Source organism: Stegodyphus dumicola, chromosome 7 (genome assembly GCF_044657685.1).
Source record: "Stegodyphus dumicola isolate Sdum_Otavi_A_Nest chromosome 7, ASM4465768v1".
Taxonomy (NCBI): domain Eukaryota; kingdom Metazoa; phylum Arthropoda; class Arachnida; order Araneae; family Eresidae; genus Stegodyphus; species Stegodyphus dumicola.
In genome coordinates, this window is record NC_140774.1 from 43,912,786 (window position 1) to 43,984,874 (window position 72,089).

Genomic DNA, 72,089 nt, shown 5'->3' on the forward strand with positions numbered 1-72,089 from the left:
GATATTTTGCACTTAAAGAGAATTTATTAAAATTGATCTTTTAAATGTATTATTGCTTTAAATTATTGCGAAAGCACTGCCATAATCAGTAACTAATGTGTTGCCTAAAAGTAGTGGTAATGCGTCAATAGTTCTGAAAACACTTCATTGTAACATTAAAGTTAACAATCTTTCAATTAATCGTCTGTCATATCTATCACTTCTACCGGCTACTGGAAAGCTTCGTAAAACATCAGCACTTCCAATTCTATAAATGCTCCACAGCGACCGCTTTAGAGCCCGAATAACCTCTAATAATCTAATAAGTGAATCAACGAAAAACATCAAAGCGAAATTAATAGCTCTTCTGGGCAAATTGCCCCTTTGGGATAAAATAAATAAATAAAAATAAAAATAATCTGAAAGGTTTCAGATCTTGCATTACTCCCAAATTGGCGTTTATTTAACGTTTTGTGTGTTATCTTCATTTATTAAATATCATTTACTTCGCACTTAAACCACAGCATTCACTTCAACAACACTATCGCAAAATAATTTTTATTTATTATTTTTTTATATATATATATATACAGTGTTGACAATGCCCGTTTTGAAATCGTTGAGTTTGTTAACCAAAAATTCGTTAAAGCGTTACAAAATATGAAATAATAAAACAAATTCCAAATTTGAGCTTCCTGATGCTCATATTGGGGTGGAAACTTAAGTTATTCAAAATTTGATGGCTCTAGGCTCTTTGATTTGATATCTTTAAATATAATACAGGGCTCTAATAATTTGGTGGCAACAATTTGAAAAGTGAACCGACATTTATAGTGAATCAACGCAAAATGCCAAAAAAATTAATAGCCCTTTTGGGTTAACGCCCTTTGTGCTAAAAAAAGAAAAAAGTCTGAAATGTTTCAGATTTTATATTACGCGATTTTTTTAACATTTTTAGTGTTACCTTTATTTATTAAATATCATGTTCTTTGAACTTAAACCATGAAATTCAATTCAACAGCAATTTCACAAAATAATTTAAAAAGAGCATATTTTTAGAATTTCCGATACACTGTCTCGCACGCTGGAGATATATATATATATATATATATTCATACAGTGTTGCCGTTGCTAATTTTAAAGTCTATTAGTTTGTTTATTAAAAATTCATAAAACGATTAGAACCTGTCACAGAACCCATTTATCTAAATTAGTAATTCTCAACATTTTTTTGTTGCGGCACACTTTTAAAACCTATTCCAAAATTTGGCGGCACACAAAGAAAAGAAAAAAGATAAATTTAAAAGTTGTTTGCTTGTCTATAATACACTGTGTAAAATAGTTTATGATAATAATTTTAATGTAAAATAAAATATGCACTTCAAAACAGCAGTCGTTTATTAAGGGATTAGTTACAAGTTAAAAATAAGAATACTTTTAATGTGAAATTTGAGCCTTGATGTTTTTGATAACTTCATTTATATTTGGTCGCAAAAACGACAATGCCACTCTCATGTCGTCTTCCAAATTTAACAGTCTCGATCGTTTTTTCGTTTTTATGTTGGTTAATACTGAAAATCCGAATTCACACAAATAACATGTAGAAAACTGTAATAATATTTTTAAAGCTTTTTTGGCTATCATGGGATAATCGCATCTAATGTTAATCCAAATAAATTAATTGATTCTTCTGAATATTTTCAAATTAAATCTCGATTATTAGAAAGCGAAATTAATTCTTCTTCTTCCTTCAAAGTTAATTCAAATACCAAAACCGGCATCAAAATTCTTCGGCACCAAAATCGGCTTGGATACCACAATTGGTGCGCTTATTAATGTCTTAAAAACCTAATTTCGCCAATTCCCATGTGTACCGTATACTAGGATTAAACCCATTATAATTTTTACTATATACATTTCTGAAATTTGTTGGCACACTTTAAGAATTTGGCGGCACACAAAAGTACCGCGGCACAGTGGTTGAGAATCACTGATCTAAATCAATGCTAATCTGCCCAAACTTCTCATCGCGAATGATGCATATAGAGAAGGGAGATAATTTTTGATTAGTCGGAAACGCTTTGAAGTATTATTATTTTACTTTATAACCACATATATTTATCTTTAATTCCAAATTAATCACAATTATTTATTAATCGCTAATAATTGCATTATTTTCTTCTAGAATTTTTTTTCTGCCTTTTTCTTTTTCCTTCCCCTTCCAAAGAAACTGCGTACTGTGGATCGCGATGAATCGCAACTACATATATATCATTAGGATAACTAATTAGTCTGGAAAACAATGCTCTAAATCTTTTAAGCAGAGACAAATAGATATTTATTGTAACTTTCATTGAAATGTGACCTCATCTAAATAACTGTAATAGAAAAAATCAATGCAGAAGTGAAGAAAATTTAGTCTAAAGATTTCAAAGAAAGTTTTAAAATGATTTATAGCTGTTGTTGGTTTCCTGTGCAACGGAGAATTACAAATTAAAGAAAATAAGGGAAAAAAGTGCTTCTATATCTTCTATTAACAAAAGAATGTTTTAATACTTACAAAAAAAATGAAATCTGTTCATCACGGCAGTGTTAACAATCATAATTAAAATCTAATCCTAAACCCTACAAAAATTATGATAAAAATAGATAATTATTAACTCAATACTTATTGTTCACAATTCTGCAAAGACTTGAAATTCGTTCGGCAAAATTTTGTTATGCTTCTGTAGTGACATTAAAAGTTTTTTGTATGGAAAGCATAGGAAAAACATGGAGAAAATATGGCCCTAATTAAAGAGGCTTAAAGACGCTTGTAAATCAAGATGTGTGACATTAGGTAGAAAGCTTAAGAAGTAAATATTTTTAAAAAGCATTAATTATAATGCAAAACAGGAAAGAATTAGCGACTTTGGGCTTTTATTTTGTATATTATCAGGTAGGTAATGTATAACCTTAGAGAGTTTGTTTATTAATTACAGTAATGCTGAAAATTTTGCTAATAATCAATTTCATATATTATAATTTAAACTTATTTTAAACCATATCAGTTAGATTCATTATCTATATACTATATAAAAAACGAATGCTTGTTTATCTTTTATACAAATCTACAGTTTAATTCCGATCTTTATGAAACTTGCCACATTCGACCTCCAAAGTAATAGAAAGGTTACTGTCTACTTAAGATTTCTCAAAAACCAGCCCATGGAATCAGCACGCTTTTTATACGTGTAGTATTTTACCCTAATGTTTTCGTGTACCGTTGATCAACACTCTGCTTTTAGTTTCAATTGCAAAAGAGTTTTTAAATAATGCGTTAAAATTTAAATAATGCGTTAAGGCCACTCACGGTAAGTAAAAAATGTAAGATGCACTTGCACGATTCAACTGTAGACGAGAAAAAGGACCATGACAGTGTCAGTCGCTTAAATGGGGTGGAAAAGTTGTAAAGAGTCTACGCAGAGGCAAAAATCAAAAAGTTAAAACGAGAAATCGAACCCACAATCTCTGTCTTCGCTGGGGTTCTGCTGGGCGCAGTACTACCAATGCTACGAATTCTGCCTTTACGCAGTGGCGTACCTAGGGTGGGGCAAGGGGGACATCCGTCCCCGGGCGCAACATCCAGGGGGCGCCACATTGATGATAAACATATCAGAATGGAATGTTTTCCATCCTTGGAACACAGAAAGGGGCGCAAAATCTTTAGGTGTCCCCGGGCGCTGAAAACCTTAGCTACGCCACTGCCTTTACGGCTGGGGAAAAAAAAAAAAAATATGAAGTCCTTTGTAATTGGAGAGATTAATCTTCACTTTTAGGGAATCGCATTAATATCAGCTCTGCCTGAAAATCTGCTTCAAATTTATCCGCTGGAATTTTAGTTTCTTTAATTTTCCCAATGCGTGTAAATAATGCTTCCCAGGAATTTTACGATTTTTTTCATTTTACAGCCCCAACATAACTTCATTTAAATCTTCGGGGAAGGCTTGAGTTTATTCTTAACGTTTTTACTCTATAGTGGTTTCTGCTGAGTTTTCTTAGAAGTTTCTTCCTTTTTATTCATCACAGGAAAATCTGCGTTAAACATAGAAGCTGCAGATTCAGTCTGGAGTTTCTTCTCAAAATTAAGTTATAGGCTTTGCAGCCGAGATAACTGCTGGCGCGTTCTTCTTGGCAAAAAGTGCAAGAAGAATTTTCTTTTGGTTTCATGGGCCATAGCGCACTTTAATGTGGTTTTCCACACTTGCCTACTCTTTCAGGATTGCTGTAGAAGTACTGAGAGTCCCCCATACTCCTTCCAGCATCTTCGGAGAAGTTTTTTCTATTTTTACATTTACGCTCATTATGTTGTTTAATTACAACAATTTAAACAATTAATACATTAAGATCAAAAGACAGAGGAACTTCAACATCAAGCTATTTAATGAAAACGAGCTTAAAGTACGCTCAGTGAACTATCGCGCAGTGAAACACAACTGCACTGACCATACAAAGTTTATACGCACCAGGATGAATGCAATCATTCATATCCTCTGTTATCCTCTGCTTCGAAGTATTCAAACTTAAGCCTTAAGTGCAAAAGGCATCATTATATCTTCCATGATAAAACCAATTACCACACATGCATGCCCTGCATAGTCCGCAATCACGCCCGCAAACGTAAATATCCTGCAAACCCTACAGAATAGAGTTCTAAGAATAATTACTAATACCCATTATGTAGTGAGCTCGGACATTCTTCATCGCGATCTTAAAATCCCGAGATTCGTAAAACGGTGAACTGGCGTACTGTGAACTACTCTGAGATTTTTCAATACGAAACTTTAGAGCATGACAAACTTTTAAGACCCTTCGCAGTGCATTTGCCACACATCAGATGTTTCAGATTTAATCAGAAAACTCGGCGCTTGTTGATATAAAAATTTGTGTTGCCACTCGGGTAAACACAATTGCATTAATTTGTCTCGAATTTAATAAACGAACTCTGCTATTTAAGACAAATGTGTTGTAATCTCCCAAATTAAAATACTTTATCGTTCAGCAAAGCGGAGAGCATTTGTTTTCACTCAGATGAGCAGGAAGCAAGACTGGAAACCGTACTCAGTCCTCAAGCCCGTTCGTCTGACACAGACTAGCAACGGGAGGCAAGATTTGAAGATGTTCGCGTAAGAGCACAGCTCGATCCAGAGGAACACTGCACACTGATTTAAACCTTGGTGCATTCCATTACTATGTTAATTGTGATTACAGTCTTCATCCAAGTGCGGTCGTTGGAAAGATGGTTGAATTGTGCATGCATTGCAGAACTCTCAAATATAAGAATGAAGCACCAGGCATTTGCTGCGCGGGTGGAAAAATGAAATTGCCAGAATTAAATTCACCACTCGAACCATTATCAGGATTGGTAGCGGGTGACACAAACCAATTGAAACCTGCAAAAACTACACAAAGAAAAAATTTCGTAACAGAATTAAAACACAAACACGTTCTTTCCTTTAACTAGCATTGCAACGCATGCCATGTAACAGCTAGTTAAAAATAAATACAGGTTTAAATTATTAAAAATTGCATATATTTATTTTAATTTAGTTTGTTAAGGAATGTAATTATGATTTGAAAAGTAAATTATAAAGCTTATGCATATCGAAAAGCAGTACTGGGGAAGTTAGCTATTTGCCAAGTCACATAAACGATAAATTAAATGTTATATATCTCGTAAAATTATAATACTTATCCAGTCACGTGGATGATAAAGGACACAGTAGTATAACATTAAACAATCAGAATACGTAGCACAATAGTACAACAGCCCCAAAACTTAAAAACAACTGCTTTTTTACTACGAAAAATTCGTCTTAAAATTTAGTAAGGAGTCTCTCTGTATTAGATGGAACTTGCAGTTAAAATATTTTACTTGCATTAGATGATTCAGTTGCGATTAAAGAAATGTAGATGAAGAATGATCTATTTATCATTTGAGGCCAAAAACAATCTGCAGCTCTAACTAAAGAGTAATTATATTCTTGACTTAGTCTGAGAACCGAATGCAAAATGTATTAAGAATTCCGTAACAAATGACCAAAAGTCCTCTCAGATGTTAGAGGATAATTAATCCTGAATATTTTCAAATTTAAGGCATAACTTGCTAGCTGTAATTTTGAAATTTAAAGTAAGAGATTGTTACTGCTTGTTACTCAAAGAATACACTTTCATAGCTGACGTTCCCATTTTCATTACCTCGATTTTAATAATATGAAATCCCGCTTGCGTAAAATAAAGATTATTAAGAAGTTAAATGAGAAGTTTTTAATTCTCGAAAGTTTTAATGTATATTTTTTAATGAAAAAACAAGAGTTAGAAAAATAATAATTGCAATATTCATGTATTTTCTTGATGTCATATGGTGCAGTTATTACTCTCTTGAAAATGTCATTTTAAATATAATGCTGAGTCAGCCTTTGGTGGGGGCCTTCACGCTTTTGTTCAACCCGTTTTTTTTAATAAACAAACTTAATAAAGAAATCAAAAAAGAAAAGAAAAATTTGCAAGCATTCGGATTTTACATTACGCCAAAAGGGGTGCTTTAAACGCATTGTTCAACCTTTATCTATTAAATATCATTGTCTTCGCCGTTAAACCATAAAATTCAATTCAACAGCAATATCACAAAATAATTTTAAAGGAATTTCCGATACACAGTCTCACGCACTGAAGATAAAAACGTTTTTTTCACGTACAGCGTTGCGGTTGCTCGCTTTAAATTATATTGCGTTTGTAAATAAAAAATTCGGTAAAATTTTTCAAAATATGAAATAGATAATAAAGAAAATTCCAAATTTGGACTTCCAGATGCCCATATTTCAGTGGAGGACTATGTTATTCAAAATTTGAGGTCTCTAGGTACTGTTGTTTTCTCACACTGTGAGAAACATGCATACATTCATGCAGATTCTTCATCATTTAATTTCTTTAAATATAATGCAGGCCTCTAATATTTGGTGAGTGTCAACAACTGGAAAAGTGAAAAGCCATTTATAGTGAACCAACCAAAGCCGAAACAAAATTAATAGCCCTCCTGGGCAAATTATCCCTTTGTGTTAAAAATATTGTTTATAACATACACTTTTAGCAACGAATGAACAAACAAAAAAGTGAAAAATTATCGTCCTTACCTTTCTAAGCGATAAAACTTTGCATGTGAATTTACTATTAGAAGTAGGTAGTTGAAGATGTGTAACATGAGACCTAACATTTCGTTTTACAATCATCGCCATCGATCTTAACGCCTCCCCTTTCTATGTGTAACTTTCTTTCTGCCTCACTTTTTTTTTTTTTTTTTTTTTTTTTTTTGAGAATAATATAATTTTTTGTCATATAAGAACTTGAAAATGAAAGTAAAGATGCTTTCTTGTAAGCGAATCCTTAATCTAGAAATTTAAATTGCTCCAGTAATTTGGAAAGCAACTGATTTCCAATTCATTACTAATACATAATCACTCTAGATTCAATATTTCATATTAAACAGCTCTAACTGCTCAGTGTGCTCATATGTGCTAAACTGACATATGATATTGTGCTAAACAACAAACAGATTACGTCAATTCAGTTGTGTAGTACTTATTAAAATCTGCATTAATAATTTCACTTGATCCTCAATGTGACTGTCTTCAGTCCATCAAAGACAACTCATCGACATCTGAGGCTGTTATCGGCCATCAGATTTAGTCAAAAGTCTTATTTAGAATAGTCTTTTTCTCAGTGATTTTGTATAATAAGTAAGACAGGGTAATAGTCCAAAACGCTCGAAAATGTCTCAAATAGAAAGAAAAGAAAAAAAAAAATTATAAATCTGAAAACTTCCAGATTTTATATTACGCCCAAAGAGGCGTTTTTTAACGTTTTGTGTGTTATCCATATTTATTAAATATCATGTTCTTCGCATTTAAACCATAAAGTTCAATTCAACAGCAATATCGCAAAGAAATTTTTAAATGAGCATATTTTTAAAATTTCCGATACACAGTCTTGCGCGCTGGAATTTTTTTTTTTTTTTTTTTTTTTTTTTTTTTTTTTTTTTGTTTGTTTGTTTGTTTTCGTACAGTGTTGCTATTGCTCGCTTTGAAATCGATGAGTTTGTTAATCAAAAATTCGTAAAGTTAATATCGTGTTCCAACCAGCAATATACAAAATATTAAATCGATAATAAAATAAATTCCAAATAAAGGCTTCTGGATGCCCATATTCAGTGGAGAATTCCGTTATTCAAAATTTGATTTCTCTAGATACCGTTGTTTTATCACAATGCGAGAAACCTATATACATTTATGAGGATTCTTCATTATTTAATTTCTTTAAATATAATACAAGGCTATAATATTTGGTGGCAACACTTTCAAAAGTGATTCGTAGTTATAGTGGATCGATGCAAAATGCCAAAACGAAATTAATAGTCCTTCTAAGCTAATGCTCCTTTGGGTTATTAAAAAAAAAAAAAGAAAAGTAACTGATGTAGGTATAAATTTATTATTCCTTTAGTAAACCCTGTAATGCCATTAACTTAATTTGGCGGAACAGGTTAAGTAAAATGACCATTTTTTTAGTAAGACCTCCATTACATTAAGAAATAGAACACACATTTCAGAACACAAAGCCTATTCAAATTTTTATTCTTCAAAAAATTCCAGAATTTCAGTATCATTGACTCGAAATGAATACTTTAAGTTCTCCGTATTTATTCTGAAAAGCATCCTGAAGTGATGGGCATAGTCACACAAAATAAGTTTGCAATTAATCGTAACAACTCTTAAATAATTATTATAAAACCGCTCATTAACTTTCATATTTCTTTGGTTAATCATAACAGTATATTATAAGGACAATGCGGCCAACAACACTCTGGGCAGGGTAAAAGAGGATTACTTGAATTAAATACTTTTTCTGTTTATATTGTTACGAATTTGGTATTTAAAAAGCTAATGTTAGTTCAATTATAAATTAAATGGGTTTATTTCTCGCGCAGTGCAGCGCGTGACGAATATTAAAAGAAAGCTAAGCCGGAAAATTGAAAATACAAGAGCGCGTGCATTAAATAAATAAATATCTCTTTTTGATTTCGAGAAAGTACTGGAAAATTCTAGCGCGTGATTTTAAAATCTTATAAAAGGAGGAAAACATCTCAGTTCGTAGTAGTTGCTTAGTTTGTTGTTGTTTAGAAAACTGCTCTTGTTGATTGCAGTGAATTCGCGGATTAGTTTTCTTTAGCTGTTTTGAATTACGTTCTATTGGACATTTGAGTAGTTAAAAGATAACTACTGTGAGATATTGTAATACTGCATGATAATTTGAGAAGATTTAAGCATTTTTGTTGTGATAATAATAAATTTTTGTTCATTTTTCATCGGACTTATGCATTCATTTCGTAACGAACCCGTACGCACGCAACAATATTTTTCAGCTACAATCAGAATCAACTGTACTGTATTTGTGAACGTATACACGGTAGAGGGAAAAGGTTCATATGCTACCATTTATGAATCGCTGTTGTATTACATTCCTCGCAATAGTTCTTCTCCCTTCCCAAAAAGCAAAGCTACATGGAGTACTGACATCGTGGGTTGAAACGCACTCATCGAGCAGAATGACTTGTATTAGCTGTTGAAACAGGAAAATTGTCTTGTTATCAAAATGGTTGCCATACTGTGCTACAGATGACGTTGACGATATCATCATAGAAGAATAAAACTCATTTTAATTGTTATGAGTTGAATTTCGCCCGTCTTGATGAAAGCTGGTTGGAAACAAATAATTTGACCTAATCGCGTCTGGATCGCGTCATCTGTTATGTGTTATAAGAATTATAACACATAATTTCAGAATGGAAAGTAATCCTTACAGACACATAAATAAGTACTGAATTCAAGTATCTATCTAATAAAATATGTAAGGGTTTTGATTAATCATAAGAGAATGCGAGATAAATGACGAGAAACACAACACTTCAGAAGAAACAGCAATGCATCCTTACGGATTCCTTACGGGACAAATATTGCAAACAGCAATGGATTCCTTACGGGAACTGAATATCTTTTCTGGATACTTTTCCGTTATAAAAAACGTAAGATATGTTTTATTACAACAGTGTTAATAAATTTTTAAATATATTATAAATGAAATGCAATTTAAATTTGAACAGGGGTCATGAATTTTTGGATGTTTTGCTACACTTCGGAAAAAATTTCATTTTTTTTAAAGTAATCTTCGCCACATAAACTCTAATAAGTATGATTCAAGATGGTGCTGTGAGGGGCGATGTTGGTGTTTATTATGTCATTTTGCACTGTCCCACATTCTTTCAACTGTTTGCGTATGACATCCAGTGTTTGGGGTCTATGAAATTGCATCTGTGGTTACCTGTGAGATGCGGCTTCTTTCAAATCATCTGTTTTGTATGCTTTCCAACAATGAGAAAAAAATTGTATTACCGTCTGCGATATTTTTTTCAGTTTCGCTAAGTAAAGTTTTAGCTCAGCGATCCGAAACGGTTGCAAGAAAAAACTTTTTTGTTTCCCTACATAGGCATCAAAAATCCCTCTGCCGAGGAACAAACACATCCTATGTTACTCTTTCTTCTCGTAAAAGTTTTGTCAACCTCTACTATTCTTCCACCAATTTTGTTTCCACCAATTTTGGGTTCATTTTTAATTGCAGACTCAGCTGAAGTCAATTTATATCATCAATAATAGATAAATTTTACAGCTGTAAGGAAAAATTATGCGCGATCCTTCAAACCAAGTGTCTCACTACCATCTGTCACCTATTTTTTCCTTGACACGATCTAATTTTGCAGCGTTCTTTTGGTGTTCCGTAATTGATAAAACACAATTTCATTTCCTGATCATTTTTTAAAAATTTTCGCTTATGAAAAAAATTTTTACACTGTAGTAATTTCACTGCCTCCTCTTCATTTATTGGTAAATTCCGGATTGTAAATGCATTATTCTTTCCGTTTTCTATAAAAAATGCTTTTAATCAAATAGTGTATATGAAGAAAGTCATCTATCTATTAAGTTAGGTTTCGTGCAGTTCTAAAGGAAGGGTGCAAAATGTGAATATTTGGCTCAATTTACTCATAAACCTGAGATAACTTAGATGATCATATAGTTGCTATCTTTGGCACATCTCTACACATCTTAGCAGTGCTTTTTCGTGACGGAAAAGTAAGTATTTTTATACCAGATCCGGAGGTATTCATATGCAACCACATATATTTTCTATATTCATATACAACAGTAGAAAAGGTTTCGTGCGCTGTGTTTTTTTGACTGCCGAGGAAAAAACACATCCTATGTTACTCTTTCTTCTCGTAAAAGGAGTTTTGTCAACCTCTACTATTCTTTCACCAATTTTGGGTTCAATTTATAGCATCAATAATAGATAAATTTTACAGCTGTAAGGAAATTTATGCGCGATCCTTCAATGATAAAGACGACAAATTCTACATATCCTCCCCATAAATATTAGTAAATTCAAAACTGGGGATAAAAGAGTTTGAAATGAGATCTGTGACTTATTTTTCATCATTAGAAAACTAATCTGTCGTAAAGCAATTTTTTTTTTAAATTCACAAAATGACAGAAAAATGTATTTAGCACGTCTGATTGAAAAAAAAAAAAAAATCTAAATAGATGAATAAAAGAAACGAAATTAGAATTAACTATCAACATTTGCAAATTTAGTTGATATGCAAAGCTGTAAAATTCATATTTTTGTACTTATCGTTCTTTGAAAGTATTACTTTTTAAAATAATAATTCCTTTAATAATAAAATGTTAGAAGTATTGTTTTGTGGGACATGATGAATTTGAAAAGGCCAAGAAGAGAAATATTGCCTTCGAATGCCGAGGTTAATGTGCTGTGACGGCTTCATAGCAGATAGCAGCCACAGCCGTACCATTACTAAGCTGTTGGTGATTATGTAAGCAAATGGATAATTTAGAATTGATTACGAAATGTAAACAAATGCCGAGAGCGACTTCATGTTCTTGCCTCAGCGCGAGTGAAAGTTGAAGTTTTTTAACTCAGTCAATTGGCAACTCCTTTTAATCGCTACCAGCGGAGGGGCTGGGAGTTCGAAATGGTTCTGCTGTTTTATACTCTGTATGGATTTGCCATATTTTTCTTTGGTGGATGGTGTTTCGTGTGGCTTTTACACATAATTGCTATTTTAAACGGGTAAGTTTTTAAACTGTATCAATTTTATTTAATTCGGAATGTGCTCAAAGTGTCTTAAAACTTGTGTTTATTCTATACTTGAGCACGCCGGTCTGGTGCTGTTCGCACCGGTGTATGTAGAATGAGGTTACAAGGTCTGGGATGCTTAAAGGTAAGGCATTTAGGCTTAGTGAGGTGGGCGAGGCTCTTGACAACTTCGATTTCGGTGCAGATGTACCGAATTGATGTTTATGTGGTCATCGAGTCAGTATTTTAAAAATGTATATTTTTAAACTCATTAAAACGCCTTTAAAGGGAACAATGTTTCGCTTTCTGCGTAAGATTTGAGACAAATAATTATCACGTATTAAATAGTAATTATATAAGTGTAAGTAATCAGAAAATAACATGAATAAATTAAAAATCGTTAAATTTTAGCCTGAAATTTTGAATTAAAAAATTTAACAATTTTCTACTGAAGAATTTCGTAAATTTTATAGGATTTTTTTCCGAGCTCACAAATCTTGTAATTTTCTGTTCTATATTTTATTCTTGGATATGAGCAGTTTTTTTTTCCTGTTTTAGAATTAGTAAAAAATGATCATTCATAACATTAAACAAACAAATTTTTAAAAATTGCCGACTTTGTAAAACAAGTTTTTATCTTATAATTACGTTGTAAACAAATCTTAAAGACGTATAATCGTTTTGTATTTTTTATTAATGTTACTTTTACTACACTAAACTTAATGGTTTGTAGAGAGGTGCAAAGATAAGCAAATCAAGAATTTTTAAGGTTAATTAAAAAAAATCGTTATATATAAACATTAAGAGGAATAATTTTTAATGCTGTCTCTAAGTCCTGTACTGTTGTTCATTTGTGATTTATATTCAAAATTTATTCGGGAAGCATATGTTAAAACTAATTCCAAGTAGATCAGATCTGTTTCCTTGTATTGATTGTTTCCTTGTTCCCTTGTCAGATTTGTTTCCTTGTTCTGTTCTGCAGAAATTTGGGAAATGTTTAAAATAGGTAAATTGTCTTTGTAACAAAGGGATTGTTAAAAAAGTGATTTCATTTGGTAATTTTTGATAAAATAGGTATTACTGGACTTTTCAAAGTATAGTTTATAGATACAAAAATGAAAAACTTTGAAATTATCATTAGAATTTTATTTAAAATATATTGTGACTGCAAAAACTGATTTATTGCTTTGTCTTGATTCATTCTTAATTTAACAAACTAGGCTTAAATAAATTTTTATTATTATTCATGATTGTCGAGATATTAGATTATTAGTTTATGGAAATATTTTAAATTATTTATATTACTTAGGCACTTTTAAATATTTAAACTGATTTCAATGTTTAATATTGAGGCTGTGTCTTTATTTAAAACTCAAGTCATAAGGTAGATACTTAATGAGATATAAAAATTTATTGTATTTTATTATATTTGTAAAAATATTGCTTTTGTTTACTTAAAATAGAAATAAATGTCAGGTTGAGGTAAAAAAAATATTAATGCAGTGAATTTCGTTTTATGATTACAAAAGAAAGGGATTTCTTCACTTGATTGCAATTATTATTGAAATCTTGTCATTCTAATAATTTAGGAAGCTTCGAAGTGTGTTAAGCATGAACTAACTGAAAGAAGCAAGGCAGATATTAGTTGTGTAATGAAGTGAGCTGGAGTAAGTTGTATAGTAAAAAATTATTGTAGAAAGTAAAATTAGATCTGTAAGTATGAACTGATTCTTGTTGGGGGGAAACTGCTGTAATATGTAGATATATTTAATCATAAACTATTCATAGTATCTGCAGAAAACTGGTAGAGAACTGTCATTATGTATGTTTAGAACACACGTAATGAGTGTCATAACACTGTATGCACCTTTCTCCCATTGTAAAAAAACAATGGTACCTAGAGCCATCAAATTTTGAATAACGTAATCCTCCACCGAATATGGCCATCTGGAAGCACTAATTTGGAATTTGTTTTATTATTGATGTCATATTTTGTAACACTTTAAGGAATTTTTTTGTTAACAAACTCGGCGATTTCAAAGCAAGCAGTGGCAAACAGGGATTAAAAAACATTTTTATCTCCAGCGCAGGAGTCCCTGTATCGGAAGTTCTAAAGATATGCTGATTTAAAAATTATTTTGTGATACTGCTGTTAAATTGAATTTTATGGTTTAAGTGCGAAGAACATGATATTTAATAATAAAGGTAATGCACAAAAATGTTAAAATATAAAGATAGAAATTTGTAAAGTAAAATCTGAAAGCATTTTTTTGCGCGTGTGTGTGCGTGCCACATTAAACATATATACATTGTTTTGGACAAATAAGAATCTAGGCACTGTCTCAGTGGTGTTTATTATGCTATTTAGCATGGCCCATAGCTGCTCTTTGTGTATGATATCCACTTTCAGGGTCCGCAAATTATACTTATTATTAAAAGTAAAATGTTCAAAGCCAGCATTTCACAATTCAAAGCCAGCATTTCACAATTTTTTCTACTAGTCGGTATAATTAATACTTCCTTCTGTAATATTTTTCTGTATGACGTTCAGTAACGTTTTCACCCATGGATATGGAACAGCAACCAAAAATGTATTCATTTGATTTTCTGCACAATCCACCAAAAACCCATTGTGTCCAAAAAACACACCAGAATCTATTCTTTCTTCCAGTGAAAAGGCTTTTATCTACTTCAATAGTTTTATCAGCTCTGCCAATTTTCAATGTAGGTTATGCAATTAAAAATCTGTGACATATACCTCATGTATGTAACTGTTCCAGTTTGCAAAGATATTCTGCTAGATGTCTCCGTCCGTTTCATCACCAAAATTAGATGAACCTCGCATCTGTAAGGAAGAGTATTTTCAATTTCATCCAGAGAGCATTTCAGTTTTGTATTCTTAATCCTTTCTTCTTATTCCAGTGTTCCTTCCTGCAATACCATTTTGCTGTTGAGTTAACAAAATACAATTTCATCTCGTGATTCTTTGAGCATAATTTTCTGTCATAAATGATGCCTTTTCTCTGAAAAAATATTATTGCAGATTTTTCGTCTTCAGGCAATTAAGAAATTATTAGATCCATAACATTATTAAAAAATTAAACCGGTATTTCAAAGGCGACCTTGCAAATTTAGAACTATCTAAATTTACATCCATTCCAAGTTCACATGTGTTCAGAGAAATCTAAATTTATACACAGTTTGCGATTAAATGGGTGCCTTTATTGGATTTGGTGTTTTTGTGCATATATTTTCCCTGCAGTTTTTCTTTGTTCTGATAACAGAATCGTGCCAAATATTCATATTTTACAGAATACCTTAATTTATATAGGTCTGAAAAAGACCAGAAACTGCATTTGAACTTAATTTGGAAAAGCTTTTTGCATTTGCAGTACTGATGACTTCAGATTAAGAAAACTGATTAAATATAATAAAATTGTGAATAAATTTATTTGCAAACAGATTTTACTCATAAAGTGCTTTGCAGAATTACATTATGCAAATCTATGCATTCTTCAGTATGTTAGAAATAATGCAAAAAAAAATCATTTTGCAGCATTATACAATTTTAATTCTATAATCTTGTATCTCACGTCCCAAGTAAGCCAGATTATATCAGACTTTAGCTATACTTAGTGAAATATGATTATCTGTTTCCAGAGCTGCAGTTACCTGGATAAGTTAGACATAAATATATTTTAATTTTAATTTTAATTTAGTTAAAATTTAATATTTTTTATGCCTAGATTTAATTTCTCTTTAAGTTCATGAAAATCTTTTTCAACATTTATGGATACTATTTGCAGTCATAGTGAGAAGTCTTTTCAGTAGTCATCAAATTGAAGTTTAATAAATTTTCTCGTATTAACAAATCTCCCGTATTAAGAGTACGTTAACCCGTTTATAACCCGTTATTTTTCCCATATTAAAAGTGTTTTTAACTTTGTAAAATTTTAAAATTTCTAGATTTTTCTCAAAGGGATGATAGATATGAAAATCAGCCATTTTTAATTTTATTTATATATAAATTGCTTATATAACAAAGCACTCATTCACATATAAAATAAGTAAAATGTTTGTTTTTATGTCCTGAACAGGAAACTGAAGCTTCATAAAAAATTCCAGCTACCATCTCCCGAAGTTCCATTACCTGGAGTATCAATATTGAAGCCTTTGACAGGAGTGGACCAAAACCTGTTTAGTAATTTGGAATCATTTTTTACTATGAATTATCCCAAGGTAAGGATTTTCTCAATAATCATGACATTCCCCCCCCCCCCCAATTTTTGTGAATTTCAAACGTTAATGAAAAAATTTTTTGTTACTTTTCTGTTTCGCCGCCGCAAATCTCGGCAAGCAGACTTTATTGGCGACAATATACAGTATACACATAAAAAATGGTAACAAATGTTAGTTCTAAGAAATTTTTATTTTGAAGGCATAAACATTTCAATATTGTTTTAAATTTTGTAAAAAGACAATAAATTTGTAAAAATACATTAATTTAAGAATTTACTATGCTTTCATGGTACTACATCCTGATTAGCCATTTCATATCACTTGGCCCCAAGTGATTTCATCTCCCTTAAACTATGCTGCAAAAATTTAATTCTCTCGGTAATTATCTACGTTAATTTCAAGTTAAATCTTAATTTATATTACAAGTATAAATGCAAGAATTATTTCAATTCGTACGAATAGCTTACTCAGAAATTATGTGAAACCGCAGTGCTTTACTTCGCTGGTGCATTCTCATTAAAATTGATGAATTTAACCCTTTGCCCTTTCTCTATTTTTGCCTTCAGGTGAGCAGTGTGATTGCATCCTAATCGACTTAACTACTGCGAATGGCCTTAGGGCATAAAATTGAGCTATCTGGATGGCTGCGACTTGTTTTGAAAATGAGGCGTAAAAGGTTACCAGCGAGGAAATTCAGTTTGGCATCAGTTCTACCATTTTTGGCGACTTTATTGCTTGTGGCGGCAAAATGGAAAAGTACCAATTTTTTTGTACATACAAAATTCTGATTTCAGAAGCTATGTACTGGTAACATTTATATGATGGCGGCGGTAGTTTTTTCAGTTTTGAGAATATGTACCTTTATTATTTTCGGAACTACTCTGATATGCTTCCTCAAGTCAGCAAACATTTTTGGCAAAAAATTTCACGCTGCCATATTACTGTCTAAATTTTTTGTCTACATTTCGAACTTTAAGCCTAAAATGTCTCCAAAAAAGTGGTTTTCACACATGCAAAAACTACGTTTTGAACACACAATTTAAGCTACAAATCCGAAACAAAAAATTTAGATAGCAAAAACGTAAAGTTTCTAACCAAAAATATTTGACAAGAATCCATGTACATGGCGACACGTTTTAACTTTACACAATGTAGGCAACGAACGAATCTAAGAACTACACACACCTCGCTTTAATAAATTAACATAACAACAATAAATTTCAAAGAATACCATGTACACAGCATTCTGTTTAAACTTAAAAAAAGTCTATGAATTGCGCAATTTAGGCAACGAACGAATCTACTACACGTATACGTGATACACATGCAGGCATAAATATTTCACGTAACAAATTTTGGTACTTGCCTTTGCAAAAAACAGATGGTTACTGATCTGTATATGTGCGAGGTAAAAAAAAAAAGGTGTATGATTATCAATCTGCGTGTGTGCGATTTTTGTCTGTTGCTTTAAAAAAATTTTATTTCTGTTTCTTCGGCTGCCAATACTTATTATGCTTACTGCTTCAAATCTATTATCAATAGAAAAGAAAGATGCTGTAGTTTTCTCCAACAAAAAGATATTTTACCAAACTAGAGAATTGGTATAAAAAGTCGTAATGTACAATTATATATAGGAAAAGAAATCATTTAGCAATGGAGTTCTGCACAAACGTTCGGACAGCAAGTCGGCTGTGATAGAGTGTTTGAGTTATTAGCAGCAGTTGCTGAATTGTGGCTACCAGAATTTGTAAAATATGAATTTTTGGTACTTTTCCGTTTTGCCGGTGCAGGCGATAAAATCGTCAGTAGTAGTACAACTGATGCCAAATGGAATATCTTCACTGGTAACCTTTTACGCTTCATTTTCAAATTAAATTGCAGCCATTTCTTATCAGATTGTTTCTTTCGATACTGGTATAAAATTACATAGAATTATTACCAGATAGCTCAATTTTATGCCCTAAGGCCATTTCACGGTAATTAAGTCAATTAAGATAGAATCGCACCTCTCACCCAAAGGTGACAATATAGAAAAGCCAAAGTCAAGGGTTAAAGTCATGAATTCTAATGAGAATGCACTAGCGAAGTAAAGCACTGCGGTTTTACATAATTTCTGAGTAAGTTATTCATACGAATTGAAATAATTCTTGCATTTTAAACTTGTATTTCAAATAAAGATCTAACTTGAAATTGATGTAGATAATTAGATTTTTGTAGCGTAATTTATACGAGATGAGATCACTTGGGGTTATGTGATATGAACCGGCAAATCAGGATGTTGAACCATGAAAGCATAGTAAATTCTTAAATTTATGTCTTTTTACAAAGTTATTGTATTTATTGGCTCTTTATAAAATTTGAAAAAATATTAAAATGTTTATGCTTTCAAAATAAAAAAAAATCTTAGAACTAACATTTGTTAAAATATTTTATTTGTACACTGTATAAGTACACTCTTAAGTTTTTGTAATTCTTGATAAAATAATACTTATTATTTCTTGATAACTATTTGAACAAATCTAGTGCTTTTCGACTTTTTGCACCCCTCTGAAAAGCGAGCAACATGCTGGCCACTAATTTTTCACAAAGTTAATATGCGAAATTCAGGAGCCATATTCGGACAAGAATACACAAGAATTTTAGAAAAGACTAATGAAGCAATAAAATTAAAAAGCAAGAAGTATCTGAAATAAAGCCCCCCCCCCCGGCGCAGAGCAGCGCGAAATTGATAAACAGATTTCGGAACGGTTAGATAAACAAAGGATATGCCTTTATCCACTTTTTGTTTGATGGACATCGAAACATACTTTCCTTTTGTAGATCCTTCGGGAGCTCCAGCATCGGAAATTCTATTTGACATAATCGAAAGTTCAAGCTTACTTTTATAAAATTGCTCTTACAGTCTGCAAAAAAATCATAAGCCGGATCCAGTTCGAAGATTAAGGAACAACGCAATCATCAACATTAACTGAAATAGATAATTATATAATTTTAGCTTATGCCGTCCATTATACATTAAACGCGAACGCGAAAACGTATTCTGCGCTTGTGCACACGCATATGCGTAGCCGTAAAGGTTGATGCTAAAGCAAAGTTTAAAGTTTATAAAATTAAACATTTTAGCAATAGCAGAAATAAAAGCTCCCTGAGATAATATGTTGTGCAGACATTGAAGACAATAAAAAGGTTTCAAACTTAACCAATTTATTAACAATATAATAAAGAATAAAAACACAGAAAATAAATTTAAACAATATCAGAGTCTTAGGAAAAATATAATATAACCATCATTTATCAAATAATGTTTTTACCTGGTCTCCAAAAACACTGGCATTCAATACAAACAAAATGTCCTAAACAGTAATTATGCGGCTTCAAATGAAATTGGCTACACATTCAAAAAGTCCATGATCAATGGTAAAGAAAACACCTGAAATTCAAATCAAGTTCTTGAAAGCACTTAAAACCGGCATAACTCCGTTTACAGTAGTTGAACACGAGGAATCGCCGCTAACGTATTTTAAATGCCACCTTCATGAAGAATATGGATGCCGCCCATGGCAGTTACCCACATGGTAGCCTCTGGAACCAAGGAACTTATTCTGGAACAATCATCTTGTATACAGGAACCAAGGAACTTATTACCAGACTGCACGCATCCTTCGGAAGGGGCTAGAAACACACACCCAAGTGCCAGGAAAGCAGGAACTAGAAGGGTTGAGCCAGAGCAACGCGAGATACTTATAGCAGAAGTAGGCATGACGTCATCTCACGGCAACCAATCAGCTATCGGCACGAATCGGCTTTCCAGATGACGTAACATCACGTTTCGTTTTTGCATCTCAATTAGGTTGAAACAGTCCGTTCTCAACGCAAACAGTGGCAGTAAGAAAAAGAAGTAGAAGTAACTAATATATTACATTAAAATAAGAACTAAGCCTAATAAACATTTCAAGGAGGAGAGATGATGCAGTAAAAGGTTTACAATAAGTTATATTTTCCAACAAATGCCCCCCACATCATCATCTCCGACCTGAAATAAAAACTGAATGCCAGTATCTTTACAAATTTCAAAACAAGAATAAATAAATATCACAATTTCATTCAATTCAGAAATTTTCAAGAAAAATTTTCCTTTGGGAACATCTTATCCCATTATTCAAAAAATTTACCATAACAAGAAAGTCCAACATGTTACAAAACAGTATAAAGATATATATAGGATCACACACTCAATACTTTTACTCAGGGCCCTCGTCACTCATACAACATTCTACAATATACAGTTTTACCTAATATCCATCATAATATGACTTATAACATATTATTTTCAAATAAACAAAACTCTTAATTTTAAATACACACAAAAACAAATTTCATAAGAAAATTGTTCCACAAAATCTTATCAGGTTATGCTTAGTCAGCGGTTTTGTCATGGAATCAGCTAGATTATTTTTACTTGGAACATATTTTAAATCAAAAATTTCCCTGTTCAATAGATCACGAATGAAAAATAGTTTCACATCTATATGTTTTGTCCTTGAGTTTTCAATGGGTGATTTTGTAAAACATATAGCAGCTATGTTATCAGCAAACAGTATTGGTTTCAAAACATAGTTACTTGCAATCTTAAACTGAATGCATTCATCCAAAATATTTCTAAACCAAACTAATTCTTTTGCTGATTCAGTCATGGAGATAAATTCAGCCTCCATAGTAGACAAACTCACTCCCCTTTCTTTAAATGTATGCCAAGATACAGGTGATTCTCCCAACAAAGCTATTTGTCCACCAATAGATACCATATCATCCCTGCTTGAAGCAAAATCCGGATCTGAATATATATTGAGCTTCAGTTCCTTGCATACCAGTTTAAGTTTATGCTGTCTGGTATTGGAAACGTATCCTAAAAGTTTAAGTAATCCTTCCCAGTGAAACTTACCAGGATTGCTTTGGAACTGAGAAAATATATTAACAGCATAATCTATATCCGGACGAGTACGATTGCAAAGAAAAGAGACATCCCAAAACATTTCTATAAGGATAGTTCATCATTTCAGTCGTTTCTTCTTGTGTACTGGGACTTTGAGACTGAGTATTTCACACCTTTTACTATTGGAAGGGAAGTAATTTGTATTTTAAAAGACTTAAATAGATCAGCTATGTCTTTTATATGTAATTGCTGATGAATAAAAACACTATTGTTCTCATATTCAAATTCCACACCCAAAAGCTTTCTTGTTTTACCTCAAATTTTCAAATCAAAATGTGAATTCAGGACTTTTAATATTCTTTTGGCCTGAACTTCACTTTTTCCAAACACATCTATATCATCAACATAAACCAACAGAATGACAAAATCTTTAAAACGATTGACACAATTACACCACTCAAACTTGATAAACCGTAGGTTACATAGTGTTCTATCCAACTCGTAGTACCATAATCGCCCACGATGCAGACCATACAAGGCTCCATCTAAACGACACACAAAAGTTTCTTTATCTCGCTCTACAAAACCCTGAGGTTGGGACATATAAATTTCCTCTGATAAAGGAGCGTAGAGATAAGCACTTTTTACGTCGCATTGTATATTTGCACATCATTACTGAAAAGTTGACTACAGGCGAGTAGGTTTCATCATAGGTATCGTATTTAATTTGCCAATAACCCTGAGTCACTAAACGAGCTTTAAAATGAACAATGTTTCCAAATTCGTCACGTTTAATGTTGAAAATCCACCTGCAGCCTAGTGGAGTCTTGTCTTTAGGAAGTGGAACAAGATGCCATACCTTATGCTTTTGCATGTTGGCCATTTCCTCTTCCATTGCCTCTATCCATTTAAGCTTTTCTGTGGATTTCATTGCCTGGTTATAAGTTTGGAATTGAAATCTCTAGTCAGCTATCTCGGGTATATGACGTTGAAGGAGTACCAGTTGGGTCAATTTCACCACTATAAGTATTGCTTCCCTTGAAATCAAACAAGGTAGGATCATACTGAATATTATGTTCAGTGCAATACCTTTCTACATCATTTGGTGATCATAGTCTTTGATTAGACCCCCTCTCAAAATAATACACATCCGTACGAGTACCGTCTGGCCTTGGAACAGGTTTACGAAGCCAAGTTACTTGTCTCAATGTAGATTGAGTGTCAGTGCCAATTGTAGAAGAAGGTAAGTTGGTATCGGTTCTTTCCTCTATTTCAGGAAAATAGCCAACTGGAGTATCAGTAGATTGGAACTCTACTCTTTCTTCAGATTCCAAATCAGGAAGGGTGCCCAGTGCAGCTCCACTGCCACTTTTCTGCATTCCAATTGACTCTTTAAAAGTAGCATTTGGGGTTTCTACTACCTTTTGCTCATTTTTCAACCAAATCTTGTACTCTTTTGTTCATACACTGTACCCAATCAATCGGCCCTTCGTTGCCTTTGGATCAAGCTTAGAATTTCTTTTAGCCTTTGGAATTCCCACATAGGCAATCATTCCAAATGCCTTAAGGTGACGTACTGATGGTTTCCGCTTAGTGTACAATTCAAATGGGGTTCTATCTTGGTCCTTATGACAAATTCTATTAAATGAATATGCAAAATACATTACTGCATCTGACCAAAATTCGGAACTAATTCCATGTAAGATTGCACGTACGTTGTTGAGAGCTGTCTGATTAAATCTCTCACAAACTCCATTCTGTTCTGGAGTATATACATCTGTAAATTCATGCTTTACACCATTTTTATTACAATATGACCTGAATTGATCATTATCATATTCTCGCCCATTGTCAGTCCTAAAGTATTTCAACTTAAGGTTCAAAGATCTTTCCGCACGTGCTATATGCCTTTCAAATACTTCAAACACCTGACTTTTCTCCACAATGGGATACACTACCACATAACGAGAATATTTGTCAATAAAGGAAATGAAATAACGTTCACTATTCCTACCTGGAATGTTAATAGGTCCCCATACATCAGAAAAAACCCTTTCAAGCGGCCTCTTTACTTGAATACCTTCTAAGGGTCTATAGGAGATTCGTCTTTGCTTATTGATTTGGCAATGTTCATAAAACAAATTAGGTGAGTGCTTTAACACAGGAAGACCTCGAACTGAATGTCTCTTACTAGTCCTGACAATAGCATCATAATTTATATGACCAAACCGACCATGCCATAATTCACTATTGTTATGCTGAACTGTGGATGCCTCACATTTTACAGATTTGCCCCCCTTTTTCACTATTTTCGGGAATACATGATAGTTACTTCCTATCAACTTAGCTTTGTACAAAGTTTCATTTTCATCATCAGTAACTTTAATTTGCCCATTTTTACCATAAAATCTCGCTCCATTGATATCCACCCTAGGTCCAGATATTAAATTTCGTCTCAGTTCAGGCGAGTATAAAACATATTTAAGCAAAATAACTGTATCCCCAAATTTCATTTTAACAGTACCCTTCCCATGAATTGGAAAAGTTACCCCATCAATAACTACTAGCATATTCTCATTTTTCACGGGAGAAAAAGAATCAAACAATTCACGATTTTTTACAAAAATGATGATGAGAGTATCAAAAATCCCACTATCATCATTTTCCTCCAAATTGTTAGGCCCACCAGCGGCCGATCGGTAAAGTCGCTGAACACTGGTAGTTCGGTCCAAGGTTCGAATCCCGCGAACGGGCTGGCTGCATGGGCGTTTTCGTGGTTTTCCCCATGAGTAACGTGTATACGAGCCAGTTTCCCTTAGAAAGTCCTCCACGAAAGGCATCCCTCCCCTTAGGCAGATAGCCCTAGTGTGCTTTGCCATAATTAAATAATTGTTAACATTAACTTGAGCAATAAAATGGGACTGAGCATGGGAATTATTTTTACCTTTACTCAACTTGGGTTTATTCTTACACTTAGTCTTATTACTACTAGATACAGCTGAGGAAACAGAAGAAGCAGGCGAGGGTGATTTGGAAAAATTACCTTTCATTCTACAGTATTTTTTAATATGACCTGGACGGCCACATTTATAACACTTGAGCCCTTTAATCTGCTTAAATTTGTGTTCACAGTTAGTACTTTGGACTTGTATAGTCTTATTGGAATTTTCCCTATCTACCTCTCTTAAACCAAGACTTGTTTTCTCTGCTAGTATTTCAAGTTCAACATTTTTAAAAATGAACTTTTCATCTGGCCACCTCAAAACATTCTGAACTACTTGATCAAATTTATCTGGAAGGAACCTAAGAAACTGGAAACATATATATACGTCTCTTACAGCCTGATTAATATCAGCTAACTGTTCAGTTACGTGTTTTAATCTAGAAGAAAAGAAACTAATACTTTCATTTGGCTTAATTTTACAATTTAAGAACTCTGAGAACAAGGACATATGTCTTGATCGATAATCTGGCTGAAAGTATTTGGCAAGCGTATTCCATGCCACTACCGGGTCATCAATTTCACTTATCAAGCTTCTATATTCAGTGCTTACATTCATATAAATTAAAGATAATGCCAATCGACTTCTATTTTGATAGTCGGCAATAATTTCTTTTGTAATACCCTTAACATCATTTAAATCAGGACATTTTTCAATATCCTTGACCAAAAGCCATGCATTTTTTGAATTTAAAACAAACTTCATATCTTTGGACCATGTAAAGTAATTACATGCCTCAATAGCAATATTATGCATAACATTAACAGTAGCCATATTTGAATTTTAACAAAAACCGCCCCCCCAATCTCTTAAGTCCTAAATTAACTTTAAACTTCAAAAGTCTGCACTAAAAATAACTCAGGGGCTGTGGCCCATAACCAAATTATGCTAAAGCAAAGTTTAAAGTTTATAAAATTAAACATTTTAGCAATAGTAGCAATAAAAGCTCCCTGAGATAATATGTTGTGCACACAATAAAAAGGTTTCAAACTTAACCAATTTATTAACAATATAATAAAGAATAAAAACACAGAAAATAAATTTAAACAATATCAGAGTCTTAGGAAAAATATAATATAACCATCATTTATCAAATAATATTTTTACCTGGTCTCCAAAAACACTGGCATTCAATACAAACAAAATGTCCTAAAAAGTAATTATGCGGCCTCAAATGAAATTGGCTACACATTCAAAAAGTCCATGATCAATGGTCAAGAAAACACCTGAAATTCAAATCAAGTTCTTGAAAGCACTTAAAACCGGCCTAACTCCGCTTACATTAGTTGACCACGAGGTATCGCCGCTAACGTATTTTAAATGCCACCTTCATGAAGAACATGGATGCCGCACACGGCAATCACTCACATATTAGCCTCTGGAACCAAGGAACTTATTCTGGAACAATCATCTTGTATACAGGAACCAAGGAACTTATTCACCGGACTGCACGCATCCTTCTGAAGGGGCTGGAAACCGCACACCCAAGTGCCAGGAGAGCAGGAACTAGAAGGGTTGTGCCAGAGCGACGCGAGATACTTATAGCAGAAGTAGGCATGACGTCATCTCACGGCAACCAATCAGCTATCGGCACGAATCGGCTTTCCGGATGACGTAACATCACGTTTCGTTTTTGCATCTCAATTAGGTTGAAACAGTCCGTTCTCAACGCAAACAGTGGTAGTAAGAAAAAGAAGTAGAAGTAACTAATATATTACATTAAAATAAGAACTAAGCCTAATAAACATTTCAAGGAGGAGAGATGATGCAGTAAAAGGTTTACAAGAAGTTATATTTTCCAACAAAGGTCTTACGCGCACGCGTAAACGCCTATGCGCATGTGCAGAAATTTTTTAGCTTTGAGGCCAGGATTATAGATCATTCCGGATTATGGGTGTCCGAATTAACGACTTTTGACTGTACCAGTTTTTAGTTATAGATGCACCACCAAAACAATATTCTTAAATTCGAATGTGCAGTTAAATGGCAGGAAAAGAGTTTAAGACAACAATCAGTTTTAGTGCCGCTCTCTAAAAAATAACTAACTATTAGCAGTAAAATGCACACTACATGATTATTGAAAAATCTAAGTATATGATGGAGTATATATACAGTCAAAAGTCGTTAATCCGGACTCGTCGGGACTTCGGCAATTCCAGATTATCGATTTTTCCGGGTTATAGATCATCAGTTTAAATCTAGTAAGATAGCATGCAGAAATTATAAAAGTAAAAATATGAAACCGTAATTTATGAAATAAAGAACAATTATGATCTAAAGGGTATCAACATTTACAAAAAAAAAAAAAAAAAAAAAGCTTAATATTTATTTGTTTGCTTTATTAAACATTTCTTTCAGTGTAAGTTGTTTAAGTTGCTTCGTTTTATGTGATAATACTTTCTCTTTAATTCTATAAACAGACATAATTTCTTGTTCAGTTACAAAGTTCCACTGTTCAAGTCCTATAATTGCTGTGTCGAGGCTACCGACTAATTTGTCAATCAAAATTTTTTCATTTTCAATAACCTCTGTGTCACTTTCTTCACTATTGGAAGCAAATTATAATGACGAGGAATTTGATTTAAATCATATCAAAGACGGAATACTTCGAGATGAAATACTACATTTAGTAAGAAATTATAAGCCAAATAAAATGAAAACATCTGCCCTGAAGATAAGGATAGTGCTGACAGATCAACTTCCAATTCATTGTGCGCCGCGGCTTTTCCCCCCGGCCACAGAGTAGCATGAAATTGATAAACAGTTTTCGGAATGGTTAGAGAAACAAAGGATATGCCTTTATCCATTTTTTGCAGCAATTTCACTTTTTGTTTAATGGACTTCGAAACATACTTTAGCTTTGTAGATCCTTTACGTATTAGTAAATATATATTGGAAATTCTATTTGACATAATCGAAAGTTCAAGCTTACTTTTATAAAATTTATATAACTGATTAAAAAACAAGAATTAAATTCACTTACCTTTTCTGATGCATCGTTGAATCTGACGTGATGTTTCAGCTCGCAATCTTCTTTACAGAAAAACCACAATTCTATTTCTTGACATCACATTTTATTTACATAAAACATTCAAAAGGAAAAAATTAATATTTAAATACATTTTCTTGTATAGCCTCTCTTTTCTCTTATGGCTGTACGAATCAATTTGTCCGTCCATCACACGGGATTCGAAACCGAACTATCTACTGCTTACAATAAGTAAATAAATAAAAAGAAACAAGGTTTTAATTTCTCTCACTAATGGAACCTCTGGCGCCCTCTAGCGGGAGAAAGCCACTTTAGATGAACATTTAACACTTATCAAAGACGGAGTACATCGAGATGAAATACTACATTTAGTAAGGAATTATAAGCCGAATAAAATAAAAACATCTGCGCTGAAGATAAGGATAGTACTGACAGATCAACTTCCAGTTCATTGCGCGCCGCAATGTTCCTCCCCCCCCCCCCCCCCCCGCAGAGCAGCATGAAATTGATAAACAGATTTCGGAATAGTTAGAGAAAAAAAGGATATGCCTTTATCCATTTTTTGCAGCAATTCCACTTTTTTTTTTTTTATGCACATCGAAACATGCTTCACTTTGTAGATCCTTTGGCAGCTCAAGAATAGGAAATTCTTTTTGACATAATCGAAAGTTTAAGCTTACTTTTATAAAATTGCTCTAACAGTCTGCAAAAAATAATAAGTCGGATCCAATTCGAAGATTAAGGAACAACGCAATCTGCAACATTAACTGAATTAGATAATTTTAGCTTAGCTTATACCGTCCGTTATACATTAAATGCGCATGCACACACGCATATTCGCAGCCGTAAAGGTCTTGCGTGCATGTGTCAATGCGACGCAAGCGCAGAAAGTTTGTAGCTTTGAGGTACGGATTATGGGTGTCCGAATTAACGACTTTTGACTGTATTTTTTTTTTTTTTTTTTTTTTTTTTTACATTTCTAGAGTGAGCACTATAAACTTTGTTTTATTTATTAATGCATCTATTAGGACTGGCGAGTTTCTGCCGGTGTTCTTAAAATCACTGATTATAACTGGTTAAAATCAGTATAGGAGAAACTCTGTAAAATTTCTGCTGTAAAAGGGGAGAGGGAACCTGTTAAGGTATAACAGTAAGTAATTTTAGAAATTGTATTTTTTAAAGTAAGCAATTATAGCTGTTATCTGTAATATTTTTTAGAATTTATTCCAAGGTTACTTAAAATCAAATTCAACGTTATGCTCAGTCTTACCTTTTTAGGGAATAGTAATAGTGGAAAATTAAGTTTATTAAATTTCAAAACCCAAAGAATAAAAAAAAAAAAGAGAGAGAGAGAAGAATTTACTCTGAAAGAAAGACTTCTTCATTAATGAAATATATAAATGCTAAAACCACTGATTTTCTTATATTAAAACATATAATGTAAGGTACAATGTAGATTTATCATGAAGTAATATTCTACTTCTGCCCATTCTTTAGATAATTTAAATCCCATGTTAGCTGAAGTATAGCTAATAATATACAGGGTGTCTGAATCAAATGTACCTAATTTGGTGAGGTCGCGCTACTTAAGAGAGTTTAAAAGAACGGGAAAACTGTAAAATTAGATACCAATACTCACAAATTTTTTTAATTCCAAGTGAGCTTTCCTAGTAGCCCTGAGGATGCCAGCCAGTAGTCCAGTTCCAGCCATGTCTGCTGTAGCATTTCCAGAGTCACAGTAACAATAGCCGTGGTTATGGAAGCATGAAGGTCTTCAATATCACGGATGTTATATACTTCAATATCATGGATATATCTTTCACGTAGCCCCAAAAGAAGAAACCGAGACACACTGTCTCCCATCATTTGGTTGCAGTTTCTGCACAATCTGCATTTTATATGCATGCATCCTCAGTTTTCAATGCAGCACATCATGAATAGTGGATCGTGGCATAGATAATTCAGAAGCTACCTGCCTGATTGACTGATCTCCGAATGACAGCTTGTCGAACATCTTTCCCACGTGAATCAGAATACGAACGCCGATCACCTCCGGATCTTTTCCGTGCACTTCCCATTTTGAGAAGCTCGATGTGCCACTTTTTTTATGCTCTTGGCATGGGATGGATTTCTTTTAACTGTTTGAAACATTCTTTGCACTTTTACTATAGTATTTGTGTTCTGCATACCAGAGTTCTGCATACCAGAGAACAATTTGTGCCTTGTGGTGATGCCATTTTTTCGGCTCAGCAAAAGCTCAGGTGTGTCAAACACGATAAAAAAATATTGTCACGAAACTCGATGCATTCAGCTCCCACATATGGCCAATATCACCTTCATAGTGCTAAAACTTTGTTTTTAATTGACTGTTCAAGATAGGTAGATTTGATTCAGACACCCTGTGTAATGGCAAGTTATTGCTGGTTGAAAATATTTTTGTTTCTATGAAATAATCAGCTATTATTATGAACCATATTTCACTAACATCTGAAGTAAATTAGTTTTTTTAATTTAGTGATAGGTTTTTGTAGCTCCAACAAATGCTATATTTAATAATCATGACTATATTTATTACTTCAACTGTTACTGCGATTTTGATTGTCACATTGGCGTGTTTCTCTTCTGTTCTATGCAAGTCATACTTTTTAGTGTAATTAAGTTTTTTATTGTAGCAATATTTTAAATGTTTAATATTTAATTATTGATTTTAAGTAACCTATAATTTATCAATTTCAATATAATTATGAGTTTTAATTTCCTTTTTTGTCTGCGCTTATATCCTATATGCATTGTAAAAATAAACTTAAAAAGCAATTTATAAATGTATTTGTGCTATTTCTTTAATTATATATATTTGTGTGTGTGCTAATAGAAAATAGTGTTTCTAATGCTGTATTTTATTTATAACTTGCATACAGAATTATGGCAATTTGTTTGAGTTTGAGTATTACTTTTATCTAGCAGATTTTAAAAATCTGATTGTTTTCGCTTACATAACTTGAAATGAAATCCGTCTTGCCTTTTCTTCCCCCTCCCCAAATCCAAAAATAATTTTTGTTCCTTTTCTTTTCAGTTTGAATTACTTTTTTGTATTGAAGACGAAAGTGATCCTTCCATAATGCTAGTGAAAAAGTTGATGGAAAACCATCCAGAAGTAGATGCCAGTATTTTTATTGGTAAGATATTTTAAGATGCATTAACTATAATACATGTGCATGTTAATGTGGATAAGTGGTTAATCTTCTATAAGCGGGGTGAAAATGAAACTTGGCGAGTTTTTATTTGGTGCGATGTGGTTGTGGTTTCTGGCTTTATGTTTTCTTGTGTCAAACAATGAGTGTGAGTTTAGTGTAGCCAGAAGACTTTTTTAAAATTTATTTCTGAAATATTGTGTTTATTTTTAAAAGTTTTACTGTCTAATATTTGCAGGAGGTTAAACTGTTGTTGGTGGGAGAATATTGGATTTCAAATGATGCATTGTTTATAATTTATGAATCTTTTCATTTCATTTTATTTAGTTGATGTTTTTCGGGTCAGTTAATTAATTTTTTTTTAGTTTTGTTTCTTGCATGTGGCAACTGAAAGGTGTGGAATGTTTAAAGCATTGAGTGAAAGCGGTTCAGTGTGTTGAATTCTATGATGATAGTAACTTGTATATTTTAGTGAGCTTATGATGTATCCATTGTTAGTGAATTTGAATATATTTACTCAGTTGATAATTTTTTTATGCGAGTGAAGAGACATTTGGTATATATTATTTTTGTAATTTTTAGTTTCATATTTGTGGCTTGAATATTTGGTAGTTTATTTTAAATTTACGTTTTAGTTTGTAGTAATTTTTGCTTGTGTTGTATTTAACGTCATTTTCGTTTAGGGATGTTAGATCTTAATTGCTGTTTCTTTTTGCAATTGGCTATTGTGAAATGAAACAGCAATGTGAAGTTTGACATCGCAAACAAAAAGAGTTTGTTCCCAAATTACCCTGTGAAAGATTAGCCAAATAAGTATTTGAAAAGAATGTATACTAAAAATGGGCCTTATCAGTCTATCAACACTGGTGTGGTTACGAGTCTGTCATGAACCATTTACCTGTTTTATTCTTCTTTCACTGATTTTTAATTGCTTAAAGCAACTTTTGTATTGTGTTTGGTGACACCATTCCATTTCTTATTCGAATTATATTAGATTATTTTTAATATACTTTTGACATTTTTTAAAAACTAAATTAACTGTCTGCAATATGAGGCATTTTACTAATGTTTAATGTATATTTATCCTGTTTTCTCATTGTTACTCTCATATTAAATACATTCTTAGAAAAAGTAGAAATTAATTCATAATTTTTATATTTTGTATTAAACCAAGACTGGCATTCTACTGGTAGAAACTGCAAAAAGATGTTTAAAATGTATTGGTTAGTAATACTTGCTAAAATATTAAATGAAATGAGTCCTGTCTGCTTCCCTCCTTCTTTAGTGCACTCAGATTAACCATGATTTTGAGTTATATAGAGTTGGTATATTCTAATGTGTAAAATATTGCATATACTTTATAAATGAAATTGATTGATTTAATCAGCATATGAGGAAACGTTATATTAAATTGTTTTTCCTCCATATTGCTGAGTTGTTTTATGTAAATATGACTGCCTCATATATTATATAAAACACTTCAGTATTTCCACTATTGAATGCGAAGTAAGTAACCATGGCAAGTTTCTGTGCTCTTTTTATGATTTGTTAAACATAGTCTTTGTGTTTTGACTGTTTACTTTTTATACTATTTATGTTACTATTATAGTAATACTTTGCTTTTGTATAATGAAAGTTTTAAATATTATTTTATAGGAGCCCCTAAAGTAGGTGTCAATCCAAAGATTAATAATATGAACCCTGGGTATGAAGCAGCCAAGTATGATCTTATTCTAGTCTCAGATAGTGGAATCAGAAGTAAGTTCTTAAATATCAAATTGTTCTTAGTTTAAAAAAGATTGGGAGAATGGAGGATTTCTGAGGAGAATGTATGTACCTTTTTGTAGTATGGAGGTGTCCCACTTGAAAGGAGCTTCAGGAAAAGTATAATAAAAGTCAGAACAAGAGTCAACCAAATTTTTGCATGATGTGCTTTTATGTTTAAGTACAGGATTATTATAATTTAAAGTTGTGATTTCAAAAGGCTCTAACTTTAAAACTACTTGTCAGAATGACTTGATATTTTATTAGAACAATCGTGAGGCTATGGAGTTTTGTTTGGAGAAGAGGAAAAAAAAATGTTTAAAAATATGCCAATAGATGACGAAGGGCTCACTGTACTGTTCGTATGCAAATTACTCAGACGCTACTACTTTGCGTGTCAAAAACAAAAATATGAATCCCTCTTAAACGCCATTACACTAAGAGAAAAACAATGTCATTGGCTATTATGTCCAATCGTAAGTATGGATTTTTACCCATGCACGCAGCGTGTTACAGAATGCTCGTATGCGACCTGTTCGTTTGATGTGAAATGGGGTAGAGGGAAAACAAGTTTCAGCGTCATCAGGGGAAAATGTGGCCACAGTGTTACAAGAACTGAGAAACAGTGATGCAGGAATCAGTACTGCACAGGGAATTGGTTGAATGTTGGATATGCCTATCAGCATGGTGCGTAAAGTCCTGCAGAACATATTGTGCTGTTATCCGTATAAGATAACGCATGTGCAGCAGTTGTTACATTCTCACCTGGAAACACATGAATCGTTTGCACTACAATTTCTTGCTGGGACGGAAGTGGATAATGAATGGCCTTTGAATATTTCGTGACCTGACAAAGCTCATTTCCATTTGAAAGATTTTGTAAATATGCAAAATTGCAGGCTATGGGTAACCTAGAATCCGTTCCCGCTACAGCCATTACCTCTTCACTCTGAAAAGATCATTGTGTGGTGCGAAATAGCGGCAGCGTTTGTCATCAGTCAGTTCTTCGAAGAGATCACATCATTGGGTCCCGTTACCTTCATCATTATTGGCAAACGGTATGAAGCACTTTTGTATAACCATGTCCTTCTGGCACTTCAGCAACATCAGTGTGTGGATCACACAATATTTGTGCAAAATGATGCTCCTCCGCACATTCCTGCTCGTGTGAAGCAGCTCTTGATCGCTCATTTCGGAGATGATAGAATCATAAACTGCCATTTTCCAACAGCGTGGCCGCCACGCTCTTCCAACTTTCTTTGCCTTTGGGGATATCTGAAGAATGTTGTTTATAGTGGGTGGATTGCGAATCTGGCTGACCTTGAAGGCAAGCATCACACACCACACTCATAGCATCAGCGCAGATAGCCTCCGATCTGTTGTGGAACATACAGTTTTGCTCTTCCGATTAGCAGTGGAACAAGCAGGAAAGCTTATTGAATAACTTATGTGTTAATTATCCGTAAGATGTTTGTTTCATGAAGCTTCTCTTGTCCCTATTACTGTTTTCTCTGTAAATATGTATTCTTGTCTTTACACTAATAAAATTATCGTAAACTGTTGAAGTCTATTCTTTTCCTTTGGCTATACATCCAAGAGAAACACTGACAAATTTTCAAACTATGTTTTTTTTTCCTTCGCCAAACAAAATTCCACTATCTCAGGATTGTTCTGGTAAAATGTGGAGTCATTTCGACCTGTAGTTTTAAAGTTGGAGCATTTTGAAATTGCAACTTTACAAAAAAGGCAACTAACCCTCACCTGTATCACAGTTCAACACAGCACTGCATTTTTCATGTATGTCGTTCCCAGAGTACACACGATAAAAGCTTGGTTCTGCTTGTCAGAATATGTGAACAAACGAAAAAAATATTTATAGAGTAGTGACAGCCAGCATGTAATTACCAAGAAAGCCCTTATTTCACAGAAGATGGGAGTGTTATGTGCATCACCGGGCTAATTTTTTTGACATTACTATCACCAGTGAAATGTACTAGGCACTGTTTCGGTGTACCAAATGGATGTTGAGGAGCTGACACTTAGTACCAGCAAGATAGGGCAACATGCCGCACGTCTATAGCAAGTCTGCAGTGAAATTATTTTTCCAAACTTGATCCACTTTGCTCCGTCGTCAGAACATTCACTGTAAAATCCAGTCATTGAAGCCCAAAACTGGCAGCAGTATAGGCAAACATGCAGTACAATGTTTAACTGTGTGAACTGGTGGGGGGAAATCACTTTCAGCTCCACTTGTAAGGCACCTTTCATTTCTTAAACATAAAGCCATGTCATGTAAAAATTTGGTTATATTCTCTTAGTATAAGATTTTTATCATACTTTTCGCTCCTTTCGCGTGAAACACCCTATATACTTTTTCTCTAGATCTGCGGATATGCAGCAAATGTCTGCTCACAGGCGGGAGGATTTGGGAGTGTCCAGTTCAGTCACACTGCATTATGCATTGCTAGAAATTTTTAGATTTATAAGAGGTGCTCATTTTTAGGCTGACAGTAATATCTCTCGTAATTTTGTGAGAAAATAAATGTTGCTTGCAGTATGATAAAAAAACACTTCTCATTTTTGGTTGCTGAGATATATTTAATTTTTATATTAAGTTTAACCAACATGATTTTTAAACTCCCATTTTGGTAATTTATTTTCATATCAAAGAGAGAATGATTGACTAGCAAATGCAGAGGAAAAAATTCTTTCATTTATAATTTTATTGTGTTACTTATTAAAGATCAAGAGCAAACTTAGAAATTCATATTTTTTGTTGTTGAAAACTGCTTCTCTATTTGAATCTCATGATATTTAGCTTAATCAAGTTCCCTCCTTTTTTTTAAAGTGACTTGAACAGAGACAGCATTATATTTTCTGCTGAATTGTATTTTAATCATTCAAATTGCAGTCACTCTAAGTTTTAGAATTTTTGTGTTTGAAGATGATACTTTCCTAGTACTTGCAGTAAAGATGCTTGTTCAGCATAAAATTGTTGAGTTTTCAGCAAACAATAAAAAAAAATGTATGTTTGTCTTTTCCATGTAGTCCATTCAGTTTTAAGTAAGTAGTAACAGCATGTTATAAAAAATTAATGAACCATGAAATGCTTTGAATCAACAGGTTATCCCAGTATGCTCATCAATATTTCATTGTTCCATTGACATTTTTTTGGGGGGGGGTTGTTGTTTCATCAAAAATAATTTTAATTTCAGTATTTTCCTTTATTTTAGAAAACTTTCTATTCAGAGCTTAGTCAGATTTTCAGTGTAATGTTTTTCCTTATTATTAGTGCGTTATTACTTTTGAAAATGTTATCTCTATAGTTAACATAGTTTTCTGCCAGGTAAGTTTCATAAATATGAAATATAAATAAAATTTTCTTTGTATGCATTTCTAAAAAAAAAAAAAAAAAAAAAAAAAAAAACTAGTGCTATTATATGTATTTCTAGAATTTTTAAATTTTTACTTATATTACTTTTGGATCTCCCTGTATATTAGATGTAATCTTTCAGTGGGAAAGTCATGTAGGAGTGAATTTCACAGGAGCTGCATACAGTTTTCTTTGGTGATCTGATCAAGGGACTTGAAAATCTATATACTAGAGAATATTATTTCCTTATGTTTAACAATTAACAGAAGTTTCTTTGTGATCAACTAGAAACAATATCAGTTAAAAACTTCAAATATAATGTTAATACATGGGAGGGGAGGGGATTATAGCAATGTTAAATGGAATAAGTACAGCTGGAAAATAAAATGACTACAGCTTGTTGTGTTGGTATTGGAGGTTTAAAAGATGAAATCTCAAAATTAGCATTTCTTCTCCCTATCAGTTGGCATTTGAAAAAGAATGCTAACTTGTGTAGAATATTGTGTCTAGAGGATTGCTTTTTGTAAGATGAGGAACTTCTACCCATCTTCAGTCAGTTATGAATTGCTTTGAAGCCATCAAAGAGCTTTGCATATAAAATGTCCGAAAGGTTTCGAAGACCAAGGAATAGAACTACACAACATTTTGGCCATACGGCACTACCTTTTGGCCATATGCTTTAAAAGAAAGGATGCCTACTTAACTAGCCAATAAATAGATCACCTTAAATAAATTTAAAAAAAAAAAACTTGAATTAAAAGTTTTAAGGATATATGAGATTGTTTCAATTTGAATTACTGTAATAATTTGACATGCACAGCTACGGCTTTTGTGTTGAAAGAAACTTTTCAGCGTGCTACTAAAATTAAAATATTTTTTGGAGAGGGGATATTAACATATTATCCTATCAGTAAAACTAATACCTTAATGAAGTTTTATTCAAAATCATCATAAACAGTTGATTTACTTAGATTGGTAATTTTTAATGAGTTATATTGCTTTATTTTAGTTTCATTTTGCAAATAACATTAAATAATGATTTAATATGAATCCTTTGCACTATATATACTTGATCAAAAACACTGCTCATTTTTATATAAATGTGTTTAATTGCTAAAGTGCTATTCAACAAGATTATTCATTAACCAATTTTACTAGTGGGATAATATGCAAGCGCCCATTTCTGGAATGTATTTTTATAAATCCTACTTTTTGTATGAATGGAAGTGTTATATTTTTTCATGCGCTATGATGATTCAATATTAATAAAATGAAAAGTGTTTTTTTTTTTTTTTTTAAATTTTATTTTGTGCATTAAGCATACTTTAGCTAAAGACTCTAAATTTTTTTAAAGACATTTTTGGTTGGGTATTATAATACTGCAATATAGGTGTGGTATCATGTTACGTTGAAGTCATGAACTCAATGCCATTTTCACAAGTTGGATTTTAATTTTTGCCTCTATTTTTGTAAAAAAATGTTGGTGGGCGTTTTTATGTTATCCTTTTTGGAAAGTTTGCAGTATTAAGTTTTCTTACTGTTTTAGATAACAGTGTATTACTTTGTATTAATAGTGAAGGAGGATACGCTACTCGAAATGGTCTGTGCTATGACTGATAATGTGGCTCTTGTTCACCAAATGCCATTCACATGTGATAGAAACAATTTCCCTGCTGTCATGGAAAAGGTATTGTTGCTTATTCAAGCATGTATATGCTTTATTGATTTTATATCAATTTGTGTACCATTTCAGCGAGTGAACAAGTTTTTAAGTAGCAAATTATTATTAGTATGAAAACATTAAAGGAATTTATGAAGACTATTACATTGTCAACTGGTTCATAAAATCATATACAAAAAATGGAACCAAGCCAGTTTAAAAATGAGCAAAATTCTGAGACTGAGGTACATACTTATTATCCTGTCGACCAGCTAAGTAACGCAAATTAGGACCAATTGTAGATGGCTCACTTCCTTAAGAATTTTCTGTAGTGAATAGCAACTTGCTAAAATTTCTGCCAACAGTCGACAGGATAATTCATAAGTACGTATGCAAATTTTAAAAAAGTGTAATGTTGCACTTCTTCAGGATAAGAAACTATTTTGCAGCTTTTTTCCTGTTAATGATAAATCTTTTTAAAAAAATACAGTATATCCTTTTAAAGAATAGGTAAAAATATATTTACGGATACCCCTTGGCGATAATTGGCGATTTTTTGGCAATACATGGATACCGAGTTTGTGCTATTCTTTGACTTGTTATTTTGGCTTGTGTAGTGGCAGTTTTTGGCCAAAATAACAAAACAAAGAATTGCACAAACTAGGCTTTGCAAACCTCCTTGACTTAGTGCACCTCGAACTATATTCACTTTAAAAGTCAAAGGAGCAGTCAAATAAAAGAATGTATAATCTCAATAAACTACATTTCAAATCAAACAATGAAATAACATAAAAAAGGAAATTCATCTTTGCTTTACACAAAGGAAATATCCACTTACCTTATTTAGGAATTAACACCTCTTCAGTCAAACAAAATTCCTTAACAGCATCCAAAAACTTCTTAAAATTATCTGAACTAGAATCGGTATACTGGCATTGCCACATAAGTTCACAAAATAAGAGTAAAAAATATCCTAATAAGCGCCTTTATCGTCTGACGTTCGACCATATGCATTTCCTTCCTACAAGCAGGACACTTGATAATGGCTACTAAGTAAACCTTCATTTACACACCAGTCAAGTAATGCTCTTTTCCTCTTTCTTTCCAAATCGAACAGAAACTATCACATTCAGCCATTTTACCATCTAAGCTACAAAACCAGCAATATACTTCCTAACCAACACACACACAAGCTCTTACAAATTTACCGTAATCATGCAACCGATTACGCCATAATAGGGTTTCCATAACATTCAACTACTTAGGCAACGATAAATGAAACAACTTCGCGATAATACAAATAATTAGATTGATCATTAATTAGATTTATTGAATTCGGTGCAAAGACTGTAAAGTTGGACTTTGCCTTGAAGCTTGTTTTGAACTCTTATCATACTAAACTTCATTTCTAAGGTAGTTTTTCCCCCAGTGCTTTATATTTTCTTAAATTTTATACATTTTGCTTTTTTATATTATGCAATAAATAGAAATTAACTGTAATTTGAATGAAATTTATTTAAAAAAATTTTTTTTGGTAATATGGTTTTTCTGGCAACTTTAGTTTCTCATGATAAAAATCTATGTAAAGAGTATTTTCTAGAAAGGAATAGTTCATTTTTCAATTCTCCAATTGAGCAGTCAGAGGGTTAATTCAGCTGAATTATTTTAAAGGAATGGAAACTATGCAATAAAAAACATGCATGAAAGGAACCTGATTGCAGTAAGGCAATAAGATAAATCAGCTATATTTAAATATTCATTCTGTTTATTATGTGGGCACTACGATGCATTTTTATAAATAGTATTAATAAAATTAAAGTATATTTTTTGTATGTTTCAAATTTTAACTGTAATTATTATTACTTAATATGGTAGCCTTTTAGTATTCACCTAGGGCAAGTTGCTCACTTGCCTCTTCCTTGTCCCAGCTAAGCTGACATACATTTTCCCATGCTTTTTGATACGAGTTTTCTCATTCTCGTCCATACTGTGTGTACTGTATTTCATATGCAGATACCAAGCTTCCTTTGATAAGAAAAATGTTCTGTATTCTAAAAGTTTTGATAAATATTCACAAATGTAGACTGAAATCTGAACTTAAATTCTAGATTGTTAAAATAATTAAATGTCATTTATGTATACATATATGTAAAATAATATTGCCATAACCATTTGCTTCAAACTGGAGCTAGGAATATGTAGCTGACCAAATTGGGCAGCGAGTTTAAAGAGCGATAGAACTATAATGGCGTAGTTCAGATATTGTGGGAGTCAATTTTGCACTTAATGCTGGCATAGAATAGAAAGAAATTAATGAAAGTTTGTCACAAAAATAGTTATATTGTCAGTTTTGGAACAGAAAATTTGTTGTATGTTAATGCACTTGAAATATCAAAGTAAGTGGAAGATCATATCCATGTTTTTGTTAAAATGTAAAGTTTCTGTATATTGTGCATATGGAATACACTAAAGGCCAAACAATATTAAAAGAAAATATTCTGGGTAGGTATGTACAATCTGTGGAAATGCAGAATAAAGCAGTTTATTTGTCCTCGATGATTCTTGACAATAAGCAATAGAACTATATGGTGTAGGTCAGATATTGTGGGAGGTGGGTCTTCACTTATTCGTGATCCCAGTTTCAACATGCAGAATTATCCCGTGCTGTTATTTTGTTCTTCACATCTCTATTCATAATCCTCCTCCTTGATGACAGCATTGAAGGTGTTTCATGGTACTTCAGCTTCTATTTTTTACTGTGGGAAGGAGTTGTACAGTAATTATGAAGGATCTATAAACATTGTCGCAAATTACTTTATTAAGCTGGGTCAAACATGTCTATGATGCATGTGCAATATTTCCACCACAAGATGCGTTTGTCCTCCTTAAAATGTTACTTGTAGATAACCTAATGAGATTCATGTATTAGTTCACCTGAAACATTATGCTGTCCCCCCTCCTAAATATAAATGAAGCAGTACAAAAACATAAAAGTTTCCATTGAATTACGTAAGCACCATTTTATGACTTTTTGCTCAGGCAGTTGACAAATACTTTTTGAAAATAGGTTTATTTGTAATCCATGTTGTCTGACATCTCCAAAAATGTGAATTCCTGGTAATTCAGAAAATTTTGAAGTGACATGAAAAGATGAAAATCCCAGAAGGCATGGTTTAATGAAGGGACGAGGTAACAAAATATCTCAGCCATACTGAATAGGTTTTTGTCTGACATTCATTGAAATATTGCTTGAGTGTTTTGCCATAATCAAATAAGCAAAAATCAAACCATCATAAAAATATGGATCCAAGCATTGTCATGATTTGTGAAATAGGTTAGTCTTTGGCATTTTGCCTCAATTTCTGCTTTTAAGTTGCCATTTGGGCACAGTATTTTTCTGAATATGTTGTCTGATGTAGTGGCAACAATTCATAGTGTACAATTCCTATGTAATTCCACTATACACGTAGCAGTACTTTTTTGGAATGTAGCCTCCATATCTGTCTTATTAAAGGAGACTCTTCAAGGCTGACCTCTTTATCTTTTTCTGTAACATTGTTTATTAGAATCCTCTTTTCACCTCCAGTAATAATCTGCTCCTCTTTTCACCTCGAGTAATGATCTGCTAAAAAAAGTTTTTTTTTTTTTTTTTTTTTTTTTTTTTTTTTTTTTTTCCAGAAAAGAATCACTTTTATTGTTTCATCACTTTTATTGGCAAGCATATTCTGTTCTGGGAGGACCTATAGATTATAGCTATGCACATACCCAATCTTTATCAAATGGCCATGTATTGGACTTTTTGCAATATTTAGCCTGTCTGATAATTCCTGAGCTGTTTAACTTGAATTTTCAGGAATGGATTTTTTTATTAAGTCCTTGTCAATTGTTTGCAAAGGATGGTCATCCAGAGTGAGGATTATCTTCAAGGCTGAAATTTCCACACTTAAATCGCCTTCAAACTGTGTCATCAAAAATAACTTTTTTTTTTCTATATATAGCATAATTTGTTTATGGACTAGCATTTTTTTACCCTTTTTTAAAAGAACATAACGTGATAAATATATAATGAAAATGAACTTTAGGGTTATCCATTCTTTAACATTACATTGAAATAAAAGCTATGCCCAGCATATGCTAGAATGAACCTGATAAATCGTATTTCAAAATCCATGTCAATCAAGGTCACTGTGTCAGCAGTAACAAAATAATTAACATGTTTCAATTTGAAAAACTGCAGAACTTTTTAATGACTCAATATTTTTAATTATAATAGAAAAAACATATAAGTAAATATATGTAGTTCAGAAGTAATAAATTTTATTTGTAATTCCAATAAACAATAAAAATGTCTTATTGTTATTATATTACATATAACCCTTTTCAGTTTAATAAGGAAAATAGCAAAGCATGTTCATATAAAGTAAAAAAAAATAATTATATTAAAATTCTGATATATTAATAGTATTGTCCTGCTTTTAAAATTAAGTAATATGTTAAATAATCCATTAATTTTGCTCATGTACTTTTATAGTTGTGTAAATATTTATTTAGCCAGACGTAATGCCATATTTTAAATTTTGCTTTTTTTAATGCCCTCAAGGTGTATTTTGGAACATCTCATGCAAGAATATATCTTGCTGCAGATTTGTTTCGAATAAATTGTCCAACAGGAATGTCAGCTTTAATGAGGAAGAAACTTCTAGATGAAGTTGGAGGGATGAAAGCATTTGGCCAGTACTTAGCAGAAGATTTCTTTTTTGCCAAATCATTTACAGATAGGTAAACTTTTTAAAAATGTATAACTTTTTATGTTACTTGTAAAGCATAGAATTATTCAATTTTTTGTTTGGATACTTTATGCTAAGTTCATTTCATGAAACTTCCTTGGTTATTGGACAATTTTTAATTCTTGTCATGTTCTCTGATTTCAGAGGATGGTCTCTCCGAATAAGTTCTCAACCAGCATGGCAAAATTCTGGTTTATGTGAAATAACGAATTTTAATAATCGCGTATCAAGGTAAATTTTTAGCAATATTAGTTTATATAGCTACCTCAGATAAAATAGTTTTAATAATAAAATTGTGTTACTTAAATTTATGCAACTTAATTGATCAATTTTATGATATGTAATCATTATTAAGTTTGATTACTTTTATTTTTCCCTCCTCCAGTATTGCAGCTTGCCTGGTTATTGCTGCACTTAATTTAAGAAAAGTGGGAATTTGTATGGTCAGGCTAAAAAAGTTCAAAGATTTAAGCTGTAAATTTTCTCAAAGAGAGATGTAGAACTATGATAAAAGAACAAAATTTGTATATGAAATTTAAAAGGAAAAAAAAATATCTTACTCTTCTAATATCGTATTTGCTAACATTTTGTTTTACTAAAATTATGATGAAAGGCTGTAAAATCTGTTACTTGATCTCGATGATCTTGATCTCGAGAAATTTTGCCTTTCTGGATGAAAGGTATTCAGAATAATGCTTTTGCCCTCTACATTTCTGATAATGTGCCACCAAAACAAATCTTTCATTCTTCCCCCCTCCATTATATGACCCCTATATGTGCTCCAGTTTTCAAAAATTTCATTCAAAATTTTTCTCTGCTTCTACGCCACTCAGTGTCATGCAGCTCAAGAATGGCAGGTGAGCCTCCCTTCCCCATAAGATAAAGTAAATCATATTCTGTTATTATAGTACATTATGAAAGCTAGTTTCATATGTAGGAAAGCATCTGTTTCTGAGACAGCTAGTTCTTGGTTCATGTGAGAAGTCTCTTGGAGAGTTGTAGACTGCTTGGTCACAGGATTTAACCCCATTGTAATTTTCCTAAATATTATTACAAAATGCTCAGCTGTGGTAAGATAACTTCCTTCCCCCAAAGTGGGTTTAGGGTTACGAGAAAATGGCAAGGGAAAACGGGGGCTTTTTTTTGGCGAGAAATCACCCATTTGGCAATAAAATTGGCAGTATGCCGTAGACAGATAGAGAACCTTCGAGAATAAATTCTTACCGGTTTTTCTCAGAATGTTCTCAAAGGCAGGCTAAAAGCTATATAAACCCTACTTGTACGAGGAGTAGCAGTCTTTTGAGTTGATTGTCAGTTTAGTGGTCTTGTCAGTGTATCACAAGTTGGTGCATCAACAGCATGCATCATCGAGGCTATTGAGTTTATCATGAGTTGTAGAATGGATAGTCTCGAGAGTACGTCGAGTTTCGAGAATAACCGAACCGAGTCAGGTGCGTACTGTGGTGCCGTGCCGTGAAGCTCTCTTCGCCGTTTATAGCCTGATAGCCTGATAGACTGAAGACTGTGTTGCTGATTGTGTCAGCGTGTTTGTCATAGTTTTTTGACAACTGTAAACGTGATTTTGGAACTGTCCTGAGTGATACTGGCTAATAAGTTGTGCTTTCATTCTTCAAGTGTTGTTAATCACTCGAAGTCCACAAACCCGTGCAGAATGCAACAATGTATTTGTTTACTGGATAATAATTAACAAATTCCAATTCTTAATGTCACGCATAAACAGAAATTCAGAGTTGCCAACTCTCCCGATTTTCGACCGCTCTCCCACCAACCCAATATTGTAACAATATTATAAACAATATATTTAGCCAATGAGCTCAAGGCTGTTATTTGGATGTTCTTTATTTCGTTCATCTTGTCCTGATTTGTGTGAGTACACGTGCCTTCGGGAAATAGTTTTAGAAATTATCATCTTTTGTTATGTCTGTGTGAAAGGTAAAATACTCATGTACATTTCAAAAATCGTACACAGTTGACTTTCCTTCCATTATTTCCTCAAGGAAATGTAATAAATTTGCTATGTGTAATGTCTGCCGTTGCAATTTTTCGATTTCGCTTGGTGGAAGGGCGGATGTTCTCAAGCATGTGTGTACACAAAAACACAAGGACAACATGAGTTGGTTTGAAAAAAAATTAAATTTTTCTTCGGAAACAAAGAACCGAAAAGTTATTAATGCAGAATGTTCTGTTCTCTGTCTTTTTACTGGAGCACAACCTGCCACTGAATGCATCGATCACGCTGCAGCTTTATTTAGAAAAATGTTTCCCAATAGTGAAATCGCTAAGAAATACTCAAGTGCAAGGACCAAAACAGGTGCAATTGTTAAACAAATGGGTTTGAAAAATAATCTTCAGTTATTGATTGCATTAAAACAGCTCCGTTCTGCCTCTCTATGGATGGAAGCAATAATACCGATTCAAAACTATATCCAATTGTTGTTTCTTTTTTTAATCCAGAGTCTTCAGAAATTGAGCGCAGTTTACTTTCTGTCCCCATTTTAGAAGGACATGCGACAGGCCTTTAATATAGCACAGCTAATTATTAAAACTTTGAAAGAAAATGCAGTCCTTCTGGATAATTGCTTAGCACTTGGTGCCATAATGCACCAGTAATGGTAGTCTTGAAGACTGGTGTTGCAGGCATCTTAAGAAGGAAAATTCAGGTTTGCAAATTATGAGGTGCACCTGTCACCTCTTAAATTTAGCAGCTGAAAAAAGGACAGCTTCTTTACCAATAAATGAGGATGACCACATTGTTGATATTTATTTCTGATATAAGGTACTTTTTGAAGAGATTTTCTGTGTTACTTAATTTAGTCATGAAAGATGATGATATTGATGTTGCCACTGATAAATATTGCAGTCGCAATTTTGCAGTTTACAATTAGAAAACTTGGATGAAGTTGTAAAATCAGCTAGGATTGACACCTAGTGGAGTTTTTATTGGAAAACTGAAAGGTGCTGATGAAATCTTAAAATATAGTGAACTGTCTAGAATTATGTTGGCTATCTTGACAGTTCCCTTTAGTAATGCGGAGTGTGAGAGGATTTTCAGTATTGTTGCGAAAACGAGACTAAATTTAGGTATAATATTAGTGATGACACATTAGAAAAACTTTTTAGAGAAAGCAGGCCTAGGTGGCAATTGCTATGAACAAAATTATGAAGTTTTGTTCTTAACGAAAGCAAAATCTGCCACTGTTCATAACAATTTTATGAAAACTAATTTGATTTGGTATTTAAATAGCTAATGTTAGTTGAATTGTAAATTAAATGGTTTTATTTCCAGCGCAGTGCAGCGCGTGACGAATATTAAAGGAAAGCTAAGCCGGAAAATTAAAAATACAAGAGCGCGTGCATTTAACATTTAATAAATATCTCTTTTTGCTTTTGAGAAAACTACAGAAAGTTCTCGTGTGCGATTTAAAAATTTTATAAAAGGGGGAAAACCTCTCAATTCGAGGGTTAGTTAATTTGTTGTTGTTTTAAGAGTTTGTTTAGAAAACTGCTCTTGTTGATTGTAGCGAATTCGTGGATTAGCTTTTTTAGCTGTTTTGAATTAAGTTCTCTTGAACGTTTGAGTAGTTAGAAGATAACTACTGTGATATATTGTAATACTGCACGAATATTTGAGGAAATTTATGCATTTTTTGTTGTGATAATAATAAATTTGTTCATTTTTCATCGGATTTGTGCATTCAATTCAAACGAACCCGTACACGCGCAACAATATATTAATTTAGCAATTGTACATTGACTTTATCTGTGATAATATGATAGTAATGTAAGAACCTGATTTTATATATATATATAAAGTAAATTACTTTTTTTCCCTACATTTAGTTGTGTGGTTGTGGAAGTTTAATATGAAACATTTTTGCTTATGGTGCATTTGACATAACATTTAAAGAAGTTACAAATGTATCTTCTTCAATGTTCAAGGTGTTTTGAGAAATTGGTTGATCACTGTCCTGGGTGATGACTTTTTGCCCAGCAATTTTTTGAATCTATAGGATCATTGTAACAGTGCTTTCAGAATTCCAACAATTCCAATGTAAACTATCTTTTTTTTGGGGGGGGGAGAATTAAAGAAGTCTATTTAATAAGTTTTTCATAATTCTGGAGGCAATAATATTAAATTGTTTTATATTATTTTAATATTTTTTAAAGAATGTCTTAAAAACAAACATTTTTTAATGCCAGAAAATTTAGAAAATTCCCATTTATAATTAATGACCTGGGCATGATTTTTATTTTCTGAATCATACTTGGGTAATTTCATGAAAACTTTATGATATAGATATGTTTTGATAAATGTAATTTAAGAGTTGAGACATGATCTGATGCTAAAAGTAATTCAACTTGGTGAATTGATGAAATCCACTTTTATTAGTCCAAAGGGGATTTGTCCCTGAGGGACTATTGTTTTCGTTTTGCAACGAATCACTCTGAATGTCTGTTTCACTTTTCAAACTGTTGCCACCAAATATTATTGCCCTGTATTATATTTGAAAAAATTAGATGATGAACAATCTGCATAAATGTATGTATGTTTCTCGCATTGTGATAAAACAACGGTACCTATAGCCATCCAGTTTCGAATGACGCAATCCTACTACGAAAATGGGCATCTGAAAGTCCAAATTTAAAATTTGGAATTTGTTTTATTATCAATTTCATATTTTGTAAAACTTTAACAACTTTTTGATTAACAAACTCAAGGATTTCAAAGAGCAGTGCTGTATAGAAAAAACATTTTTATCTCCAGGGCGTGAGACTGTGTATTCGAAATTCTAAAGATATGCTCAATTTAAAATTACTTTGTGATATGGCTGTTGAACTGAATTTTATGTTTAAATGCGAAGAACGTGATATTTAATAAGTAAAGGTAACTCGCAAAATGTTAAAAAAAAAAATAAAATAAAAAGGCCCCTTTGGACGTAACCTTTTAGATTTTCTTTTTGTTGTTTGATGTTAGAGAATGTAGAGATTTATTTGGTGCAGCATATGCAACATTTATCTGCTGTGATTATTCAGGCCATGATTTATTATTATCCTTTAATATTGATGTTTTTGTTTTTGCATTTAAATTTGAATATGATTTTCATTTCTGTTTCACTTTTGTAGGTGGGCTAAATTAAGATTTGCAATGGTACCATACACAATAGTTTTGGAACCTCTTTCTGAATGCGTTGTCCTGGGAGCCTGTGCTGCATGGGCTGTCAACGTCCTCTTTCAGTGGGATGTTTTCGTAGTGTACTTAGTCCACATCTTAGCTTGGCTAATTTTAGACTGGGTTCTCTTGAATGTAATACAGGTACAGTATTTAAATTGCTGGAGCATATTTAGTTGCTTCTTAGATTTTCAATATGTGAAAGAATAGTGCAGTGCTTTGGAAATAGATTAATAATTATATTTCGTATGTGGATTATTTCAACCATGAATTTCTGTATAAAAATAGTGAATTTTGTATATTTTTATATATTCACTTTTTAGATTTTCTTAGTTGTTAACATATTGTGAATCTTTATTTCTGTTCAAGGATATTAATATGAAATTTACAGGAAACTTATTAGTGACGTACAATATTTTGGCTGAAGATTAAATTAGAATTTCATTATATGTTTCAAATTTAAGTTCCATTTCTGAAACTGTCCATAGAACTTTAACCAACGGAAAACTATTTGCTGGAAAATCATATTGGAAACAAAAGTACTACGTTTTGATTTTGTGCTTTCTGAATTGTAATATAGATGACAGTAAGAAAGACAGAGAACATTGCTTCATTCTCTAGACATGAAGTTTATATTAATATGTACCAGGTGACTTAGTTTAAAAAAGAAGTGAAGGTTTAACTAGCTCTCATTTGATCTCTGGCTTGTGAGAAAAGCAAAATAAATGGAAGGAAATGGTATGTTTTGAAATCTTTTACAAAATATTAATAATTCAGTTACACTGTGTATAATAAATTTGTGCTGATCACATCTTGGTTAATCTTTTGGACAGGTGTGCTTTAGCCTCAGAAACTTTATTACTTCAGCAAATTTAGATTGATGGATACTGATATCAACTTGTTTCTACCTTTCTATTTCCTTTACATTATTAAGTTTAAACTTTCAACTGTCCACTTGACAGTCACAGAAGTTTTTTTTTTTTTTTTTTTTTTTTTTAATGATGTATACGGTTTCTTTGGATCAGATTCCAGAAACTGGGAATGAAATATAATTCTTTAATTCCCTACCTCTTGAAAATTTCTATTATGTTTTAATGCCTTAAAATGGTGTAATTTGTGCACATTTTTTTTTTTTTTTTTACTTTACATATAAGTGTACAAAATAAATACTGCATAATCACATGTATTTTATTTATATGTATTTCCACTATTTTTGTATATTAAGTGTTAAAATTAATTTGTGGCCCTTCATAATCATAGATTTTGAGTTTTTTCGAATGCCAGTTTTTTAAAATCAAATATTAAATGCTGCTGGTGGCATAACTTACAAAAGAGTACATTAAGTAGGATATTCTTAATTCATTTAATGTGGAAAAAGTGCTCTTGAGGCTTAAGGAAGTGGTATTTGAATAATGAGAGCATGAAGTGGTTGCATGATAAAACATGGCCACATATAATAAAAGTAGTTGAAGAAATCGTATTCCTTGGGCCACGAATTTCATTTCCCTAATGAGACCGCTTCCTATTGCAATTCCATTTGTTTGCTTTTATATCAGTTGGGAATATAAATGCTTTAAATCACCAAAACAGGTTTAAAAAAAAAAAAAAAATGCATTTAACTCAAAGCATTACCTAGTTGAGGAATGATTTGTTAACAACCCAGCTGGTGTGTATGCAAAATATTTTTAACCTCCTTACCAGTGAAGCATATTTCAGGAACATGTAGCATAAAAAAAAAATTTTTTAGGGGGCTTGTTTACTCCTAGTGAGCTTCTCTACAACTAATGATGTCCAGCTTTTAAATAAATGTGGAGCAAGCTTCGCAATATATTGATAAAACAGTCCGTAAATGCCATTAAGCATTTGATAAAGGAAAACGAACTCATTTTAGACTTCATAGAATAGAAATGCTGGTCCTTCCCTTCCTGAATTCAGTTCAGGCATTTCCAGTTTTGCACGAATAGATTACCTGAACTGGATTTGGATGACACTGTAAGGTATTAAGATACCACCAGCCTCCCCCCCCCCTTTTTTTTTTTTTTTTTGAAGGGAAGCCACAAATTTATTTGTACATCTATAAATGCCTTGTGTTTTTGTCAGATTTTAACATATATTTGTTTTTCAGAACTCTGCACTGCCATTCAGTAAAATGGATTTTGTAATTGCTTGGATGTTTCGTGAGTTAGGTGCTTTTTACCATTATTGTCTGGCACTTTTTGACCCAAAGATACAATGGCGGACTCGTACATTTTACTTAAAATGGGGAGGCCTGGCCGAAGAATTTAATCCTCGAATATGAACTTCTGCAGCATCTCTGATAGGACAGTGACTGATGCAATTGAATGAGCCAGTATATGAAAAAGTCTCCAGCAGGTACCTGATGATTTTCAACTGGCAACTACAAAACTGTGTTATCAAATTTTTCTTCGACTGCTGGTCAGTGAATTTGTGGCTTGTGATGTACAGAACAATTTTTTGTACAAAGTTCCTTTAAAGGAGTCCACTTACTGTGATTTATTTTACCTCCCGAAGGGACCGCTCTTTGCTCAAATTATCATGTAGTTGATTGTTTCTCCTAAATCCTCCTACTCATGTGTGCATGTGAATCTGTGCCCACATGTGCAGATTTAACCAAGTCTTTTTATTCTGTGATTTGTTTGAAATTAATGACCGCCTTCTGACTCTTGAGTTACTGCAATTATAATAGTATTCAGTGCCTGAAAAAAATTTGTGAACAGTCTTACTTGTTGCTGCCAAGTTTTGTTCTGCTTGCTCGTTAAAGGTATGGACAGCTGCCGTATTCGAACTCTGTAAGCTGCTCCAATCAATCTGACTTTATCATATTGGAATTATTGTTCGTTTTCAAGAAAATTGATCATCATCACTTATCTTAATTGCAGTTTTTGATATCAAAAAAAGTTACCTTAATCGACATCACAAAGAGATTTTTATCAGTTGGTGATGATTTAGTGCATTTCAGAGTGCATAGTTTCTTAATCAGAATTACATAATATTTAAGCAGAGCAAAACTCCCTTTAAAAAGTCATTTTGTTTAAAATTATATATATATATATATACATTATATATGTTCGTGTGTGTCTCAATGGACTCATTAATTCTTAATCACCTGTAAATGTATGTTGTGTTGTTTGAATAGTCTATGGATTATTTTAAACATTAAATTTAGTTTGTTGGTACAAATCATCTGAAAATGAAGATATAGTTATATGTAGATGTACAAATTTTACTGTATATTATAAATGAAAGAATTTAGATATTTAGATACCATCCCTTCTTTGTGGTGTGAAGATAAAAATTTATTATTCTTACATAACATAATTAGGTAAAAATTTATTATCATGACTACTTAATTATTGTTCCAGTATGTGTTCAAATTTCTCAAATTAACTGGGGGAGTGCTATTAAAATGTTTCAGTTTGAATCGTTCTTCAATGAAAATATGTCAATTATAGAAATCAAATGGTCTGTAATCAATTTTCATTAATAAATTCTTTTTAGAAAATATATTTTAATATTTTAGATTTAAAAAGTTTTTATCTACTTGTTTTTAAAATACTGTACTGCAAATATGCAAGGTATTTATTTTGTGTCTTACAATTAAGATCTCAGCAAGTATTCCTTTTTTTTCTTTATTGAAAACAAATTTGGGTACTCTTTATGTTTGATTTTTGTTTTTTCTAATCCTGGGACAAATGTAAACCTTCTAATCTTGTGAATTCAAAGAAACTTTTTTTTTTTTTTTTGTTTGTTTGTTTGTTTCCATTTTTAACAATGCAAAGCAAAAATAATTATCTATACATCTTTTTTAGTTGCAACATCTTTTATGATCTCCCTTTTTAAAAAAATGCAATTAAAAGGATTTCATATTTTCTTTTTTGTTTGAAATTTTGTATATTTTATCTTTGCTTAACATAGTACTTATTAAGTCCAGGTTTAAAGCTTTATTAAGGGGGAAAAGAAATTTTTGGTAAAAAAAATCTTAGATTTATAAATTTATCATCTTGATGTTTTCCCATCCACTAATATACACTAAAAGGTCATCATCATACAGCCACAGATATCAAATGCTAAATGCCATACTTTTTTCTATTTGAAATTTTTTGTAAGAATGTTTATATGTAGCTTTGAAGTGTTTATAAATTTTTGAAATGCAAGATTTTCTGCATAACATATGTTATTAATACTATGTGCAGTGCTTAATATCCTGGTTTTAATTTTTCTTTTTATACATTTATTCAGTTTATAGTTTCTTATATTTAAATTTGCTGACTAATATCTGTTAACTCTTTTTAGTGTAAGATTTAGTATTAGTTGTATTTTAATTTATTATGAATTATTTCTTGAATTGTCCTTAATCTAGACCTAAATAACAAAATAATAAAATAACAAATAAGTTTCTTTTAAAATAATATATAAATTAAAAATTTATTTAATGTAAAATGAAAATATATTTGTATATAGCTTTTTTAATTCATACTTGCCTAAGTAGAATGTGTAATATTTCAAAAAAAAAAAAAAAAGCAGTATCTTGCTCATTGTAAGATTTTCATATCAAATACTCCGTCTTGTTAACAATAAATGTTCATTTATTTGTAAAGGATGTCTTATGCTTCTAGGTACTTGCCTCATCTCTGCTGCATTATGCCGTGTTCTTCATTGTTAAGTTTTAGTTGTAATGCAAAAATTTTGAAAACTAACAATGAAACTGTAATTATGGAATGTGAATTTTCAGCTGTAGCTTCACTGTTAGTTTTCAGAGTTCATTTCTTGAATTTATATGGTTTGTGAAATAGTGGTTGTGAATTTCTGTTTTTAGAAAGTAGGTAGTTTTATAATGTATTTCAAATGAGAAATTTCTTTCATTTTGCAGTTCATTCAACACCTCCCCCAAGATAAATTTTGTGTGTAAGATTATCTGTTTTGTATTGATCATTATTCTCAAAAATTAAAGCTGAGTTAATGTCTTTAATAATTATGTTTACAATTGTAAAATTTTCTTTTGTGATATGTGAAGCAAAGAAATGTATTTACAAGAGGCTGAAATGTGGTATTTTAATTTCCTTACTGTGTGATACACAAAGAATGAATTTATTATATTTTATTAGCCCCTTTCATGAAATAATGTTTGTTAGTGAAATATTTAAATGTTTTCATTAATATGGTGGCCTTTTGCATGTATTCTCAGCTAAGAGAAAAACTATTTATTTTTACTCAATATCCATATTGTGTTTATCGATTCAAGGTTCCAAATCTTCCATTTGTTTTAACATTCCATTTCATGTACCATGAGTGTAGTGTCAGCAAGGTGAAAATTTGAGTGTTTTTCCAATAACTTCAGCAGAGTTTATTAATAAAACTGATGAAAAAAATAATTTTTGTTGTAGTTGTAGAAGTCAGTGATTCTGTTATGTTTTTTGAAATCTTGAAAGTTATGTTCAAGATGTGGCACTCTTTAATGAACATTTGCGAAGGTATCCTCACATTAAAATTATTTCATTTATTTTAAAAGCTTGCTTGTGTTACATCTGTGCAAATAACTCTTTTTAACTGTAAAAGAAATTGTCATATTTTTTACTTCAAAACAAACATTTATTAGACTGTTACAATGTATCACTTGCCATCTTATTTCAAATGCCAAGAAGGATTGTTTTTTCTATTTCATGTTGCAGCAAAATATGCCATCTGTTTATAAATTGGTTCAGGATATTAGTAACTAACAAATGAACTTCATCTGTAAAACTGGTATTAAACTACTGATTTTATTGCAATTCTAAAACATACTAACATGACTGTTAGTGGTATAATTGATACCACAAAAATATATGGATTTGTTGATAGCCACTTGTTACTAATTTCAGTGTAGATACTAATATCTGCTGCTACTTGTTTAAATTGCAGTGGCTATGCGAAGATCATTATTTTAGTGATTGATGGGCAAAATTGTAAGATTTGGCTATTGAGATGAAAATGTCCAGTTTTTAAAATGCATTCATTCCTATAATCAAAAACATTTTGATGAATTTGGATTATGTGATTATTTTTTCACGAAATGAAGTTATGTGCTCCAAGTTTCAAATACATTTGAAAGGATAGTATGTTGTTGAATTAAATCAAGTTTCATTTAACGAAGTGCATTCTAAATTTTTGCAGATGTGTTAATTTTTAGAAGAAATTTATGATCTTGCATTTTATGGGATTTCCTTTAGTATTTACTGAAATTAAATTGGATTTTATTTTTTCTAAAGCCAAAGCAGTTTTAATTAACAGTAGCATTAAAAGGCTAAAATCAGTTGTATATTTTTCAACAAAGAATGACTGGAAAATTAATAGCTTTTATTTTGATTTATGGAATAAGTTGAGCATGGAATATTGGGTAACATGTAAAAAATCGTGTAACATGTAAACATATGTTGAGAATGAAAGTCATTTAATTTTTGTCAGCATTTCTGAAAAAGAAAAAAAAATTTTTTTTTTAATCTTCTTATCTGAAAATATATATTGTTAAAAGTTATAAACCAAGCTGTTTTGTACTGAGATAAGCAATATATTGCATTAAGAACATCTCTTATTCTATACCAAAATTCTGTAGATATTCAAAAAAATTATTATTTGGATGTTAAAATTTAGTCTAAAAATCATCATTCATACAGCCAAAAACTCCTTTACAGAATTGATGACGAAAGTTCACTAACTTTAAAGTACTTATTGATATGAAAAGCAAACAACATTCATTCATTCCATAGTAATGAGATACAAACACACTTCTCATTTATAAAGGAAAAGAAAAGAGGGGTAAAATAATTACCCCTCAAAAAGTCTCCTGATTGTTTTTAAATTATTGGGTGTCTCATTAACAACCTGTCCGCAGACGTAAAAGGTCGCAGGTAGCATAGCCATGAGGTCAAGCAAGGGAAATGTCTTCTCTTTAGCTGCAGAAGTCCTCTCTATAGTCAGTCAGATGTGCTTGGCCAGAGCCAGTCACATGTGTCACCCTCCCAAGTACTGACCCCGACCGCTGCTTCTTGAAACAGGAAGTGAGGGGAGGAAATGAAATTTTTGAAAGTGAATTGTGTCCTTAAATTATCATCAGGAATGGGATGTCATTTAATCTTCCTCTTCCGCGACTTTCATGATAGCATTGGTGCTCGAAATCCAGCTGCTAATTTTTCTGCTGTTCCTTTGGCTGCTCTGATTTTTCCTATCTGATCGATGATGTTTCCTATGAAGTTCAGAATTTTTGGGTCTTGTAACCAAAATCAAGAGAAGAAAAAAAATGCATTATTTCAAGTACAATAGGCAAGGAACACCAACTGCTATTGGCTGAAAAGGTATTCTTCTTGAATATATATTTATGTGGCGCTTATGGATCCGTCATTTTAAATGAGCTCCTGTCTGTTGTATTTATTGCATTAGTCTGCAAAGAGATAACATTGGTGCATATCTGACAGATTAAAAATTAAGTGTATCTTAAATTATGTCATTTAGATGTAATTTAGAAAACATGGTAAAAAGAGATTGATTTCAAAATCTCCTGAAGTGTTTAAGCAGTTATAGATAGATAAATTTGAAAGATCTTATGCTTTGCCTTATGGCAGTATTAATGACTATTATTTGTAATGCTGCACAGAAAATAATTAAAGATCTTATGTTTCACTATAGTTACATAATTATAAATGACAAAGATATTTCTGATGTCAGAACTAGCTTTATATGCTAGATAAGTCATAAAAAATTGCAATATTTGATAAAGTAGCATTGTTTTGCGATTTTTCAAGCATTTACAATGCAGTTTCCAAGTTGGGAGGATGAGTTCTCAGAATAAAGAATAACTAAACATATATATATATATATATATAATGATTGCATGCATCAATTCATTTATTTTATATTCATCATTGTTAACATATTTCTTTTCAACCATTATTTGAATACATTTTATGGCAGCTGGTGAGAGATAAAACATTCCTTTAATAAATATGAGTTAAAGCTGTAAAAAGAGGAATAACAATGATATTTCAAAAATATAGCTAGAATTTGTGAAATTCTGAAAATCTCATTATGGTGAGAAAATGCTTCATACTTTTTTTGAGTGGAATATAAATACCAATCTGAGATTTATAAGCTGTAGTTTTGTGTACCAAATGTACATTCTTCTGTGACAGTTTATGTAAACATAAACTAATTAATAAAAAATTAATGAACTAACAAAGTGTGCTTCAAGGTATAGACTGCAAATTTCATGTAACACTGAGGATTCATTTTAATTGCAGAGAATGGGAAACTGCAAATAGGTCTTAAAAATGTAGCTACTAAACTGATGTAAATTGGCAGTATAAAAATCTGTTTGGGCATGCCATGTTGATCTGTAACTTCAAAATACTGGCAAAATTGAGAGTTTGATAATGAAAAGCTTTGTTAATTTTTATTTATTTAGTTTTACCTTGCTTTTCTTTGAGGATTTGAAATTAATATTAACAAATATATTCTTTCTTGGGGGGGGGAGGAATGCACAGATCAGCTGTGTGTTTTTATTTGAAGTTCAAAAGTTGTAAGACTTTTCTTGTGATGTGCATAATATACGGCATTAGAAAAATCTTTTATAATCTATAGTAATGGGCAAATGTTCATAAAACTTACGAATTAAATCGTGAAATGGCTATATTTGTAAATTGCATCCACTGGAGATAATCAGAAGTACTTCTATTATTTTTAAATTGTTCATTTATACTGTTTTAATTTGAAGGCTAATTTAAAAATTTTATTACATTAACTGCAACATCATTGAGAACTGGTGGTATACAAGGCTACTTAGATGATATATGAAAGATCTTATGCCTGGAAGTTTGGTAACGCTTGCCAGACTACATGGATGATAAATGCCTGGCAATGTAATATAGTGAACGTTGTGGGGAGGGGACCAGAAAGGGTGGTTATATATGTTTATGATGATGGTTAAAAAAGGGAAAAGGGCTGTTTATACATGAAATAGGAATGCAATTTCGTGACATTTTAAATCTTTCTTTTGGCATTCTCTATACTTAGACTGTTAGTTAAAACTGTTGAGATGTCTAATTCTTAGTTATAAATTGCCTATAAAAAATACTTTTTTTGTGTGCTGCATCTTGGATAGTTGTGGCAGATGTTAGTAGTAAACCTGGTATACTTATTAGAAATATTTTCTCTTTTAATATTTAGTATTGTAATAGTGCCCAGAATGATTTTGTCAATACTAATTATTTTGTGCCAGAATGCTTTCCTGTATTTGCAGTTGTGATACTATTCTGTAAAAGAAAGTGAAAAAGCTTTAAAGAAAATTTTTATTTGCTGAAAATTGTGCCTGTGTGAAATAAATATTGGTGAAAGGAGGTGAAAAAAATCTCCCACAGCCTGTGCAAAAAATCCTGTACTCAGGTCTCCAGACTATTAAGAGTTTTGGGAAAACCCTGCTTTTCACTTGTTTGAAATGTGTAAAGAAATACACCTGTAATAAAGTGTAAAAATTTGCTGTTTGTGTATTTTTCAAATTAATTTAACTAACATCATCATTATTTCAATATTACAGATAGCTGTCTTTGTATATCAGAATTCTTCTCATGTAGCTTGCATGAACCTCCTACCACTTAACAGGCAAGCAAGAATTATGTATCTGTTCAGCTTTATTCAGAAAATATTACTGTTGAACAGTCTCTGCCATGATTTGAATTCAACATTTTTCTTGATTAGTGGTTACTAAAACTACAGTACTAAGAATAGCTTCTGCAACACTTAAATTCAACTATCTTAAATTAGATTACTCTTTTATTATTCAGGATGTTTCAAAATATTGTATCTGATGAATACATTTTTAAAATATACAAATCGAAAATGTTTTAATGATTATCAAGCAAACAAACAAAACACAACCCTAAGTAAACACTTTCTTACTTTTTTATGACGGTTTTGAAAGACAATATGAGGAAGAAACCGGGCGCAAAAAGCTTGAGTCTGGCCTTGATTGTAACACATCCATTTAAACCCTTAGATAGTTCAAAAAGTGCATTTTTATTGTCATAGAATCGATTTAAGGGATTTCCAAGCCCAACACCTCATCAAGTGCCCCATATGATTGTCTTAAAATTCTGTTCACGGGATCCGTTATGAAATTTTTACTGCTTTTATGAATATTACATAATTTATCTCCCCAGTCATTTAGTTTCAAAAATAAGATAATAAATTTCTCGTATATTGATAATTTTCAAAGTGAGTTGGCTTTTCTTAGCCTTAGCCAAATGGTGTATGCCACTGATGATACCCATCAGGGATGTTTTCTGTGATTCTAGGAACAGAAGGACAAAGGAGCTCAGAATGGGATTGTTTATTCTTTACTGATGAAGATCAATGTAGTCTTACTAATCATTCTGGGTGTCTAATCATCTGGAGAGAGCGAAGAACATGCAATCTCTTGCTCCAATATCATTTAATTGTATGTTTTTCAACATCGTTTAAGTACTATTGCAGAGGAGGCAGAATTCTAGTTTGAGACAGTATAATGATTGGTGTCTGTATGTAGCTCCACATCCTTTAAAGAGGTTCAGTCACTGGTGACAGCCCTGAATTTCACTTCATAAGTAACAACGCTGCATCTACTGCACTGAACTGTTGGAGACTGAAGTTATTTCCACATGATCCACGAAACTAATTCCATATGAACATCTGCGAGACATTTTTGGGAGATGCCTGCTCTTGTATTACTGCTAGCAAAGATTCTGAAGATGCTATCAGTATTACGAGAGGAATGGCTCATAATGCTTCAAAAGCTAGTTGATGATCTCTATCTGAACATGGACAGCAGGTACTTTTAAAGCTTTATACTATCTTCAATCGCAGTCAGGAATGATCATATCGTCTTTTAAGCACAGCGTTTTCCTTACTCTGCACCTGTCTTCTCTCTAGCTGTGCTAGGAAGCCATTTCTCTTGCGACCAGTACCCAAATAATCAATGATATCAGAATGACACGTGTTCAAAGTGTTAAATCCGAAATTTAGTCCCATAAGATAAAAAATACATAATGTCCTAATAGTCGGAAGACATATATACAAGAAGTATTTGTGTTATATTTTTGGAGTCCAAAGTAGAAAGCCTTATCAACCAATGAAGTATTCAGAATGTACACTACCTGACATTGAAAATGAACACCATGAAGAAGTGGCCAAAACGTAGTGAAACTCTGCATATAGAGAGGGACAGCAACGAACAATAAGTGATCTTCATTTCGAAATGATATCCGTAATACGGAGCGAAAACAGCATCGGCTCAGTAGCTTGGTTGGTTGAAATGAACCGGGACACCCAATGATTCCTATAAGTAAAATAGGTATTGTCCTTTTGCACTTCTATTTAGAGCTACCTCCCCCCACATACACACTGGGCCATGCAGCATTTATTTAAATTTGGTAACACAGTCAAAAGTCTTTAATCCGGAACTCAAAGCTACAAACTTTCTGCACATGCGCATAGTACGTTTACGCATGCGCGTTTAATGTATAATGGACGGTATAAGCTAAGCTAAAATTATCTATTTCAGTTAATGTTGCAGATTGTGTTGTTCCTTAATCTTCTAATTGGATTCGGCTTATTATTTTTTGCAGACTGTTAGAGCAATTTTATAAAAGTAAGCTTAAACTTTCGATTATGTCAAAAAGAATTTCCTATTCTCGAGCTGCCAAAGGATCTACAAAGTGAAGCATGTTTCGATGTGCATAAAAAAAAAAAAAGTGGAATTGCTGCAAAAAATGGATAAAGGCATATCCTTTTTTTCTCTAACTATTCCGAAATCTGTTTATCAATTTCATGCTGCTCTGCGGGGGGGGGGAGGAACATTGCGGCGCGCAATGAACTGGAAGTTGATCTGTCAGTACTATCCTTATCTTCAGCGCAGATGTTTTTATTTTATTCGGCTTATAATTCCTTACTAAATGTAGTATTTCATCTCGATGTACTCTGTCTTTGATAAGTGTTAAATGTTCATCTAAAGTGGCTTTCTCCCGCTAGAGGGCGCCAGAGGTTCCATTAGTGAGAGAAATTAAAACCTTGTTTCTTTTTATTTATTTATTTATTGTAAACAGTAGATAGTTCGGTTTCGAATCCCGTGTGATGGACGGACAAATTGATTCATACAGCCATAAGAGAAAAGAGAGGCTGTACAAGAAAATGTATTTAAATATTAATTTTTTCCTTTTGAATGTTTTATGTAAATAAAATGTGATGTCAAGAAATAGAATTGTGGTTTTTCTGTAAAGAAGATTGCGAGCTGAAACATCACGTCAGATTCAACGATGCATCAGAAAAGGTAAGTGAATTTAATTCTTGTTTTTTAATCAGTTATATAAATAGAACCTGCATACGTCAGTGGATTCTGACAACTTCGATCAACAGTAGTTGATTAATTACGTAATATAATAAAAGTGGCGTCCGCGACAGGATGTGTTGTCCTAAAGAAGAACTAGTTATTTATGCTTTTGAAAACAGAAGTACTTGAAATATGTTTATTTTCTGAAGATGCATTTTGTTGAATAGATATAAGTTTTATGTTTTTTAATAAAAGTAATTTCAATGTAAAACAAATTTATGTGTAAGATTCCAATAAAGCATTGAGGAAATAAGATTACTTTAAAATTTAAGATAAAATATTTGAGTGGAGTTTAAAGTAAAAATGAATGTTGATATGATATAGAAAAACGTGCAACGGCACGCAGTGCTTTCACTAGAACGGTTAAGGTTCTAACGAACGAAATGAGTAAAAATGCTCAAGCAGATAAAGCTGTATTAAAAGATAAAATTGTGAAGTTACAAACAATAACTGCTGAGTATCTTATGATTCAGAGGTACTAGATATATTAATTAGGGGCAGTGCAAATGAAGATGATTTAGAAACCGAAGTTATATATAAGCTGTGAGGAATATTCTGATGAATTCATCACAATTGAAAGAAAAGTTAGTGAATTAGTAAATGTAAACAAAGTTCCAAATGATGCAGTTTTTGGTAATGCTGATGTCAGTAGTAACTCTAAAGTCAAACGGTATAAATTACCTAAATTGAATATAAAACCTTTTGATTCTCAGTTAATTAATTATTTGCCATTTTGGGCACAGTTTAAGAAGATACATGAAGATAAAGAATTAGATGATTATGATAAGTTCCAATATTTGCTACAAGCTGTAGAACCTGGAACTCGTGCTAGGTATTTATTAGAAAGTTACCCGATAACTTCAGAAAATTATTCGAAAGCTTTGCGAGCTTTTCAAGAGCGTATGGGGACAAAGATATTCTTATCGAAGTTTATGTCAGGGAATTTTTGAAATTAATTACTACAAATGTTCAAGCTAGGGGTAAAGACAGATTATCATTGTGTGACTTATTTACCAAGGTAGAAGCACATTTAAGGTTTTTAGAATCCATGGGGAGAATCATAGAAAGTAATTCAGCCAGGCTATACCCCATAATAGAATCCTGCTGACCTGATGATATTTTAAGAGCATGGCAGAGATGCAATATAAGGGGAAAGGAAGATTCTGATAGTGAAGCGAGTTTTCCGAAGTCGAGTTTAACGTTGTTAATGAACTTTTTGAAGAGGGAAGTAGCGGGTGAAGAAAGATTACAGTTAGCCAGGTCAGGCTTTGAAAGTATTATCCCAAAAGAGAAAATACTGAAAAGGGATAACAAGTACCCTACTGCAGCTGGTTTATTCGCTGCTAAAGAAATGTCGTGTTTGTTCTGTGGTAAGTCGCATGAAAGTAAGAACTGCGTAGTCGCCAGATCGTTCTCTCTGGAAGAAAAAATAAAGAAAGTCAGGGAAAAGAACTGTTGTCTGAAATGTTTACGCTTTGGCTACCGTGCCAAAATGTGTAAAGTTTGTACGCTGTCATGTCTGCTTAAAACCTCATACAGAGCTTTTCTGTCCTGAGATAGGTAAAACGAAAGAAATTAGTGATAAAAGTAAACCCCTAGCGAATATCCAGAACACACTCGCAAATCAGCAGTGTTCAAAAGAAGTAGCTCTCATGACACTAGAAATACTAATTAAGGGTAATAAGAAAATTAAGAATGTTAGGGACTATTGGACAGTGGGTCCCAAAGGAGTTATATTTTAAAGAGCACAGCGAAAGGTGGTCTTAAGCCTCTTGCTACAGCAACTATTACCCACACGGTATTTGGAGGTGCAGAAATAGAAGCTAAACCTCATAGTAAATATAAAATTAAATTAAGTGCACCGGGTAATGGTCACAAATCAGTTATCACAACCCAATTCCTTGACCAAGAAAAGATATGTGGGAACATTCCAAATGAGTCTGTTCTAGAAGAGCTTAAGAAACGTAGATTATGGGTGTCAGATATTGGTACGGTTTGTCCTGAAATATAAATTTTTAATTGGCAGTGATGTTTATGGCCAACTCTTAACAGGACGAATCAAGCAGCTGAACAACGGTCTAACAGCAATTCAGACAAAACTTGGATGGACAATTTGCGGTGAGTTAGAGAATCCATCCCAAGGTTACGTGAATAGTGGTACAGCTAAACGTTGATGACTAATTTATCTCTGAGAGAACTTAGCATTCCAGATTTATGGCGACTAGAAACAATAGGAATTAATGATACCGCTGAAACGTTGTCTAAGGAAGAAGAAGATCTAGCCTATGATTTGTTCCTCAAAGAACTTACGAGAAGTGAAGACGGGCATTACCGTGTTGGTCTTCCATGGACTTGTATAACATTCCTTCAAATAGAAATGAAGCAGAAAGAAGGTTGTTTAGCACTACAAGAAGACTGAAGAAGTTAAGTAAATTTGAAGATTATGATTTAGTCTTTAAAGAATGGCAAAAAGAGAATGTTATACAGGAAGTCTCAAAACAGGAACTACAAGAAGTAGGAGGCCATTACTTGTGTCACCATCCCAGTTATTAAATCAGAGAGTGCTACTACGTCTATCAGACCAGTTTTTGACGCCTCGTACAAAGTTGGAAGAGCACCATCCCTAAATGACTGTCTCTTCAAAGGACCAAACTTGATAGAAGAAATTCCCGCTATATTATTGAGATTTCGAGAAAAGGCTATTGCTGCTGTATCCGACATCAGAAGAGCCTTCCTCCAAATTGAAGTTAAGGAAGAAGATCGCCGATTTTTGTGATTTTTATGGTGGGAGAAAGCAAATAAAATTAAAGTCCATCAACATAACAGAATATTATTTGGAGCTACTTGTAGCCCTTTTTTACTCAGCGCGGTTATAAGATACCATTTGAACAATTATCCAAAACAGTTACTGACAAACTCTTGAAGTCCTTCTACATTGACAACTGCGTAACCTCTGTAGATAGTGCATCCGAATTAGAAGAATTTATCTCAAAGTCAACTGAAATTATGGCTGAAGCTAAGATGAATTTGAGATTATGGAAATTCGGTCCGGTAGAAGAAATAGAAAAGTTATCAACTGAGAACATAAGTTTGTTTAAAGAAGATCTTACAACTCCAGTTTCGGTTTTGGGGATTAGATGGGATAGAAAGGAGGATTGTTTAATGATCTGCAATGAATTTGACGCTGAAACAGAAAATCCTACTAAACGGAAGATCTTGTCTATAACACAAGGTATTTACGATCCCATCGGTTTTCTTATCCCAGCATTGTTGCCAGCCAAGCTAATGATTCAGGAGGCCTGGTCAGCTAAGTCAGAATGGGATTCCCCTCTTCCAGAGAAGATCCAAAAGGACTTTCAAAAATGGTATAGTGAATTGAAACAATTATCTAACTTGAAGGTAAACAGACGCATACGGAAATAAAGAAAAATGGTCTATACATGTTTTTTGCGACGCGAGTCAGAATGCATATGCAACAGTAATTTTCCTGCGCTGTGAAGATAATAATAGGATTTCGGTAATAATTCGGATTGCTAGTAGCAAAATCTCGACTTGCGCCAAAAAAAGACTTTGACAATCCCGCGTCTAGAACTTCTTCCTTGTGTTTTGGGAGCCAGGTTAGCAAACTCTGGATGTCCCTACAATACCAGTTTATTACTGGACTGTTCAACAGTCGTAGCATAAATACGAAGCAATGACCAGTGGGGTACTTTTATGGGTAACAGAATCAGAGAAATATGCAAACTCACAGAATCATACCAATGGTATCTTGTCCCAGGTAATCTAAATCTAGCGGACCTGCCATCTCGTGGTTGTAGCCCAAGACATCTTATCGAGACGAGATGGTGGGAGGGACCAAAATAATTAAAAGACGAAGAAAATAATTGACTCAAATCGGAACAGATTCCTAATGAATATTTAGTTATGTCAGAAAGAAAGAAAACTGCTATATCCTTATTTACTTGTGCAAAAGTAGATCAATTCATGAATTATGAGAGAGTTTCGAAATTTTGCAGATTTGTAAATATTATTTGTTGGATGAAAAGATTCATATCCAAATGTAGAAACAGAAATTATTTTTTCCCATTTGAGCTCTCGATCGAAGAAAAGAAAGAGGCTGAGAAGTTCCTTTGGTCAAGAATTCAGTTAGAAAATTTTGGTGATGTCTCAGGTACTGTCAAAGGTCTTGTTGTTGTGAAAGATCAAAATAACATAATACGAGTGAAAACCAAGTTGTTAGAACGTGATGACGAATTTTCGTTCAAATATCCAATTTTGTTGCCATCAAAACATCACGTAGTAAATTGTTTAATACGAGACTGCCATTTAAAGAACTGCCACGCTGGTCTCCAGACTGTTGGTTCCATCCTGCGAGAAAATTTTTGGATTATTTCTGCAAAGCGTAACATCCGAAGTGAATTATCAAAATGCATGAAATGCAAAATATTTACTTCAAAACTGTTTGTCACTCAGCCTATTCATCTTCCATTTGACCGAGTCAGAGACTCGAAAGTTTTTGAAGTCGTGGACATCGATTTATGTGGTCCTCTCTTTCTAAATAACAAAACCAAGGTATGGATTGTCATTTTCACATGCGCTGTGTATCGCGCCGTACACTTGGAATTAGTGACTAATTTGTCAACAGAAGGTTTCATCTATGCCCTCAGGAGATAGCGAGAAGGGAAAGAATTTCAATAATCTATAGCGACAACGGAACTAACTTCAGGGTTACCAACAACCTTTTGAAATCTTTAAATTAGAGTCAAATAGAAAATTCTGAAGACCTAGCTCCCATTAAATGGAAGTTCATTCCTCCAACAGCTGCGTGGTGGGGTGGGTGGTGGGAACGGCTCATTCGCAGTGTAAAAAATCTTCTTCTAAGAACACTAGGTAGATCATCACTCAATTTTGAAGACCTTTCAACGATATTATATGAAGTTGAAGCTGTAATGAATAATCTACCTCTTACATATATTTCAGAAGAATCTGATAAATTTATTCCTTTGACTCCATCATCTTTTATTCAAGACATCCAAGAAATTGAGATACCTAAACTAGAGAAAATTAATTTCCAAAAACTTCGAAAAAGATACTGGAAATGCCAAAATATAAAAGATCAATTGAGAAATAGATTCCGAAAAGAATATTTGGCAAATCTTGTTCAAAAATCAAGAGAAAAGGCTCAATAGATCCAGATGGGTGATGTAGTACTAATTGAACTAGACAACCGAAAGAGACTTAACTGGCCAATAGGCAAAGTCACAAAATTGTTTCCAAGTAGAGATGGTTGTACATGTATGACAGAGGTAAAAGCTTCTTCAGGAACTTTTGTACGACCGATTCGTAAACTTTGCCATTTGGAGATATCTAAGAAAGATGACCCAGTAATCCAGATGATGAACTGTATGAACACTTTTCACAACTCAGTTTTAGAACCTTAACCTTTTTTTTTTTTTTTTTTTTTGCTGGAAATTTTCATAGATATTGGTTTTATTTCATTTCTATTAATTTTTGAGTAATGATGTAAATTTAATTTTAATGTTTAATTTCTGGCTTGCACCATAAATTAAAGGTGGAAGTATGTTAAATGTTCATCTAAAGTGGCTTTAGAACTTAGATAGTTCGGTTTCGAATCCGTGTGATGGACGGACAAATTGATTCGTACAGCCATAAGAGAAAAGAGAGGCTATACAAGAAAATGTATTTAAATATTAATTTTTTCCTTTTGAATGTTTTATGTAAATAAAATGTGATGTCAAGAAATAGAATTGTGGTTTTTCTGTAAAGAAGATTGCCAGCTGAAACATCACGTCAGATTCAACGATGCATCAGAAAAGGTAAATGAATTCAGTTCTTGTTTTTTAATCAGTTATGTAAATAGAACCTGCATACGTCAGTGGATTCTACAACTTCGATCAACAGTAGTTGATTAATTTCGTAATAATATGATTTAAATCAAATTCTTCGTCATTATAAATATCACTAATACACATCAAATAGTTTTCTGGTTGCAATTTTCTAATTTCTACTATGCGTAATGTATGCTTTACGCATGCGTGCGTTGAAAGAAATGTTTAATAAAGTAAACAAATAAATATTAAGCTTTTTTTATTTTTTTGTAAATTTTGATACCCTTTAGATCATAATTGCTCTTTATTTCATAAGTTACGGTTTCATATTTTTATTTTTATAATTTCTGCATGCCATCTTATCAGATTTAAACTGATGATCTATAATCGGGAATCGCCGAAGTCCCGACGAGTCCGGATTAAAGACTTTTGTCTGCATATCATAAGAAAAATTTGTGTAAACAATTTAGATGTGTATACATAGTAGCATAAATTTAGATTGAATGGACATAGCCTTTGTACATTGTGTTAATTTCAAATTTTGATAAGTACCTTATTTAAGTACTTATACCAATGAACTTTTTTAGTTCGTTGGTATAAGTTCATTGTTCTACTTCATAGTGAGCAGTTCTAGTTTATAGTGCATAGTTCTAGTTCATATGTTTTAATTCATAGTTATAAGTTCATAAGTTGACACTGTCAATATTTCATTTTACTTTCGAAGAGTTATCCAAATTGAACACAGAACTGGAATTAATTTCATTATCTGCTGCTTAATCAACAGCGGCATTATCAGCATTTGATGTTGCCATATTATCTTCATTCTGAAACAGAACTACATTCACTAGATACTGTATTGTTATCCAGTCTTCCAGGATGTCAGTCTGTATGAACGCCTAGGAATGAACTCATTTAATAGGCGCGTAGCCAGGGGGCACCCTGGCACCCTCCCTCTTCATAGCTACCTATACTTAAAAAAAAGTGCTAAATAATTTTCAATAGATAAGACTTAAGTTTTTTTTTAAATACTGCTTTCCAGCCTCCCAAAAAATTCATGTGATTAACAAAGAATGAACGGAAAGTCTACAATTTTCCAATTATAAGTGAGATTAAGAAAAGTCATCCTTCCACAACAAACAAGCGGCGGGAAAGTACTTGGAAGGTTATGTGACACTCTAAAGGCTTTTGTTCTTTTACAGTTTTGAATAATCCTCCGTATATTCATTCCATTTATCGTTGTTATACTGGGTCTAGCCTGCGTGAAGTTGCAGGCTTTTTGACAGTTGTCATATATTTTACGGTAAAAGTAATAAATTCGGTGATTATATAAAATTGCCGGTGTTCATACATAATTACTACTGAATTTGGTAAATATGATAAATTATTTCATATTTATCAAATTTACCGGTTAGTTTATAAAATCCCTAACTCATAATGGGGAATGTGATAAAAGTTACTAACTTTACAAAAATTCGTTCAGTTTGAGCAACTACTTGGCTTCTATCAACACGTGACAACCACGTGATTTCAGAAGTAGTTCTCATTTCGTTGTATGTAGACGTTTTTTTCGCTACCCTCTCGTAAAAAATAAAACAAAATAAAACATTGAATAATGGCTGGTATGCTTGAGCGTTTTAATTTCAAATTACTTTATATTATGGATACTAAGAAAACAAACAGTGGTTTTCTGACGAAAGAAAGATATGATGATTTGTTAAAAAAAAGTGAATAATAGTAAAAACAAAAGTAGTGGGAAAAAACCGGAAGATTATCAGAGACTACAAAGATATGATATAATGAAAGTAAACAATGTTGAAAAACTTATTTTTCCCATAAGTGAAGACAGCTCCAATGTTAGATTTTACGAGTATTTTGGAGAAATTTTTACCATAATTCATGAGGTACACTCAGAGCTTAAATTGCGGCGGAGCCTACCGGAGCAGGGCTCCGGTACTTCTTAGTTTTGGGGATATATTCTAATTCTAGCCGGAGCTCATCGGAGCCCTAAATAAGAAGGCTCCGGCACTTTTTTATGCAACGGAAGACTTATTGTAGTAGAAATTTGATCTAGAAAATTTTATTTTTAGCAATAAAATTATATAAAAAATCGCTTATTAAATTTTAATTTATCTCTTTACATTTTATTTAATTTTAATTATTTAATTACTTTAATCTTTAATTATTTTAATAAATAATAATAAATTGTGAATTAATTAAACAATAATTACAGGTTAAATATTAATTAATAAATATTAATTATTAATATCAATTAAATAATAATTAATTAATTTGATATTCATTAACTATTTAATTTTTAAATTATTAATGATTTTTAATAGTCATTTTGTTTATTTATTTACTCTTGTTCCTCTTTCGTGATGGTCTTTCATAGGGCTCCGGCACTTCTACTTTTAGAAATTAAGTCCTGACTACACTTATCAATAGGCCATGGTAGAAACAGAATGTTAAAAGAACTTCAGAAAAGTACAAAAACATTACTACCGAAGAAGTCAATTTACTTAAATTTGTGTGAAAATTTAAAAAAAAAAAAAAAAAGGTACCTAAGAAAGGACTTGTTGTTAGGCCAATGGTCTTTCAAGAGATGAACTCAAGATGCCAGGTGGACCTAATTGACATGTAGTCGCAACCAGATAATGACTTTAAGTTTATATTTGTCTATCAAGACCACTTGACGAAGTTCGTACAGTTGCGTGCCGTAAAAAGCAAACGTGCAGATGAGGTTGCATGTCGTCTAATTGATATTTTTACTATATTTGGAGCCCCTAGTGTATTGCAAAGTGACAACGGCCGTGAGTTCAGTAACAAAATCGTAGAAGAAGCTTGTGCAATGTGGCCGGATCTGAAAATTGTGCACGGAAAACCTAGGCACAGCCAGACTTAAGGTTCGCTTGAACGTGCAAACCAGGATATTGAAAATATGCTAAGTTCTTGGTTGGAAAGCAATCACACCAGTAAATGGTCCGAAGAGTTACGTTTTGTGCAACTTACGCAAAATAGAGCATTTCATGAAGGCATCAAGTGTTCTCCTTATGAAGCAATGTTTGGGGACGCCTGCAAAATTTGGCTTGAAAAGGTCTTCGTTCCCGAATGACTCTATCGAACATCTTAGAACTGAAAAAGAGCTTCAGGCATTAATCGAGACAGTTAATAATGTTTCTGAAGACACCAATAGCGAAAAAAGAAACTGTTTCTAATATGGACAATAACGATCTATCTCAAAATGACCCTCCATCTGAAGTTAATTTTAAGACTCAGAAAGAGAATGAAGAAGCGGTCGCTCTAATCCAAACAGATATTTTATACAGGCAAGAGCAAGTAAGAAAACAGAGAATGAGTGCTAAAGAAGGTTTAGAATTACAAGCAAAGAAAATGTTGAAGGTTTCAAATCTTAAATTTCCTGCTGGTAAAGTTGTTGACACAGTGGAATTACGAATACCAGACGTTGATAGAGCAAGAAGTGATCCCAAAATTCATTAGCGGTGATATTAGAAGTTTAAAATGAAGAGTTTTATCAGTTAGGAACGACACAAGGAAGACTTTCACAGTTGTAATACCAGAAATCAATTCACAATTTCGAAGAAAAATTTATTTTGCTTGACGATGTTCCAGATCTAGCAATATCACTTCAAGAATGCGTTAGAAAGCCATCTTTATCTGGAGGTCAGGGATATCAGCGATGTGTTTGTAAGGGACAATGCGAGTCTGATAAGTGCAAATGTAAAAACATCTGGTAAACTTTGTAATTCTGAATGTCATAATAGTCTAATATGCTTAAATAAGTAAACTTAAAATATTTAGTAATTCATCGTAATAGCATTTAACGTTATTTGAAAAAAATGTTTCCCCCCCCTCTAGAATATGAGCTTAGTTTGTTTTTTATATGTAACTGCAGTTTTTTTTATGTGCAACTGTTTTGTACAAGCTCATGTAAATTGTATTTTTTTCATTTCACAACACCTGTCAGGCCGTTATTCAAATTTTGTTCAGGCTAAATAAATGTATGTGACCTAAAGTAACCATTTATTGACTTTTTAATTGTAAAATATAAAATACTGTAATTCGTGGTCTCTTACGCCATATTGCCCAACCAAAAAATATCTTTCTAAGTAGTAACTACTAAAAAAAACCTGCACTCTGTTCTACTGGCCCAATAAGTCATGATATTTATCATATTTACCATTACGAGTTGGGTATTTCCCAAATTTAGTGGTGATTATGATGCTAAGTGCAAATGTAAAAAATCTGGCAAGCTTTGTAATTCTAAAACGGTCTAATACGTCTAAAGAACTAAACTTACATGTAAATGGAAATAAATGATTCCCCCCCCCCCGTAGAATATGGGTTTGGTTTGTTTCCACAAAATAATCCGAATTTATTACTTTCCCCATTACGAGTTGGGGATTTTATAAACTAACCGGTAAATTTGATAAATATGAAATAATTTATCATATTTACCACATTCAATGGTGATTATGTATAATCATCGGTCATTTTATATAATCACCGATTTATCATTTTTACTATAACATATATATCTCCCTCCGTACGTATCCTGTACCACTTGCCATTTAGCTATCCAAGCTTAATGTCACTGAAGACGAAAAAGCCCTTTCATTTCGGACCAAGCATCTAAAAGCATAATGGTTAAAAAAAAATAAATACTAGAAAAAAGAAGAAGAAAGTAAAGAGAAGAAAAAAATTAAGTTGGGGAATTTAATTTTAAGATTTGCTACTTATTACCTAAATATTGCACAAAACAGAAACATAGTAAAATAATTTTGAGTGATTGCTTTTTACATTAATTTCGAATTTAATTTAAGATAATAAATATAGCAAAAATATTTTGAAAAATTTATGAAATAATATAAAGATCATGTCAACTTCGATGTTTTCAATGCAATAAATTTTATTTTCTTAGTCATCTAGCAATTTAAGTTCTTGTTATTTAAAATGATTTAATAGGGTATTTGTTAAATACGCAGATAATTTATTCACTGCCAAGCATTTTATTTTATTTTATTATTAGCCTAAAGGCACAAATTGCACAGAAAAGCTATTAATTTCGCTTTAGTATTTTGCGTTGGTTCAGTATAAACAACATTTCACTTTTCAAATTGTTGCCACCAAATATTAGAGCTCTGCATTATATTTAAAGAAATTAAATAATGAAGAATTTGTATGTTTCGCGCAATGTGAAAAACAACAGTAGCTAGAGATAACAAATTTTAAATAATGTAGTCTTTCACTCGAATATGGGCATCTGGAAGCCAAATTTGGAATTCGTTTTTATTATCCATTTCATGTTCTGTAAAACTTTAACGAATTTTTGATTAACAAACACAACCATTTCAAAGCAAGCAATGGCAACACTGTACGAAAAAAAAATATCTCCGTGCGAGACTATGTACTGAAAATTCTAAAGATAATTTTAATTTATTTTTTAATATTGCTGTTGAATTGAGTTTTATGGTTTAAGTGTGAAGAACATAATATTTAATAATAAATGTAACACACGAAACGTGAAAAAAACGCCCTTTGGGGGTAATAATATAAAATCTGAAAGCGTTCAGATTTATTTATTTATTTACTTTGTGTGTGTCTGTGTTTGGGACAAATAATCAGTCAATTACAAATTAAAAGTAAGTAAAAAACAAAAGAATTTAAATAGAATGGAAAAATAGCCCATTAATGAGCAAAATGTATAAGATTGCTGAACAGTGATTATAATAATATGTGCATCTCCAAATCAGATAATGGTGGTTCAGTGAGTTCACTAATTTTAACAATATTTTAATTACTATATACAGAGCGTATTCTTAGGCCGCCGCCTTCAACATGAACAAACTTTATTCTCTTTCAACTATCCGAGCAACAGCGCCCTCTAGCCTTTTCCTTCAAATTACACAACACTCCCCACCTGAACTCGGTGGAGAGTTCATATTTCAATAATATATTTCAGAATATTCAATTAATAATTAGACAATTAATCCTAGAGAAATGGTTAAATATAACAAACATGCATACATAATTATAAGCACATAAATTTTACAAACATTAAATGATACCTATCAGCAAGGTCAGGAGAATCAAACCTAAAAATACAAAATACAAACATTAGTTAAGTTCCATATTATATAAAAATTGTATAGGCCTTTTTAAGGTACCAGTAGGCGTTTTAATTATGCAAGATCTTATTTTACCATCTCTGCCTGGCATTAATTCCAAAATTTTACCTATTGTCCAGAGATTTCTGGGATGTTTATCGTCATGAATCAAGACAATATCGTTGATTTTAAACTGAGATGCGTTAGAGTGGGGAGGACAAATATTGGCAGATCTCAGATTAAAAGGATACTCTGATCTCCAACGCTTCCAAAAATGATTTAAAATATCTTGATGGTATTTATATCGTTTAATAATTGAATTTCTTGATCCAATCAAATTATTTGATGTTATTTTATTAGC

At 32.4% G+C, this 72,089-nt stretch overlaps 1 protein-coding gene across 1 annotated transcript; it reads left to right on the forward strand.

The window, feature by feature from the left end:
• Window positions 1-12,053: 12,053 nt before the first annotated feature.
• GlcT (ceramide glucosyltransferase) lies at window positions 12,054-56,871 on the forward strand. Its single transcript, XM_035377594.2, has 9 exons — window positions 12,054-12,210; window positions 16,314-16,455; window positions 30,453-30,555; window positions 32,227-32,328; window positions 37,282-37,394; window positions 41,968-42,146; window positions 42,299-42,385; window positions 47,300-47,489; window positions 49,471-56,871. Exons 1-9 carry the CDS (start codon window positions 12,113-12,115, stop codon window positions 49,642-49,644), a joined length of 1,188 nt encoding a protein of 395 aa, XP_035233485.1. The 5' UTR covers window positions 12,054-12,112; the 3' UTR covers window positions 49,645-56,871.
• The last annotated feature ends 15,218 nt before the right edge of the window (window positions 56,872-72,089 follow it).

What these genes read in the sequence shown, in the direction of transcription:
- GlcT (XM_035377594.2), top strand. Translation starts at nt 12,113, where the DNA reads ATGGTTCTGCTGTTTTATACTCTGTATGGATTTGCCATATTTTTCTTT. An exon ending in TTTAATAATCGCGTATCAAG is followed by an intron (nt 42,386 to 47,299) that starts GTAAATTTTTAG and finishes TCACTTTTGTAG; the next exon opens with GTGGGCTAAATTAAGATTTG. An exon ending in TTCTCTTGAATGTAATACAG is followed by an intron (nt 47,490 to 49,470) that starts GTACAGTATTTA and finishes TTTGTTTTTCAG; the next exon opens with AACTCTGCACTGCCATTCAG.